General features: G+C 43.1%; 3 protein-coding genes across 3 annotated transcripts in view; 2 read left to right on the top strand and 1 right to left on the bottom strand.

The window, feature by feature from the left end:
- Positions 1–5,406, top strand: part of ZDHHC15 (zinc finger DHHC-type palmitoyltransferase 15) — a 16,805-nt gene extending 11,399 nt beyond the window's left edge. Inside the window, exons 10-12 of the mRNA XM_041484666.1 lie at positions 414–523; positions 1,660–1,740; positions 2,713–5,406. Coding sequence (XP_041340600.1) covers positions 414–523; positions 1,660–1,703 — 154 coding nt within the window. The 3' untranslated portion in view covers positions 1,704–1,740; positions 2,713–5,406. The remainder of the gene's footprint in view (positions 1–413; positions 524–1,659; positions 1,741–2,712) is intronic.
- Positions 5,407–10,006: 4,600 nt separating this feature from the next.
- On the bottom strand, positions 10,007–16,740 carry UPRT (uracil phosphoribosyltransferase homolog). Its single transcript, XM_041484613.1, has 7 exons — positions 16,721–16,740; positions 16,246–16,288; positions 13,774–13,843; positions 12,666–12,728; positions 11,751–11,912; positions 11,087–11,185; positions 10,007–10,403 (listed from the first exon to the last, which is right to left on the bottom strand). The coding sequence occupies exons 1-7, from the start codon at positions 16,738–16,740 to the stop codon at positions 10,297–10,299; spliced, it is 564 nt and encodes a 187-aa protein (XP_041340547.1). The 3' UTR covers positions 10,007–10,296.
- An 8,985-nt stretch (positions 16,741–25,725) lies between these two features.
- Positions 25,726–60,726, top strand: ABCB7 (ATP binding cassette subfamily B member 7). The gene is made up of 16 exons (XM_041484617.1): positions 25,726–25,923; positions 31,814–31,891; positions 33,382–33,468; positions 38,178–38,297; positions 45,539–45,671; positions 46,535–46,803; positions 47,971–48,059; positions 48,572–48,659; positions 49,297–49,471; positions 50,862–51,019; positions 51,551–51,714; positions 51,874–52,003; positions 52,508–52,679; positions 56,218–56,321; positions 57,796–57,903; positions 60,176–60,726. Exons 1-16 carry the CDS (start codon positions 25,750–25,752, stop codon positions 60,392–60,394), a joined length of 2,268 nt encoding a protein of 755 aa, XP_041340551.1. The 5' UTR covers positions 25,726–25,749; the 3' UTR covers positions 60,395–60,726.
- Positions 60,727–70,335: the final 9,609 nt, after the last annotated feature.

Here is a 70,335-nt window from a genome sequence, read left to right as displayed (position 1 = left end):
TGAGATTTCTGCCCTGAAGAATCAGTGGGATAAATTGATAACATTTATACCTATTTGCTTAGTTTTCATAAATGTTTTCCTTAGTTCCCTTGTCACTTCTAACTGCCCAGAAGTTAATTTTTCCAGGGCTTTTTTTCTGTATTCAAATTACTTGATCAAATTAGCACATTTACCTTCTGCTAAAAATTACTGGATTCCAGGCCACAAGTTTCAACTTTGGTACTCCAGAGACCTTGAAAAAATGGAGAACCAAAATGAAAGATAAACGTGGTGCTTTTCAAGCTTAAAGATGATATTAAATAAACGTGGAAAATACTGGCAACAGAAATCTTTGCAGAAAAAATGTAGAGAAATTGTCATCTTTTAGAGTCACTTGCTGCTTTTGCAGTGTCCCTCTGCCTTTTCCCATGCAGCCAGGGGGATGGACATTTTTTCCCAATGAGAGCCTTGAGTGAAGCTCGGAACCCTCTCCTGACAAATGAGGAACAGTGGGAAGAGGATGGAATAGATGAAGAGCCTCAGGGTAAGGAATTAGTGAAATTAGTTGTCCTGACCTACAGTGGCCAATAAATGAACTATAAGAGCTAATCAAATAAAAAAAACTGTGTTGGTTAAGTCTCTGGGCAGCTGGGACTTGATTAATGAGCACAGACTGAAAATAAGCTCTGCTTTGGAAACAATTCTTTCTTTTTTTTTTTAATGACTTTCTACTTGCAGGTGAATGAACTTAAAAGATGTTTCAAGGGTTAGAGAAACTGAAGTTGCCACAAACTGAGAGTGTTTACATGTAAATGTTGCTGCATGCAGCCCAGTTATTTGGGATGTAAAGTGTGCCTGCAAGAAGGAGAATGTTTAGATTTTTTTTAAGTGTATTTATCCTATGACAGTGTGTGAAATCAGGCATGCAAACATCTGAGTTCAGGGATACATTTAGGAAGCTGCTTTGTACTTTGTCCAGCTTTATTTCCAGAGTAAATTTACCTCCTCTCCCTGGTTGGTTCTATACATTTTGGTACTTACACAAGGTAACACAAGTGAGTTTTAAAACCAACAAAATGTGCTTTAAAAATAGTAAACTATTGTATTTCTGTGAATTTTTAATGATGTTTAAAATAACTCCTGTAGGAATGAGTCAGAGCTTCTTCCAATTTTTACAAACTTTAAATTCTCTGAATCAGTAATTAATTCTTCAATATGAAAATGGTGGCAGTGAGGTGATTTTTGGCTAGATCAGACCCCAGACTATGGTCTGGAGCTTATATGAAGTCTTCTGATTTATAGAGCTTATAAAATAACTGACATTTCCAGGCAGTTGAACTGGATAATCACTGTGGGCCCTTTCAACTGAAATATTCAGATTCTCTCTTACACAACAGAGGTAAACCAGTAAAAATGTCTAACCAGAAAGACCTGAAATGTTCCATTAAAACTGCAAGACCTTTATTTGTCTTTGTGACTTTAAAGCTTGTGACTTGGTTATGAAATAAAGCCAATAATAGAGTAATCTCAGTTTAAAACAGCTGCTCAGTTCTCTGAGACAAGTGCTTGTCTATTTTTGTTTGTAATTATCCTTAAAAACACAACCCCATGCTTAGTGAAATTTGTATTCTCAGCGAGAAAACCAGATTTATTTGCCTCTAACTGCTTTGCTTTTCACAGGTTCTGGTGAAGCTTCATCCCTTGCCATAGAAAGGGAGACATAGCAGTGTGAAAACAGTGGTGTAAAGCTGGATCAGAAAGGTATTTCTTTCTTTATTTCCCTCAAAACCAGTGCTCTGCAGGGAGTGGGGAGGTAATGTTGAAAAGGCTTGGGCTTTAGCAGAAAAATATTTCTCCAGCTTGCCCAGAAATCCCTTGTTCAAGGGGCCCTGAAGGGAGGCAGAGGCTCTCAGAGCCCTGGGCTGGGTGTGGCACAGGTGACACCAGAGCCACCAGCACTCTGTGAAGGGGACAACACCGATCCTGCAGCTCCTCTGGAAAACATGACTTGGACAGTGGAGTTCCATGACAGACAGAATGGAAATTCTGGGATCATGGGAGGTGTGGGAAGGTGCAGGTGAGGTGTTGAACTGAAGCTGAGCACAGCCAAGTTGCAGCTGGGGGTACAAGGAAATGCCTTGTAATGTCACATCAGCTGTCACTCTTCTCCAGGCTTTCTCTCCCCCTGGGAAAGGTGGGTCCCACAAGAGCTAACACCAGCTGGGGCAGGTGCTGCTTCCAGAACATTCCCTGCTCTGCCTCCTGCTCCGAGAACAGGGGAGATGCTCCACACACATCCTGCCCCAGGAGCTGCAGGCAGTGAGGAGGGCACAGTGTCCTGTTGTCCCTGGGGAATGGAACTGACCCAGATTCCAGCAGCATCCCTGCTGTCCCACTGCAGGTGGAGTTTGCCCCTCTCAGTTCCAAGGCAGTCAGTAACTGTGGAGGGGCAGAGCACTGCAATCCCTGCCTGGCTCCCCTGGCAGACAGGGCCCCTCCACGCTGCTGCCAGTGGGCACGGTGTAGGAGTCTACCTTGTTCACTAAGAAAAACCCCAGAGTGTTTTTCTGTCAGCACCGAGGGCTGCATCCTGCCATCCCAGCAGGGCAGGCAAAATCAGCTTTCTCCTGTTGTTCTTCATGGCTTTAAAATGACTCCCAAAGCCCAGATCAGCCCTCAGTCCCTCATAACAGCATTGCTATGGTTGCACAATTGTATTTCTTTAAATTTCAGCTTTCCTCTCAGGAGCCAACATCCCTTCTCTTGGCAAGGACTTCAGTTTTGAGGGGCAGAAAACAGGCGGATCTTCAAGATGAGAAAACATCCTGAAGTATTGTCTGATGGGAATCTGCATTCCAGAGTGCTTCTCCAGGAATCCTGCTGTCCAGATGTCCCAAGGCTTTATAAATTTAAGTTACGGAGTTAACAGAACAATTTTACAGAGTGATTGTGGCCAATCTTCTTTGGCCTGCTCTCTTTATTTTATAAATACTCTATATTTTTTATTCAAAATGGGTAAAAATGTTGATGCGAGTGCGTTTCCGAAGGCCTTTTCATTTTGCAAACATCAGGGACTCAAGCTCTTGAAATTTTTCCAAGCCATAATATTCTTGGGGATGGTTATTTATTTTGAGGCTGATTCTCCAACCTTCTCTGACAAGTGGCATTTTCTAATGTATTTAAATTCTGAGTGAGTTCAGCTCAATGCAAGACAGACCCAGTTAAAGCTGGCACTAAATTGGTAGCTGAATGTAAGAGTGTTGAAAGCAAAAGTGCTGAACATGCACATGTACATGTGCAGCTGTGAGTGAAAATAAAATATTCACATTGCCAGTATCAAGATTCAAGAATATTGTGGCCATAGGTTTTTTAAAGCATTTTTAGGGGGTGTTATTTTCCTTGAGTTTGGGTTTTAGTGCTCTTGCATCCCACTTGCAGGCTCCTAAAATGCAAAAGGGAACTTCAGACAGTCCAGTTTGCATTAATTCCTAGGGTTAAAATATCATCTCATTCCTGGATCAGTGTTTGATGGAGATTTGTGTGTTCATGGAGTCAGAAAGGAAGATGTGAATTCAAAACATGCACTGAAAGCTTGGCTCCAAGAGTCATGTTTGGAGTTTGCACTCCACAGGGGTGGCCTGAACCCCAAATTGCTGAAGACACAATTGGTGTATTGAATTTTTTCAGACTTCTTCCCAGCTCAGTGCACTGACTGGCTTCAGGGGTTTCTGCACTACGAGGTGATCAGATTTGTTTATGCATTTTACTGCATTTACAGTCAAAGAGGTGTATCCCTGTTTTTGTTCTGGGGAATGGAACTGAGACTTGGCTGGCTGGATTATGGATATTTTTCTAGACCTGAGTCCTTTTTTTTTAAATCTGCATGATTCAGCCCAGTCCATCATTCTTATTTGAATTAGGTGCATGCTAAAAGTATTGGTGTACTGCCTCTAAGATCATTTAGTACCATTTTCTATCCCATTTTTGTGTTTATCAGCCCACTGTTGTTGGCAGTGACTACAGGAGCAGCTGTGAATGCCAGCAGAAAGGAGCTGATGAGTGAATATGGAGATGGAGTTTTTGCTACAGACTAAACCCCTTTTTCCTCTGTTCCTCTGCTGCTGCTGCCACAGGGAATGTGTTTGTGAGCCAGGAGAGCTTTGCAGAGGTTCCTTCCCTAAGAGAAAGTGTTTCACTCCTGGCTGATCCGTGCCCTGTGGGCAGGAATTTTGTTCCTCAGCCTGTGCAGTTTGTGTGGAGCAGGCAGTGCTGATCTCCCTGCGATGTCTCACTGCTGAATTTGGCTGTGAGGGGCCATGCTGGGCTGGCCCAGGCTCCTGTGGGTTTGTGTCTCTCCTCAGGGTGGCCCTGAACACTGAAAATGTTCCAGCTTCAGACACCTGAGCCCCATCTGTTGAGTGGCTCTGTCACCAAATGGCTGCTGAGTGCTGGAAGGGTTTTTCCTGTCAATCTAAAGCTGCATTTCTAATGTAAATCTGGTGTTGGACCTTGTGCTGTGTGTGATGCAAGGTGGCAGCTGAATTAATCCCCTCGTTCCTGGCAAAATGTGCTCTGGAGGGGGAGCTTGAGAGGATGATGGCAGCTAAACACAGCCAGAATTTAGCACCTACAGAGGTGCTATTTGTGCCTTTAAAAACTTTAAATTCCGTGTATCTAAAACCAGGAAGGTGATTTGGTGACTTTCTGTTTCATCCTGCCAGCTGAAGTGTTTGTGTGGATTTGCAGGAGGGGTTTTTTGTGTGAATTTACAGAGCTTGTGTGGATTTGCAGGAGGGTTTTTTGTGTGAATTTACAGAGCTTGTGTGGATTTAGAGGAGTTTTCTGAGCAGGTCCTTGTTCCCCTCCTGGGTTTGGCTCTGGTTACAGCCCTGCCATTATTTGAGTTGTTTCTGTGCCAGGCAGCAGCAGCAGAGCTGTGCAGGAGCTCCCCTGCCTGCTCCTGCTGCTGCACTGCTCATTAGGGAGTACAGAAAATCAGATTTTGTCATCTAATACTAAGGCAGATATCTTTGTGATGGTACCAAGCTCAGATTGAGAAAGGGTTTTAAACATTTCCAAGTAACTTTTATTCAGTCACCTTTCTTGTAATTAATTATGGTTATCTCTTCCCTTTCCTTCAAAGCAGCTCAGCCTCCCGTGGTTGTAACAAACTCTTGTCCAGGTAGAAGCAACACAAAGTTTATCACTTCAGAGCCACTTCTCAATATCCACACATCAGATGCTGGAAAGCTCAATGAAATGTGAAACAAACCAAAAGCTGTGTAAAATGAGGCAGAACAAAATGGGAAAAACCCACATGTCTGAGTGAGCAGCTCCATTTTGTTCCCTTCTGCTCACTGAAGGTGATATCCTTATTTTACCTCTGGCCTTTGTCCTTTTTATGCTGAGTAAATGCACTGGAAAACAGTTCCTCAGGCTGTTGTGGTCAATGCTGCAGGTGACAAAAGAGAGAATATTCAGCCCAGTGTGTGATAGGTTTTTTTTAACCTGCAAATGGCTCTTCAGAGGTAACCCACTGCAGCTCCTCCTTTGTTTTCCATGCCCTGATCCTCATCCAGAGGCTCTCCACCATCATCACTGACTGTAAGGGCTTTATCATCAAACCTCTCCCCTACCTGCCCTGCCTGCACTCTCCATCCCAGCATTCCAGGAGTGGGATTCATGCCCCAAGTCTCATCAACACCAAGGATACTGCAGCTCTGGGAGCTGGCCAGTGGTGCCAGCTCATCCTGTGAGTATCTTACACTGCCTGTGCTGGTGGCCCAGCATTCCAGGTGCACCTTGAGCCCTCTGTGTGCCAGGAGCAGCCAATGTGTCCCCAGTGGGATTGCCAGCAGTGTTCAGTGTCACTCTCTGGGTGTGTGCTGTAGGTGCAGTTCCATTCAGGGAATCTGGAGAACTGTTAAGGTCCGAGTCCTGGTTCTGGTGCTGCTGTCAGTTGTGTGGCTGTAGGGGCTGCTGAAGGTGTTCCACTCCAGCCTGGAGCAGTGTGGAGGCAGCAAGGGAACTGTCTCAACCCCCTCCAGGGGCTGCTTTCTCTGCTTAGCACTGGATCTACACTACAGCTTTCTCAGCTTGGAGCAACTTCTCCAAGTGATGTCACCATGGAAAGGAGAGAACTCTTTTATTGGACTTTACTGTGATGCCTCCATTGTTATCCCTCTGCTCCTGGATTCATCCTCTGAAATAACTGACCACTAACAGCCACCTGCTCACCTCCCCCCCTTCTCTCCCATTTACATTCAGGTACAAAAACCCAGACAGAGCATCATATTGATGTTTCTCTGCGTGCAATTGTCCTAAGTCCAGCCCTGGGCCAGCAAGTCCTGTCCAAGGAACCAGGACTTGTGCAACCCCCACTGCACTGCCAGGTTTCTCTTGCTGAGTTGGAAGTTTTTGGAGTAGGATAATCTTGTTTTCCTTCAAGCAAGGAGCGTTCTGTATGTTTGAGGAAGCTGTACCCAGTGTGTGTGGGGTGCAGTCACTGGTGAGAATCAGGAAGCTTCCAAATCACACTATGCAATGAATGTTTGCTTCCTGGGACAAACAGGAATGGATTCAGCAAAATCCACACCAGCTGCAGCTCTGTAGTTCTGGATGCTGGTCTGGACTGAAAGCACAACTTGATGCATAAAGTCTGTCATGTGATATGAATGTAAAATGTAAAGGGGAAAAAGAAATTACTATTTTTTCCCTGAATTTAGCTATGAAGAATGATGTACTGAGCAGTTACTCTGTGCAGAGTTACTCTGCTGAGCAGTTACTCTGTGCAGAGCTGAGGCACTCATGGAAGGGTTTAATTAGCAGGGGAAGGAGCCACTGCTGACCTTGTTTATTAAGCCAGAATTAATTAACTCAAAAGGGTCACGTTTTCATTTCAGTGACTCCTGTGGTACAGATTTCTGAAATGGATCCATAGTACTTGAAAATACCTCAATTTTATTGATATTTTTCCAATTCTATCAGCTTCTGCTTTATTGCAGAACACTTGCAAACCTAAACTCATTCTGAAGTGATCAGATCATCCAGATGACTGAAGGTGTTTGCATGGCAGAGGGGCTCTGGTCTGGCAGACCCTGCACTGGCTCTGCCATGGGCTCTTCCTGCCCAGTGCTGCATTCCCTGCCCTGGTCACAAACGCTGAGCTCACACCCACTGCTGCAGGGTTTTAGTCTCTTGTCCTTTTCCCATCCCACTTTGAGTCTTTCCTCTTCCTCCTGAACATACAGTTAAATATTTTCAGCTGTGAGCTGCTTGTGCTGGTTTTTTGGATACTGTGAAGGTGAGTAGGTGTCATTTTATGCAGTTGTGCCATGTATTTATTTGTAATTAAATCTCTGTTTGTCAGGTATTGGTTTGTGGTTCCCATCATCAGGCCCAGCTGGCTTTGCTTAGAGCAGGATCCCATTTCCTGCATTTTCTCTTTCCTAAAAGCCTCATTTCTTCATTCTCCAGCTTCCTTTTGGGACGTAAACCTTGTGAAATAAAATGTAAGTTTACATTTCAAATACAAGCCTGTAAGTTGCTCATGCCTGCATGCTCCTTAAAATACTATTTTTTTTCTGTATGAGGTTTTAAGATTTACAGCAGCATTTGTAAAACTTTAGTGGGTAACAGCCATTGTTAAAAAAAAAAAATATGCTAAGGAGGGGGGGGAAGCCACAACCACAAAAAAATCCAACAAAAAGGACACAGGGATCATCTCTGCTTCTTATTCCAGCTGTGCTTGAAAAGAAATGCCTGCTAGCATGCAGTGCTGGTGTCAGACAGCCCTGGGACACGCAGGTACCTCACCTGACACTTCCCTGCTGTTTCAGTACTTCCTGAAGCACTTCCTTGAGTTACACCTTGGACTAAATCCCACAGGAAGCCTGAAACCCAAAAAAATCAGCCTCCCCCTCTCCTTTCTAACCTGGGGAAGGTGTGTGCAGCCCCTTCTCAGCATTTCCCTCTGTAAAAGAAACAGAAGCCCAGAGTGAAAGTGTTGGTGTATTATTCCCCCCACACCTTCTGGAGGATGTGGGAGCCTCCAGGATGTGTCCCAGAACTCCCTCAGCACCTGGAACGCTGCTGATGTCAGGAACTGCTGGGCTGGTGCAGGTGACCTTCCCTGGGAGGGACAAGGCTGTGCCTGAGAGCTGGAGTGAGGAGGTGGAACTGTGCTTCCTCTGTTCTCATTTAACTCCTTCCTTCTTTGGAGTTAACTACACTATGGAATGGCTTCCTGCTGTACTCATGGAGCTACTCCAGAGTGATTCCAAATCCATTGCTGGAGCAGGGAACTTTGGGTTAGGAACACAGGAAGTAGGAAAGGTCTTGTTGTTTTATAAATTTATAATCTGCCTGCTCAGATGGCTGCTCCTCATCTGAAAATGCTGTTTGTGGTACAAAAGATAGAACTGAGCTAAATCTCAGGATCAGAGAACAGCAGGGCGTGGTGTTGTCAATGCAGCAGCAGGGTTTAATGTCAGCCCAGAAAAGCCAGGGGGTTTCACACACTGGAAAATGGGGCTGGAGCAGAACCCACTGCAGGGGCTGCTGGGGGTCAGGGGAGCCCTTTGGGAGCTATGTCAGCCCAGAAAAGCCAGGGGGTTTCACACACTGGAAAATGGGGGTCAGGGGAGCCCTTTGGGAGCCCCCTCTGGGGCAGGATCAGCCATTCCCCATGGAGCTGACAGAACTGGGACACAGCAGCAATCCCTGGAGTGGGAACTGCATCCAGCTGCTTCTTAGGAACCCAGCATGGCCTGGGGCTGGCAGCTGTTCCAGTCAGAAGGGTGGCTGCCTACACATCCCTCCCCCCTAATTCGATGGGAAGTAATTATTTTCCAAGGAATGTCACACCAGGATTGCTGCCCACCTTTGGGGTGTTGAGTTCAGGAATTTAATGCTGCTGCTGCTGCTGGCATTGAGACTTTTGATATAAAATGGGTTTTTACAAAAGCCTTGGATACTCATTTTAACTGTCAGACCAATGCTCTGACTATGCTGATGCTCTGTGGAGTTTCACTGTATTTTCCAAGTGTTTGTACAGTTTCTACAGCTGAATATCCTGTCTGTTCTGCTTTGTTGTTTTTTATTATGGTTTATACTGCACTGCAGGCAAGGACTGCATTAAAACCATTTTTGGCTAATTAATTAGACTTGTGAATGGTTATTTCCTATGCTTGAGCTAAAATTCCCTCTCTGGAAGTGTTACACAACTTTAATTAATTGGAATTACTGCTTGGAATAGGGAATGTTCTTTATCTGTGACAAAAAGATTCATTGCTGTGGGCAGCCCAGACCTCAGCACTCCACTCACCTGATGAGAGGTAAGGACACTACTTGAGACAACATTCCCTAATCCTGTAATTGTAGAATATGGATATATTTTAAAATAATAATGGCTTATATTGTGTTCCTGGATTTCCCCAAAGTTACAGTGAGGGGAGGTACTGGACAGCTGGGTGTGGTGTGCTTGATGCCCGGGGATTCAAAGAAAGAAGGGATTTGGCTGCAGATTGATGTTTAATGTGACCCAAACAAGGAGTGCCCTGAGGCTTTGGAAAGGCTGCTGAGCCATGAGGGCCACGCTTGTCTCCTGGCTCTGGAGCTCTGTGAACAGGACTAGAAATCGAGTTCCAGCTTTTTGCTGCAGTTTTCCTGTCTTTTAAAGGGTTGGTGAGACTGATCCAGCCACACGTTTTGTCTCTTACAACTCCCAAGTTCTGTATGTGTAGAATTTCCACAGGCAGTGCTGCTCCCACCCCCAGTTCCCACCCAGTTTGCACCTCTGCTGCAACAGGAATCTTCTTGAGAGAGAGGAGACCGGAGCAAGACAACCAGGGGTGTTTCACTATTTGAGAATAATGTTTGCAGAGCAAAATTCCAAAGTTGTATCTTTATTACCAGCCAAAGACCAAAAATCCATGTGGCTGCTGAGGAGGACCCTGAGATTTGGAAGCAGTGGGAGTGGCTGTGGCTGGAGTGATGCCAAGTGACCCTAGAAATGAAGGACACTCCCTTGGGGTTTAGTTGGGTTTATTTTGCTCTTGCAGGTGGCCACGGACAGGCTGGAGAAGAATAAATAGGAATAAAAGCAGAGTGTGGCAGTTATAGAGCCCCAACATGGAGATGCTTGACCATGTAACCAGAGTGCTTTGTCACTGTACCTGATCCCTGTTCAGGCCAGCACTAACCTAAGTTAGTTGGCCAAAAAGGTTTTTAAACATGCCCTCAACCAACTCAATAGTAATAAAATGTAAAAAAACCTCTTGTAATGCCATAGAGTCATATCCAGTTGTTCCAAGACTGTCAGTCTGTCCCAAAATACTTCTGTCCAAAGTGTGTTGGTGCAACAGGATGCACTTCTGTAGTTAAAATGGTGATGTCTGGGAATTCCTGGATGATGGATTTGGCACCTTGGAAGACAGGAAAGGCAATAATGACTACAGTGCTTCAGCCCATGTCAAACCGTGATCAGCAGCATTCCAAAAGTAAGTCAGGCTCTGTGCTTGTCTCCTCTTCCTGTTCCTCCCTTAGCTAACCATCTCTGAGGAAACTGCCTGACTTCAGGGAATTGCTTTTTTGGGGTTTTCTTCCCCATACAGCCATACTCCCAATTAAAGTGGGTACAGGCTGCTCTGCAGTTCAGCTGAGTTTTCTGATAGAGATTTCTGCCATGGCTAATTTCTAACACAACACACAAGATCCTTTTTCCTCCCAGAGAAGCAAATGTTCCTCATTTAGATCCCCTTTTACCTCTAACCTGCAGCCAGGCCAGTTCTGTAGCTCCATTCAGCTCCCACTCCTGGTGTTGCTGTGGCACTGCTCTGTGAGCCATGAACTGGCAGTGCTGCAAACTCCTGCTTTTAGGAACTCTCTCCCATTTGCAGTTTTGCCACTCAGTCCCCTCCTCACTGCCCACTCTAAACACGGCGCTATTTGCTCAGTCTTACAATTCAGCCAAAAACACCCAAATCTGCTCTGAGCAAAGCGATGCTGCCATGGCAGAGGCTCAGCTCTGCCCTGCCTGTCCCCTGTGTGACTGATGGCACTGTCCCCAGCAGACACAGCTGTGCTCACTCCTGTGCCCCCCACTCACCGTGAGGAGTGGAGAAGAGGCTGAGCAGGATGATGACGCTGGGCTGGACCCCGTGTTCCACGAGCACCTTGACAGCCTCGATGACCGTGTTCCCAGTACCTGAGAGGGCAAACAGGGGGAGAGGCTTTAGGGGTTTTGCCTTGGTTGATGAACTTGTCCTAAACTGTCTGAGAATACCTCTGGTACAGTTGTGACTGAATGGTGACTCCGTCCTTTCCCCCAGGAAAGGCATCACCTCTGCATGTACTCTTTGTTCTCCTAATGGCAGAACTTGGAGTGGACAAGTAACCTCATCCCAACAAACTCCTTATAATATTAATCTAGAAATGTCTCAGAATAAGAAAAACACTGTTTGAGTCTTTTCCCAAGGTAAAATTCATATAATTAAATTTATATCCAATCTTAATCTCAGCCTTTCTCCCAAATGCAGCCATGCCCAAACGATTTGCTCTGCATTCACACTGGTGCAGCTGAGTAATGTGTGTCCTGGCACAGCCTGATCAATTCCCTCCTCTGTCACCTGCGTCCTGGCACAGCCTGATCACTTCCCTCCTGTCACCTAAACCAAGCAGAAATCCCAATCAGAGCCCCAGAATGTGGAATTTTTCAATCAGTGCCGCGCTCAGCGCTCAGAGGAGCCCGGCTGTCCGTGCTGGACACTCACTGAGGATCGGGTACATGAGCAGCACTTTCCTCCTGTAGATGTCTGGGGGGAACTTGGCGTAGTACACCTTGGCTCGCTGGGTCTCCTCGTCGCTCTGGATCAGGATTTTCCCGATGCGGATGGAGCGGCAGCAGTCCCGCAGGCCCTGCTCCATCGCCTCCCCTGCAGGGCCAGCACAGACACAGCAGCAGATGGTGACACTGGGAAAGGGCTCGGGGCAAGGGGCTGCAGGGACAGGACAGTCCCAAAGAAACAGTCCCCAAAGAGACAGTCCCAAAGAAACAGTCCCAAAGGGACAGTCTCCAAAAGGTCAGTCCCCAAATGGACAGTCCCAGAGGGACAGCCCCCCGTGCTGGTGGACAGTTCTGAGCATTAAAACACCTGAAGCCCTTCCCCTTTTTCCCCTGTTTCCAGCAAACCGAGTCTCCTCGGTGTTCCCGAGCCCTGGGTTTGGTGCTCCCAGCTGTGCTGAGCTCTCCCAGGACAGAGCTGGAAAGGTCAGAAGGGGCGGGTGGGGTTTGGGGACATCCCGGTGACAGAGGGTGGGGCAGAGTGTGGGGCCAGAGCTGGCTTTGCCAGCACAGATCCAAAGGTTTGCCCAGCACTGGGCACTGACAGGGACTCTGCCCCCACCGAGCGTGGCTGGGGTGGGGCCCTGGCTCTGGGCACAAGAGGGAAACAGGGGAAGGCACTTGGCCCCTCACAGGGAACAGCTGCCAGGGAAGGGGCCACAGGAGATCTGTGCCAGCCATTTGTCTCCTTAAAGGTTAATGGGAGATATTCCTGGACATTCTCTTATCAAGGACACCTAAGAAAGAATTTGGGTAAACCTGTTGTTGCACATCTTTGAAAGGAAGTTGCTTCCAAGTTTCCAAAGCATTTAATGTGTGTCCTTCAGCAGCCAGCACCACCTACCACTTCTCATGATGCTGACCCCGCAGTTTCCCTTCTCAAATCGGACTCCTTCATACTTGTGTCCTGTGAGGGAAGAAACCAGGGCTCAGTGGCTGCTCCCTTCTGCCCTCTCTGAGCAGAGAGGAGATGGTCCTGGGTCTGTCACTGCCTCATGGGAACAGATGTGACACCAATGCTCAAAGGTGAAGGGGCTGCTGTTTGATGTAAAAATGAGCACAGGTAATGGATGGTGCCTCCTGGGTGTGTGTGTGAACTCTGTCTGCTTCCACAGTTGAGGGTTTGCAGTTCATCATTTCTCCAATTGTAAGTACAGCCACACCAATGCTTTACTGCAGAGTGCGAGTGTCACCCTGCAGGAATGCAAGTGGAGTACTCAGGGGAACAGGACTCAGCTGGTGCACATCTCACAGGTGTGCTGTGGGCCACACCACGGAGCTGAGCAGTTCTCCCAACCTGCTGCTGCACTCAGCAGCTGCCTCTGAGTACTGCACACCTGAGTAGCTGTAACCTTACAGATCTTTACAGCTGACAGGAGGACCCACAACTCCTGCAATGGTTTTCTCTAGTGCCACTTTGCATTTCCTGCTCATCCTCACTCCTAGCTGGCCCCAGTTGCACAGACAGATTTAGGCTGGCAAAGCAAAGCTGCTTGTGCCAAGCACTTTTTCCTTAATGGGCATGTGAAATGCCATCAGTTTTAGTTCAAGGCTGTGGTGTGGGCAGGTGAACTGATCTTGCACATACATTGGTACATTTTCATCATGGTTTTGCAAAACCACTGTAATCCTTAGTGAAAAGACAATGTTGACTGTTTTGCTCAGTTGTGGTATGTGCCTTGTAGCTTTCTAAACCAGCAGGGACAGTCACTCTGCCTGCTCAGTGCTCCCAGGGAAGCACTCGTGGCACCAAGCCTGTCAGATTTCAAAGACCACCTGGATGTTGCAGGGTTCAGTTTTGGGCAGTTCTCTGAGGAGCAGGGAGTTGGACTCAACGATCCTCTGAGTCCCTTCCAGCTCAGGATATCCTGTAACTCTTGTAATAATTCTATGTACTTTGATATCAGTTCCACCTCCAGTCTGACCCAGGCCAGGGGTGATTTCCCACATACCTGTTGGAGTGGTCACAGTACATTCTGTGTAGGGCAGTTGATTCAGTCCCTCTTCAACCACGAGTCTGATCTGTGGAACCAAAGAGGTGAGCCAGCTTTAAGGGACTGTTATCTCTGAACATAAGGCACTACATGGCAGTAGCAGTTACAAGGACTGAATGAGCCCAAATGGTCTAAAAGGGTCTCTTTAAATTCAGTCCCTAATTGTTGCTAGAGACCTTTTGGGGGTGAGGCCTATGTTTTGGCCACAAATCAAACAAAGGCATTGCAGAACAAAACTGGGAGAAGAGAGGGGTTCATAAGCAATCATTAAACTGACTTTATTTACATCTGGTAGGCAGAGGCTTCACAGACAAATTCTTCTCAACAGATGAGTGAGGCACCAATGTAACTCCATTTGCTGACAGGAAATCCCGGTGAGGGAAAGGTGAAGTTCCCCCTCAGCCAGGCTCTATTTTCACATCCCTGTTTCTAGGACTAAACTGCAGCTGGGCTGCCAGAACAGCCCCAGAAGCTGCAGCAATGCACATACACCACCAGTGCCCAAAGACAAGTCAGCAGGTCCAGGAGTCTCTATCACCTTCACCTCCCACTCCTGCCAGCTCTGGTTTCCAGGTGGTGCTGCCAATCCCTGCACTTTTGGATGGTGCAGGTGAAGGGCAGAGCTCGTGAGCCCCCAGGCCTCCCCTGGTGCTGCCCTGCAAAGTACCAAACACATCCAAACTGCAGCCAGAATGACTGTCCTGGAGGATGCTCTGGGGATCAAAGATGTGAGAATTCTCTCTGTTCGTGAGCCAAAGATTCACAGCCCAGAACTGCTCAAGGAAAGCTACTGCCAAGCAAGAGCTTTAACTGAAAAATCACTGATTATTCAAAATTCACTGTGGGATGGAGAGTGAGGCAATGCTCCTGGGATGGAGCAGGTACTGCTCACCTCAGGCAGTTCTTATTCCAGAGGGCAGCCTGGAAGGTTTTCCTGTCCTTCCATTCTGCCCCAGTCCCTGGCACACAAGCAGCCTCTGCTAGAAATGGTCCCTTACATTTATAATCTCTCTTTCAAGGTATTTTTAGTCATTTTAATACAACTTTTTCTTCCTAGAGCTGTGTTTGTGGCAGCCATACTCAGAGGTTGCGGATAGTTTCTGGGACATTTGTACCCAATTTTATTTTATATTTTTGAACTTAGTTCACAAAAAAAAAAAAAAAAAAAAAAAAAAAAAAAAAGCCAACCTATTTGCCAGGTTTGGAAGAAAAGCCTTTTTCATCTTGCTGAAGTGCTGACATTGCTCCACATAATCTACCAAAAGTTTAGAGTAATCCAGTAAAGGTCTTATGGTCAAATAATCTCTGTGATCTCCCTACACTTATCAGTGTTTTACACAGGGGCTGGAAGGATTCTTTGTAAACTTGTCAGTGTTGATAAAACATTTATTTTTGCACTGTGCTTCCTGCCACCTCCACACTCAAGGATTAATTTCCTCCTCTCTTCTCTCATGCCCCAAGAACCAGCTGCTCCTCTCCCAGAGAGGTGAGTGCCATTGCTGAAAAAAAATCAGTGTTTGCCTCAGAACAGGGCAGGACACCCAAGAAAGGTGAGAAGGTACATGGAAAAAGGTCCTTCACACTTATTACTGACAGTAAGGTACTGGAATGCAGGAAACATCCTCAAGAAGGGGAAAGTGGGGTGAAAGTGGAAAGCCATGAAGATAAACAGCACTGCAGTCACAATCTTAGCTTGTGGTCAAACCTGAGCAAGCCTGGATTAAGCTTGGGCTCACCACAGGAAAACTGCATGCTGGGGCTGTAACTGTGAATGGTCTCTGGACTATGCTGGAAGGGGAAAAACACTTCCCTCTGTTAATGAGAGTGGATTTGTGAAAAGCAAACACTGTTGTGGACACAAGCATGTGTGGTAGCAAGTGCTGGGGTTTTCTTTAAGCTTGTAATTTAAATGAGATAAAGGCTACACTCTCAGCAGTCTTTGTTCTAACTTACTAAAACATGTGAAAACTTCAAACTGCTTTGTCCCTGCCTGTAACCACCACATGGCTAAAGACAAATTCTCCATGTGGATGCACCCAGAGCTAATAATCTAATACACAGCAAGTGCCAGGAGGCACTTCTGCATGCAAGCAACTGGTAACATCTGTAAGAAATTGTACTGCTCTGTTCACAAGATCAAAAGTGCTGCTTCAAAATAAAACTCAATTATCTGCAACCTCTGTGCATCTGTTTTTGAACAGAATTTTCTTATTACTGAAGGCCTCTGTCTTCAAGTAGCTGTGTCTGGTAGCAGAATGGTTTCTGGAACCTGTTGAGATGAAACAGTGAACAGAAGTCCCTATATAGAAAGCTGCAGTCATACAGCAATTTCCTTTGGGTAGAAAAGTCACTGTCACACTCCCACTCCTCTGTCCTGAAAGACCCATTGTTGCAAAGTACAACATCAAGAACAAGAAATTCTTCACCTACCAGACGATCAGCAGAAAACACGAAGTCTCCTCTACTGGATTTCCTGGAAAAGGTAATAATTTACATGTTAAGTTGGGGAATAACTTTAAGAACGTTGCTTAAATACAATATTAAATACTATATTCCAAGGCAGTTCAGAGAAATGTCTCCTATCACATACTGAATTTATCCCAGAGGTTCTGTGTCCTGGGTTTCCTGGTTGGTGTCAGAGATGCAGTGACCCAGCACTGGGGTTTGGCTCTTGCTGCTGGCACTGCTGCTGCTCTGTACCAGCAGCAATTAAACACAAGAGGATGATGTTCTCTAGGTTTCCCATGGTTGAGCTCCAGCTCAGTTCCAAAACACCTCCTGAGCTCAGATATTCCTGCATTCCCTGCAGCCCTGAGCAAGTGAGCTTTGCTGGCCCGTCCTGCTGTCAGACAGAAGCTGTGGGACAATGATCATGCAGATCTTTAACCCAGGGCTGACAACACACCTGATAAGCAGGAGATACATCCTATCTTATCTGGAACTCACTGAGTGTGATTAGATCAGTGAATGTGAGGTTAAACTGAGCAGGGATTAATGAGCATTCCCATGAAAACACCTCTCTGCCTCTTATAAGTTTGGGTACAACCTTTTGCTCATGTGCCTGTGTGGCTTTTGGCCCCTTCAGAAGGCAAAATGAAAGGTTAAAAGCCTGAATTTTGAAAGCAGCTTTAACACCTTGCTTCCCATGCCAAGAGCAACTCTTACTACACCAGAATAGGACACATTTCTGATCAAGGAGCCAACACTCACAGGACAGTGGCTTTGAAAACCCTGAGACACAGCCCCAACAGGGTAAGAGGTACTTCTAAATGAAATGTTCTATTAATCCCTCTCATGTTTTCAAACCCTAATACTCTGCATGTCTCCTTAAATGCCATTTTGAATTTAATCTCCAAGATTCTGAGACACCTCATGCTTACATGAATGAAAGTCAAAAGGTTTGCCTGCTCATTGCCTAGAAACCAGTCACTTATTCCTACTTTAAAAAAGAGGTTTCAAAAGAGCATTAACTTAATCTAGTTTCATTCCTTGCACTAATGACACACTGTTAAAATACTGTTTGCTTTTTTTTTTTTTTCCTTCTTTCTGGTACTATAGTGACACCCTTTTAAAATACTTTTTTTTTTTTTTTTTTTTTTTCTTCTTTCTGGTACTGACAGGATATTCCTAACTTTCTGCTATTTTGACATTAACTGGACAGGCAATGCTCAAAAAAAAACCCCAAAAACTGGGGGGAAAAAAACCCACCCAAATCTGTACAATTATATGACCCAATTTTATTAAGGCTTTTGGAAAGTTTCATACTTCTATCTGTGGTGTAGGTAAGTATTTTTAAAAGAGGGAAGTAGCTAAGTGGCCTATCTAGGTTCTTCCAGAACCTAGAAATTTCAGAAAATTTAGCTGAATTTCACAAACAGGTGTAAGACAGACCCAATAATGTCCAAACCACAGTTTTGACTGCAAAGTGATAATGTGTTCTGAGTTATTAATGCAGATTATGAGGCTTTGAACCAACTCCTCTGTCCTTGCAGAGACACAGATGTTCCTCTGCACAGTTCACTGAACACCCTTCATTGGTCATACCTGTTTTTTGAGAAGGGGAGGGCAACAGAAAATGACAATGCATTACAAATAACAGTAATACAGAAAATGTCAGACCACATGTACAGGGGCAGCTGGAAAGCTGAGACCACGCCTCAAACCCCACATCCCGTCAGAATTGCCAGGGGCCAGGAAAAAAAAAAAAAAAGGGCTTATGTGAAAACACTGTAACTGCTCCTCCTAAATACAAGATAGAAATACATAAAGCAACAATTCATGTCAGACTAGAAACTGTTTCAGCTGCTTCATCAAGTAACAAGACAACATCTAAAAAGATGAGGCATTAAAACCTAACTTGTAGCAGGAACATTGTGTTACACAATATAAATGAGTTTCACTTTGTTTCTGAAGGCAGGGGAGTGTGGCTGATATCACAGTGTCTGTCTTGGGAGGTGAGAAGAAATGTTTTTTTTGGGGCTGTATTGTAATATAAAGTAGCTGCAGGTTTTGCTTTAGCACTTGGTACTAGCGACAAACATTGTCAGAATGGTTTTTTTGGGGCTGTATTGTAATATAAAGTAGCTGCAGGGTTTGTTCCTGCTTTAGCACTTGGTACTAGTGACAAACATTGTCATGTCTGCAGGTATTGGGGCGTCAGTAATTCCTGTTTCTCTCATTTCCTCACAGAAATTGTTGAGAGACAGCCAGGGTGAGGGCCAGGCTGGAAAAAAGCCACTTCCCTACAGAGGATTTGTAAAAGGTTTTTAAGAAAACTGAAGGCACTGGATGAGCTGTTGGCACCCAGGGAGGTGATGTAACTGGGAACAGGTCCACGTTCTACCTGCAGCACTTCAGTACTTAACGGACTGCAGCCCTTAATTTTTTCCATGCTGGGGCTGGGATGCAGAGGGATCCCACCCTCCCTGCCTGCAGCAGCTGTCCTTACCCAGCACAGGTGAGTTACACCCTCCTGAATCCCCCTGCTCTGTGCAGCAGCCAGGGCTGCACATCCAGCCTCTCTGCCATCTGCATTTCTATGCTATGACTCTGTTCCTTAGGGAATAAGAAGCTTTAGCAGAATACCACAGAACGATCTCACCCAACAGACACAAGATCCTTAAAGTACCTGGATTTAAATCGTAGTTCCTGTTAAATCATGAGTTAAAATGGCACTGCCAACCTGAGCTAATGAATTTTCTTCTATATAAACACATCACTGCACTATTCATTTCAGCTTCCAGATCCCTGCTTCACATCTGAGGCTAGAAATTACCTTGAGATCATTCTCTCCTTGAAAAGAGACTGTAACTGTTCTAGAATGTTCAGTACTTCAGTGCATCAGCTCACATCCCATTAAAGCACTCGAGGTCCATCTCCCACTCAGTATAAAAGGCACCTGCCCCCATTAAGCACTTGCTGAGCAGAAAAGTGACAGGGCTGAGGGAAAATGAGGAAGCCCAGGCACAGTGAAGTGATCTATCCATCTCCCCAACTCTGGCACACAGACCAAGTTCTTGTTAACTATAAGGAAGCAAAAGTGCCATTTCAGTCTGCCAGGAGGACATCCCTGTTCCAGCCAGCCACCTCTGAATCCCATGAGACACCATGACCAGCCACATGAAGGTGTTTTTTTCTTTACAGTAATACCAATTGAAAGGCCATGATTTCTTTCTCTGAATCCTCTCAGGAACAAGGAAAGAGCTTTCCACTTCTCTGAGCAGCTTATGCTACAGACAAAATAGAGTCCTCAAAGTCTTCTGCATCTGGCCTGACCAGACCTTAGCTCCATCCCAGCTCACTGGGATTATCTCTCTGAGTATTTACCCCTTCCTCACTTACAGTAATGGTCCCAAATTGACTGGGTTTTTTTTCCCTACTTTTGTTCCATTTCTCCCTCCCCAGGAGCTTGCCTTTTAATGTCTGGCATTTTCAGGTATTGTTGTATTTGGAACATCCATCCTCTGCAGCACTGAGGAATCTAAATATTCTCCTTGAGTTAAGGTGTTACCTGCTCTTTTTTAATCCAGAAAGTCTAAGTTACAGGGCTCTAATTTCCTGTAGATGACAGCTTCTCCTTCTTCCCAAGCACTGTACATTCAACATACCTCTTTATCAGCTTAAATTGGATTTTTTGACCAGTAGCTGCTCTGAGCCACATTGCTGCCAGTTCACAAACACAGTTCTGAGGAGAAGGAGTTTCTTTTAGCACCTGGTTTGAATGCTACAGTAGCTACAGAGCTGTCTTAGGGCAGATTGCAGCAGTCCAGGGTAAGGTTAATGAACAGTGCCTAAAAAATCCTCTTCTCCCTTCAGCATCTTTCTGAATGACAGGTATAAAAATAGGTCAGTCTGAGGTCTCTTAATGAGATGCAGCTGAATTCCTGGGACAGAACACAAAAATAATATTTCCCTACCGTCCTTACCTACAAACTCAACCTTTCTGAGCAGGCTGCTGCCCGATTTTCCTCACTGGTTGGGAAGGGAACTTGGAAGTGACAGCTCCATCCCCACTTCCAGGGCAACATCACACTCAGAATAAAGTACAGCCTGCAATTGCTGCAGCTGCTCTGAGTAATTCACTGTTTACAAGTCCTGTTCTAGACTTCCTCTTACCAAAGTCTTGCGCAATGAAGCAGATGTAACTCTAAAAAATGTCCTTCAAGTTAAAATTGCAGCTGCTGCTTTCTGGATAAGCTCACTGTAACCAGAAACCTCTTAAATGTATTTGAAAGAGGTCAAAACCTGTGTACAAACAAATAATAACAATAAAACCCCTGAGTAAAGTAATTACATTGCTAGTATTTGTCCAGATATCAAAACTATATCGTTTTCACTAAGCTCAAAACCTTTCACAGGCCATCACCAAGCCTAGTCTGGATTCCTCTCTGCTTAGCTCACTTCCAGCTTCCTTTTCTGCTCCACAGAGAAGCTGCCAGGTGGGTGTTCTCACCTGCAGAGATCTTCTGTGTGGTCTTGTCAAAAGTGCCCTCCTTACATGAAGACTGCACTGCCTCTGGTGTTCCTGCTGCCAGGTTTTGCTTTTTCCACAATGCTTTGAAAATTAAGGAAAATCCTCCACAAACTAGTTTAAGGTAAGGAGGTTCAGCTAAGTTAATAAAATTAATGGATGTACAGTCTTTGAGAAATGGGGATCAGTTTTGCATTAAAAAATGAATTAAAAAATGTTAGCTACAAAGTTGAGCCTCAAGAGCCAGAAAACAGCAAAACATGGACTATGCAGATGGACAGATGTGAAACACAGCAAGGAACAGTGTCTCTGCAATGACTATTGCACATGTCAGAAAGCCACTGTGTCACAGGAAGAGAGGGTTTTATTCAGACCCTGATCACTCTATTGATAGGCTTGATTTCACACCTCTTTGCTGGTGGTTCTTGCAAACCAGTAGTTTTTAATAAATAGATGGATACTACTGGAGTTTGTCTTGTGTTGTACGCTATATTTAACACTTTCCACTATCACCTTCTCAGTGCTGAACAAGCACAGCTACAAACGTGATCAGTGGGAGGGACGTGTTCAGCACCCGAGCTGCGTTGTGGAACATGGTGCTCACAGGTGTCTCCGGTTAGAGCCTGGGACCGGCTCCCCGCCCCATGCTGCCTGCAGGATGCACTCTCCAGAGAGCGGTGATGAGCCCCAGCTGCTGCCGAGCCCGCCCGCGGGACCCTAAGGTGCAGCCTCCTTTCTTTGGGGCTTTACACACATTGTACTGCACGCTCCTCGTGCTGATGATGTGGCACGCAAGCTCCGAGCCGCCCGCAGGGCGGAGGTGAGCAAACACCCCCATCAGGGACTGTCCAAGTGTGTGAGGGGTCTAGAGACCCGCCGAGCCGCTCAGTCCCTGGCAGCCCCGCGGCGCGGGTGGGCAGGGAGCCCCGGGAGCTCTGCCTGCCCTGGGCGCGGGCCGGGCGCTGCCCTGCCCTGCCCTGCGCTCGGGCCCGCGCCACCAGCCATGGCCGCGCCTGGAGAAGGCAAAGGGATCAGGACATCACAGAGTCACAAACTGCTGTGGATTCACTGCAGGTTTCATCTTCTCACAGGCAGTAAATCCATGACCTGGGCAAGGCTGGATGCCTCTGCTCTGTGCTGGGCTGATGTGCCACATTCAATTATTTCTTGAATGCTTCAAGGGATGGTAACTCCACCACTGTCTTGAGGGACTCCTTCCAATGCCTAGCCACATTTTCAGTAAAAACAACTGGACATGTCATTCTTGTAACACAATCAAACACATTTTAAAATATGGCTTTTTTATGCTACTTATTTAATTGGCTGTGAGATATAATTCAGACTACATTTCCAAAGTGTGTGCAGCTGCTCCGTTCTTAAATGCAAGGTCTGAGGATTAATAGTTCATATTTTTCTAGAAATAAGTGCAACAGTTTCTATCTCCAAAAGAGCACTGTGCCTTTCAGCACACATTCTACTTGCCAAAATTATTTCACACCTCTGAAAAAGGGCTTCTATCTGCCCTTAACCTTGTCCTGTTTTTCTATTTTTATTTTCTTTGCATTACTTCGTTCTCATTAATTTTCCCTCTTGCTTCATATACTTCCTTGAAGCATTCCCCTCCTTGTGTTCATAGCCTTCCAATACCATTGATTGTAAGTGACATTTGAATACTGACACTTTTCTTTTTCCTCTAGCCTGACTCCTGGATTGATTTGGATTCCCATAGACCTGGGGGACTTTCTTTTAGGCTGATGCCTGCCACAGCTGGAACTGTCAATGTTACCATACAGAACAGAGGTTTCAGTCTCCCTTTGGCATACTGATTATCTGGAATTCAGTGTTGATTCTTTCCATTTTGTAGGAATGATATTAATTATAAATCTGACTTCTAGAAGATATAAGTACTTATTGCTAGAAGTGAAATTCATTACAATGCTAGAATCATATTAAGCACCTTTAATGAGAAAGAAGCTAAGAATTTCAAGGAACTCTAAATAAAATGTTATTTCACCTCCACAAGATGGGTGTTGTATTTGTGTTGCTGAGCTGCTTCTATAAACTTTTCTAGCCAAAAAACTAACATGTTCTCATTTAGTACACTGGCCTTGGTCTCAAGCCCTGGTTTGTTGTCTACACAGCTCCTGGAAAAAGGCCAGATTAGATATCCTTTATTATTCTATTCACAAATCTCCTTTGTGGTGAGTTATTTCCATTACTGGAGCTTCTATTTCTTCAACTGAGCTGCTTCTGTCATCTTTCCAGAGTGCCAGCTCTGGAGCAGGCATTGATTTGTCTGTCTCCAAGGAGATCCTCTGCTTCCACAGCTAAATCTGCAGAGAAATAGATATTTATTTTGTGGTAAGCTACTTTAAACAGTGTAAGTTCATAAAACTCTTCTGTTGGCTTTCTGTGTCTCTATCCTGAGCTCTGTTCTCCTGGTTCAGTCACTCTGGGATAGAGGTTGCAACTACTACAGGAATGTGGGCTCTTTTCACCCTGGGTGTCTCTCAGGGTTTGAGCAGTGTCTTGTGCAGGTATCAGCAATCTGGGATCACATAAATAAAGTGGTATCAAAAGGAGAAAGAGAAGATCAGAACAGGAAACAAGACTGAAATATTAGCAGGAGGAAATAAAGCCATGTGGAAGAGTTATTAAAGAAGAATGAACAGCTAAAGTAAAATTTGCAGGGAGAATACTCATATCAAATATATTACATTTGGCAAAAATAAAATGGTACATTATTAACAAAGACAAGGCTGAGATGATGCAGAGGTTGTGTGGTTTGACAATAAACGTTTGCTGAGGGATTTGTAAGTCTCTGTTAGAGGCACTGGAGCTGTGAGATCCTGTGACACCACAGCGCAGGGTGCTGTTATCCCTGTGTAGGATGTTCCATATAGCACGAGTCCAAAGAGCTTGACATGGTCAAAACACTGGACACATTTCACAGGGCCGAGAGCCTGTGCTGCATGTTGGATTGGCCCATAAAGCACCACATGTGCACACAAACACTGTGCATGAAACCATTGCAGCGGTGCATGTGGCAAAATTGCAGAAACATTTGAAATCACTGCAAAGATGCTGCCATGTTGGCCACCCTGTCTGTCCAGGCCATCCCACACACAGCTGTGATTATCCCGTTTTGCCTGGCCAAACTTCCATGTAGAGAAGCATAGGGAAGGAAGCGGATGTATGGAATCCAGAAGCCCAGAATTCCTGTTTATCCCTCTGAATGATGCCACGGGGAGGCACTGTTCAGACCCAGCTCTGCCAAATGCAATTATGATGAAGAATTAGATTAGTGCCAGAGAAATGTCGTCTCTGTCGTTTGAAGTGGATCCTGGTCAGGAGCAAAGTTGCGTATCAAAGTACAGACTACAGAAATCCTGCCTCATTAAAAATCAACTTTAAGCCAATTGTCCTCTTCCTTTCTGTCTGTCTGTCTTTCTCCCCTGCAAATGAGCTTACAACTCTCCCTCAAGGCAAGAGCATCAGCAGTCAAGCTCTGGTAGCTTTGAAGAAATCTTTGTGTGATTAGAAATGCCACACAGAGTTACAGCCTTCTGACAGCTCTGCATGCAGATCACATGGGAGTATATAGGCCATTGGAAATGTAATCCATGGCATAGCTCTATCTTCCTAAGTGGGTGTTTAATTAGGAACTGTACTATTGCTGCATTATTCTGGCTCAAAGGAACTACGGCTGAGCTGTGTGGGCTGGAGTAGGCCTCTGAGGTAGCTCAGAATTTAACCCTGGGAAGGGTGTGGAATACAGGATTAGGTCTGTATGGAGATGTATCATCCCACATGCAATCCACACCCTCCCCTCCGGCCTGTGCTCCCTCATGGTGCTGCAGGCAGGGCTTTTCTGCGCCCCAGGCAAGGAAACTGCCTGGGCAGCTGCTCTGTGAGGGACCCAAAATCCAGAGGGACTGTGTGCCAACTGGAGCACCTCTTTCTGTCTGCAGCGATGTCAGTCTCCAGCTGCATCAGGACAAAGCATGGGAGTGCTAGCAGCTTGGAAGGAACACCCTGCATGAAGTACTGACAGAGCTGCTGACCAACATGAGCGATGTTTCCAGCTGCGCGGTTTCTGCTGAGGACACCCATATTCCAACAGTGCAGTGTCTCAAAGAGAAGGCTTTTATCTGCACAGTCAGAACAGAAAGGCTTCTGAGAGAGGCATGGCTCAGAATGGCCTGGTTCATTCTGGCTTAGAAGGGCCTAGTAAATCCCCAGCTCAGCAGGGGTGTGCCTGTCCCCCTCAGGGTGCCATGGCAAGACTGAGAGCAGCTCTTTTCTGTATGCTGTTGTGGGAATGAGGGCAGCCCCTCTCACTGCGTGCTTTGCTAGGGCTGTGGGCTGCTCCTCTGGCATTGCCATGGTGGCACTCAGGGACACTTGAGACACCATAGCAGGGCCGAGGGCTGCTCATCTCTGGGCTCCATGATGCGGCAGAGTAGCCCCGCTGAGTGCAATGGCAGGACTCAGGGCTGCTCCTGTCTGAGTCCAACAGTGGGGCTGAGGGCAGCCTCTCTTTGGGTGCCATGGTGGGGCTGAGGGCTGCTCGCTCAGGGTACCATGGTTCAGGACACCTCCTTTCGTGGCACCATGGGGAATGAGGGCGGCTCCTCTCAAGGTGCCAGGGTACGGCTGAGGGCTGCCCTTCTCAGCGTGCCATGGTGGATCTGAGGGCAGCCCCTGTCAGAGTGCTATGGTGGTGCTCAAAGCTGCCCATCTTGGGCCACCATGGAGCAGCTCCTCTCACAGAATGCCAGGGGGAGACCCAGGGCAGCCCTTCTCTGCTCGCCACTATGGATCAGAGAGCAACCGAGCCCAACCACCGCCATGGCACCGCGAACCACCTCCCCCTCAGGGCGGCCAGACCCGCCTCGCCTCGCCCCACCCCTCCCGCCGGTCCGCCGCCGTCCCACAATCCCCTGCGCCCTGGCCCTCGCAAGATGGCGGTGCTGGGGGCACCGCGGGGCCTGGCGGCCGCAGCCTGCCGCAAGCGGCGGCTGCTGCTCGCCTTGGCCCTGCTGCGCCCGCCGCCCGCCGCCGCCGTCGCTTGCTTCTCCGGGGGAGCGGTGGGGAGCTGGCGGCGAGGCGACCGAGCTGCCCCGGGGGGCGCACAGGTGTGTGGGGGCGCCGGGGCGGGCGAACGGACGGTGAGGGGCTGTGGGGGTGCCGGGGACTGGGAGGGCCGAGGCGTGGGCGGTGAGGGGCTGAGGGGACCCCGGTGCCCGCAGCGCTGTTCCGCCGGCTCTGCGAGCACCGCCCGGTTCGTCCTTGCCTTGCCGGTATCGGCCCCCGCTCGCCCCGTTGCCCGCCGCCCCGGTCTCGGTGCCCGCCGCGCGGGGGCCGGGGCTGCCCGAGGCCGGGACCCGCGGGGACACTCTGCGGAGCGGCCGGGGGTGTCGTGGGCTCTCTCTGGGGACAAGCATTAAAACCCTCAGTGTCTTTGAGAGGGTGCTGAATGCGTGTGTAGTGAGTAACTTGTGCTGACGGCTAATTCCGCCGCTATGCGCGGAAAGGTAATTGGAGTTGGAATGCTTTCTGTCAGCTATGGAACGCTGTAATATGTCCTGGTGGGTTATTTTTTATTACAAGTAAAGTATTGAGTACTTTATCTCAAACTAAGTCCAGCTTTCAGTAATTCACGTGCATTTTTCGAAGTGGCTTAAGGAAGTGTATCCCAAAGACTGAGGGAATGAACTTTCATAAACTCTCAGCTTGTAATTCTGTTTGATAATAAAGTTTCTTATCCTCTCAAATTGCTGCTGTTTATGAGTAACTTTTCTTTGTCACCTGCCTTGATTGGTTTTTCCTGACAGGCAGAATTCTGTCAGGGACTACAGTCAACTTTATGTTACTAGACGAGATGAGCAGGACTGAAAGGGTAAATTTTGGAGGTTTTAATTTTGAAACTTGTGCAAGAGGCTGAGAGCTAAAGTCGATGCAGATCAAATATTTTACCCATGTATTTGCATACATTAAAATACACCGAACACTCAGTATTGTCTGGTGCTCCTGGAGACGTATTTCAGCTGTTGGGGAACAAACAGCAATGTTATCATAGTGATGAATGGAAGTATTAATTATATTCCTGCTTTCCTTTTGAATGACTTTATTTTCATGTGAGAAATGCCGGTCCCTGCTGATGAGTTTTAATTGCCACGTGTCACTAAATGTGGATTTGCTGAACAAGAAAGCTAATACTACATCTGTGAGATATATATATGTGTGTTCATCTCTTTGGCTTTTTAATTTCTAGGCATTTTTGTGTTAGAAAATGGTCAATGAAAGCATTTTTTAATGGTCTGATAATGAATTTTCACTTTTGGATCAAGCTCTGTTTGGCTGAAAATTAGAGTTCATTCAATGCACGAGCATTTATTTTATTAAACAAAAACTCTAACAGGAGGTTCAGACTTAAGTGTTCTGGATTTTTTGGTTATAAGGCCTTTCAGAATTTTGGGACTTGGTTTTTCAGACATTTAGACAAATTTTCTGACAGAGGAAGATGTTTTTTCCTGACAGGAAGGACTTTACCTGCTGTGGCACAGTTACACCAGAGCTCCTCAGCGCTGGGCTAAAACCCCAGTTGGGAGTGAGCTCCACAGCCACTGTTCTGCTTTAATTGATGTAATTACACAAATAGCAGAGGTTTGTGGCACCAGAGCTGGGTCAGTCAAGAGTTGTACCTGGTACAGCTCAAGCTGGTGAACAGTTCAGCTGTAGCTTAACTCCTGAGGAAAAATGAGATTAAAGACAGGAAGAAGCTCTGGTAAAATGACTGTGAGAGCAAAGTTGTAACCATTATTTTTCAGAAGGTTAATTTCAAAGACTTGGCTCACATCCTTCTACTGTGCTTTGCATTCATGTGGTACTTGGTCTCTTGTCTTCGTAGTTCTATGTCCATTGTAGGTTTTTTTAAGCTTACAATTAATTGTAAGCCTAATTGTATTACAATACAATATATGTATTTTCTATGGCACTTAGTACCATGAGAGTCAAATACAGTAGAGTTGTTTGGGTGCTGTTGCATTACACATTAAGACCTTTTTTTCCCCTCACATTTATATTTTTCTGTAGTTTTGATTAGAGTCTTGCTTTTCTGAATGCTAAGGCACGTAACATCTGTATACTGGAGAGGGAGAAGTCTATGGAGGGGAAAAACAGGTTTCAGGAACTAGGATCTGGCCTAGTTTTTTAATATTGAGATCAGCTTGAATTTCCATAACCACAGCTCCTTCAGTTCACCCTCCTGTGGTTGGAACAGGCAGGGCTTCATCATGTCAAAACTTGTGTTTGGAATTTAGGATCTCTGCTGAGTAGAGAACTGGCACGTTGGCTTGATAAACTTTCATGAGTAACTGAGCAATTGCTGTTGGGTTTTTTTCTCAGAAACTTGCAGGTTTTTTTTTTTTTTTTTTTGAGGTTGTTTTTATTTGTTTGTTTGTTTTTTGTAGAAGTTTGCCTATATTCAAAATAAAAGCAGTGACAAATTCTGTTCAGTGTAAATATGGAAATGAAATGAATCTAAAAATTAGTTAAATTAGCTAAATGGAAAGAAAATAGCTTTTGACTGGAAGGGTCAAACAGCCCTTAACGAAGGATAATTATTTTGTTAGGAATCTTTACAAGCAGAGAAATACATTGGGAAGTTTCTTTCGGGGAGAGCTTTGGCAGTTGTAGAAAGCAGGGCTGTGTAAATTTTTGTAACTGTAACAGTACAAAATAGAGGCTTTTTCCTTCCATTATCTTGCCCTTACAGCTGCTGGTGATAATGAGCTTGTTCTTCTGCGTGACTTAATAATAATATCCCTTGCTCTGGCAGGGGTTGCAAGAGAAGTTTCATGTATTTTTCTTACGTTTATTTATTTATATTTTACCTCAGTTTTTTTATTTATTTATTTTCACCTGGAGCTTGGTCTATTCTGTAAAATGGCACTGATGTTTATTGTCCGGACATTTCATGTCTTTGTGTGCACTGTAAATTCTCTTCTCTGGACTCTGAAGGTGCAGTTGGACAGTCCCTGGCAGTCAGCAATCCTCACTGGCAAGTACCTGCTGTGTAAGGGGCTATTTGAAATGCCCTGAATTTTAAAATCCCTTTAGAGAGGTGTTACTGCTGAGCAGGGCAGCAATTCCATATGTCTGCCTATAAAAATGGACATCTAAAATTGCTGTGAGGAAGGATGCTCCACCCCTGGAAGTGTTCAAGGCCAGGTGGGATGGGCTTGGAGCAGCCTGGTGTCTTGGAAGGTGTCCCTGCCCATGGCAGAGGGTGACCCTGGATGAGCTTTAAGGTCCCTTCCTTTGCTCTGTACACATCCATCCAAGTGTCCAGAGCACTTGCACATTGGTCACTGTTAAATGTAGCTCCAGTTAAGTTTATATTTTTCATTCTGGTGACAGTTTAGCCTATCTTTATACCTGAATATTTTCACCTTTTCCTCTCGTTTTCCTCTGCTCTTTCCTATGCATTATTTCTTTTCTTGCCTTGTAAACTCAGCAGGATTAACTGTGGGACTTAAATGCTCTACAGAGGAAGCTGAATCCCACCTTCAGTTATCTTTTCTGTTACAGTTATTTTTTAAAAAAATCCCCATGAGATGAGTGCAGCGTGTCTGGAACACAGCGTATCATATTCCAGAGAGAAGCTTCTAAGTGTGGGTTTGACCTTGCACAAATATGTTTAATCCCTGTTGTTTGTTTGCATTTGTAGTATTTAAACTACTACCCACAGTCACGACACTTTAACAACATGACTTTTATGTGCAATCAGTACTAGACATCTGTTTCATCCTTTAGAGTTTATAGAATCATATCCAAAAATACATTAAAAGAACATAATGGTGCAGAGTCAGGCATTCAGGAGTTAGGAAATGCCAGAATTCAAGTTCCCTGCATTATTTCTTAAATTCTGAAATAAGCAGGACTTGCTCCTGGTTCTTTAAAGCCATAATCTGCTTCTTCTATGTGTTGTGATTAGATTAAAGCATGGCTTTTCTTTGTAGTCTTAAAGCTCTTGGGAGCCCTGGTGAGGGAAAGTGAAGTCCTCAGTCTTCTTGCGGGATGTGTGGAGCGTGCAAGGAAAGCTGCAGCCCCTGTCATTTGGGCAGTTTTGCTGTCTGTACTGTGATGGTCAGAGGAATTACCAGTGAAGGAAATTGTTCACCTTGTTTAACTCTTTGTTTCTTTGCTCACATTTATTTTTGACAGAAGCTTCAGAGAGGATTGAAACTCCAGTCTTCCAGGCTCAAGACTGAAAATAAGAACAAGTTTTTCTGTGTATCTTGTGCAAAACCTTTAATGTTTTTGCTGACTTAACCCCATGACAGTTCACAGCTTCAGTCAAGAAATTAGGCTATTTATTTATTACTTAGGCTATTTATTTATTAATTGTAAGCCTACTTGTGTTAGAATACAGTAATGCAGTAATTGAGACCAAATCTGCTGGTGTTTCAGATGAAGTTGTTTCTGTGATGTTGTTTGCTTCATATTTCAGTCAGAACTGAACTCTGAGAACTTTGAGGTCAAAAGAGATGGATTTTTAGTAAAACATTTCTATGATGTCCTATGTATGCACTCCAAAAAACAGTAATTAGCTACTTTGCAATACTGCTGAAGCATATTTTTTCCATTATGTTTTCTGTTTATGGCACTGACAACATTCCTGTGGAAAATGTCTTGCTTTAGATGGAATCCTCTGTGCTGACACAAAGCTCTTGAGTTAAGAGTGAATCTACAAGGAAATGTTTTAGAAATACGACTCCTTTGTTTAACCCAGATGTTGGAAGTATCAGGGTGGTTCACCCAGGCCAGTTAGCTCTACTAAATGCAAAATGTATAATTATGATACTCACTCTTTCTCTGTATATAATGTCATGTGAGAGAAATGTTTGGAATAGCAGGTCCATGTGGTGACTTGTAGAGAAATGGGTTTAATTTTCTTTGAAATGACTCATGAAATTATTACTTGAGACATGTGTCTTAGGAAGAAAAGGATGTTTAAGGCAAAGTATAAAATATATGATGGTGCTACTGTTTGTCAAGGTTAAAATTACTTTTTTTTATGATCAAGTTCCTTTTTTTTCCTTTTTTACTGTTTGTCCTTTGCCATGGGCTGGTGAGCAGCTCTTTGGCTCTATTTCTCTTGGTGTGATTGTTACATGCAGTGAAGGGTATGGTTAATTCTGTCACAGAGCAGTGAAAGATGGAATACTGAGTGTCAGAGCTGATGTGGCACCCTCAGTGCTGACCAGGTCCCTGTGTTTTGCCATGGGGAAGCACTGCCAGCCAGTCCCTCTGAGGAAAGCAAATGCTCCTCTTAAACTATTTTGGCCCTTTGAAACATAAAAATATGGATTGCTTTGCAAGGTAACATGTAGAGCATGGTACAGTTGGTGCCAGCTGTGTATTACAGGTTAAGGTGCATTGCAGGATTTGTGAATATTGCATATATTGTGTCCTGATCATCTAGAACTTGTTGCCAGCCCTGCTCCACTTTCTCATGGTCCCAGTGCTTCCCAGGCAAAAGCTGTAGCTTGGATTTGCCTTCTGGAGACAAGCATGGCATGAGCTGAGCTAAGAGGAATTGGGAATGGCAGAACCTATAAGCATAAAAATAACGTTCCTTAATGAAAAACAGGACAAAAGACTCTTTGAAAGAATGCAGGAGACAACCTGGGAGAAAAATTAAAATGAGAGGAAAGGGAAAACTGGGCTTTTGTTGTACAGAAGAAACTGTCTGATGAGAGTGGGGATTCAGGGAAGGGAAATTCAGTTCATTGTCACTGAGCATTTCTGATGTGTGAATGTAATTTATTTTACAGCTGCTCCCCACCAATTTTCTTTTTCTTTGGTCAGTTGTTAAAAAACAAAGCCATCTGCCTTCTTTTCATGTTATGCTTGTTTACATAAACTAGATGAATATTCTCTGAATGTGAAGTGCATGTTCTGCATGACTCTGTTTTCATTTCTCTTTTTTTTCTTTTTTCCTCCTGTTTTATTCTGCAGATTCCACCAATATGCAGGCAAGGATCATGGCGCAGTCTGGGAGGGAGTTATTCAAGGCCATTATTGGGGCATTCAGAGGTAGGTATAAATTGTTATTCCAACTTGCAGGTCATGAGAAACTTAAGCCTTTGGAGCATCTTTCAGTTTAGGCTGCTGTTACTTTTATTTTTTTTTCATTTCACTATTTGCGGTTAGGAAGTTAAATGGCAAATTATGTTTTGGCCTTAGAAGTCTTTTTGAATCTCTGCAAACTAATGGTAACACAATAACTTCAAAAACCAGTTTTTAAAACTGGGTTTTGTGTGGTGATATTTAGATTAATTTATTAAGCACAGAAAATACACAAGTAGAAAACTGTGAGTTTTCTTTCAATATGTAGGGCTTTATTCCTTCAAAATTCTGCTTAGGTTGTAGAATGTTCTCATCACTGAGTGCCAGGATGTCAGGCTCTTACTCCTATGAGGTCTGCTTGCCTTAAAACCAGTGCAAACACAGGGAAGATGCAATTTTTCCTGTTCGTGGAAGAATTATGACTCATTTCTGAGTAACACATTTGTTTGAATGAAGCTGAGAAATGTTTGTCTTGCCTGTTTTTTTTTTTGTTTGTTTTTAATTATAAAATAATAACCACTCATAACTGACTTAAGTAGCTAAAATCTTTTGAGGGTCATTGTAACTTCGAAGCTTGAAATCTACTTTGATTGGGGTTTTTTATCCTTTTCTTTAAAATGTGAAAAGTGACATTTTGATTTGGAAACCCTGGGGTCTGCTGTCAACCAACATACATAAAATAAGATTGCTAATGAGCTTTTACATAACTTGAAGCTGGAAATTGTTAACATGTAGCAAATCTTTTAAACAAAAGGCAGATTTTTTTTTTTTAAAAAAAGCTTTAACAGGTCCATTGTTTGTGGCAGGCACTTTGAACTTGGAAAAATGCCTGGTGGTAGTGAGTTATTTTTTGGTACATCTACATGCATAAAGAAATTCGGAAATTTTCTCCAGGGAATCTTGGCTACATGCTAAGGGAAGTGAGCATTTGTTTTTAACAAGCAGGTTCTTTTCCAAACTGCCCCTGTAGGCAGGGGCAGGACCTCTGGAATGGGATAACATGTGCCCATTCCCATCCTGGGAGGAAAGACAAGTGTGAAGCAGATTGATCTTTTTTTTTTCCCTCAAGTAAAGTTACTCTTACATACATGGAGAGAGAGTATTATTGCTTAAAAGTGTTCCACTTTACATATTAATGTGCCTGAGTATGGTTATCCTCCAAAACCTCAAGGTTTTTCTGTGTTCTTCAGTTCATTTTCAATATTTAAGGATCTGTTATCTTTCCCTCCTGACTGCTTGGAACATGCTCTTTGCTGCTAGGATTATTATATCCCCTTTTTATTATTGTTTTCTTAAGCAGGGCAAGGTTTTTAGAGGGAAGTGAGATCTTTTATTAAAACAAGTTTAAACTGTTTGACAGTGAGGGAGGTAAAACAAGACAGTAGTTCTTCTTTCTGCTGGCTTTTATATGCCTGCTTCCTGAAGTTGTTGCAAATTGAATTTTCATTTTCACACAGATCCTGCCCAGGTGGCAACTGATGGAGAAGAGGATGTGTTGGCATGGCCATGCTGGTGGAGGGCTTCACACAGATCCAAAGGAAGGGGTAAAACTTGCTCAATTATTATTGCTTTTTAAATAAAAAGTTCTATCAGCTTCCCCAAAAAACCTAAACCTAAAAACTGAAGACCTCAAGCAACAATTTATCCAAAATTCTCTTGGTCGACATATAAATATTGTAGTAGATACTGTTAAATTGTCAATGTAGACTTGCTAGCTCTTAACTCACCAAATGTTTGTGATAGTGGTGTTGAAGGGCTTTATTTATTTTTTAAAAATACCATTCTACTGTTACACACTCCCTTGAAATTTCCCTGGATTAGATTCTTTTGATGGAAAATGTTTTCTTGTCATCCACTAGTCTGTTGATCTTGTTTGTAACTGATATTTCCCTGTGACTTGGCAGACAGGATGGTAGAAATCAGCTTGTGGGTTATTGCATCAGTTGGTAAAATCACACTTGAAATGGGAGGGGAGAGAAGCAATTAAACTGTGTGTATTTTTACTTGGAATTAATGGTAATACCTCTGGTATATTTTGACTGTATTTCTATTCAGGAAGCACATTAAAGTAATGATGATGGTATATGAGGAGAAGCAGGATCTTTTATTAGACCAAATGATTACAATCAGAAAATGAGGCAAACTTTTGGTTAAAACAGGACAGTATCAACTGTGTGATTAAAATTGCCAAATCAAAGCTCTTGAGTGTACAGAACTTCCATCTTCTCATTTCCTGGGCACACTTGTTTCTGATGCTTTGTGTATTTGCAGAATCATTCTGTGTGAATGGTTATAACTTGTTCAAACTTGGGTGGAATCCTCCCTAAAATTAATGAAGACCACATTGATGACAAACAATTTTCAACTTCAGAATCCAGATCTTCCAGGGCTGCTTTGCTGGTTTAACTGTTATGAGGATGTCTCTCCTACAGCCTCAGTTGTAAAGAAATTGAAGAGTTCAATTTAAGATTTTCTTTCAAGTTTTCATCTGAGAGTTGTCCCTTCATTGAATCCAGACCTGTTTGTGCTACAGGCAGAAGTCAGGAGAGGTGTATGTTTTATAGTAAGAGGGAATTTCATAACCTGAGGTGTAGTCAGCTTGTTTTAGTAAACATCTGTGATCTTTTCTGCATGAGGCACAGGGGGAAACAAAATAATTGGCTGTCTCCAGTCCAGCTCTGCATGTCATGTTAACTTCAGACTCATTTTAAGACCCTCCTTGCAAGAGGTGTAAGCTCTTTGCAGAGGTTTCCTGGGCAAAACAGACTTCAAACCTGAGTCTTCTTCTCTGTTTCACCTATTTAAATTCCAGGGTTTTCTCTGGTCAAAAAGGAAATGGAAGGTTCTGCTTACCACAAGTAACCTTAAGGAATGTTAGATGTTCCTTAACACTAAAACTCACTAGCAATATGTTATCCAAAATTTTTGATGCCAGATGATATTTTCTTAGTTTGCTGGCAATGTAAAATTCCATTGGCATTCTCCCTTCAGCCTCAACTTGCAGCTATTCCTGTATAAATCAATCCCTTAACTTCTTTATTCCAATAAATGCAGCTGAAACGTGGTTAATACAGGACATGGTCAGTTAAGGCTGTTGTCTAAATAAACAAATACCAGCTGTCCAGGAGAAAGCAGCAAGGACCAGCTGTGGAAGAGGTGAAATGTGTGAGGAGTGGAAAAAACCAGGGTAACACTGGGTTTGCCAGGAATTTCTGAGCAAAACTGAAGGGAAGGAAAAACTCTGCTGCTCCAAGTGCAGTTCCTCTGTCTCATGTGTACATGCACTTGTATTCAGTGGGTAAAAATACTGGCACCTCATTTACTACATTTTTTCCCCCTAGGATTATACTTTCAGGAGAACTGCAGGTGAGATATCCGTCAGCTCTATTACACCTTTCCCTGTTCTAGATTTTTTCTGACAAACCAGGCTGTTTATTCTGACTTTGGGAGTGACATTTTAAATTGCCCCTTTTACAGCAGCTTCTGCAGGTACAGAACTGAACCCTGAGGATGAGCAGAGTGAAGAGCACATTACCTTCATCTCACATGTAACTACTAAAGAAACTTACACTTTTTTAAACTCCAAAATAACTTTTGCTTACAGCAGTGGCTGCTGTGCTGAGTACTGAGATCAGAACTGATCTTTACCAGCTTTGGGGGATTTTTTGGTGCTGGTTGGGAGAATAACCTTGTGCAGGGGGAGAAGCTGGTGCAATAAAAGGGACGATAGAGCTCCCTGAGGGAGCACACAGGGAGCCAGAATTGTGTCTTTCTCTCTTCATCAGCAGTGACAGCTTAAATTCAAGTCAAACTACCACTTGCTTGTATCCCACTTCTGACAGCTCATCATCCTGGCACAGGCTTTATCCACCAAGTGACAGGGTCAGCCCAGTGAGTGCCTTGCAGTGCTCAATAACCATGGAGATGGTGAAGAGGAATTATGGCTTTCTTTTTTTCCCCCCTCTTTAGGTATTTTAAAATGTTCAGAACTTGGTTGGGATGGGTAGAAGGGCAGGAAGTTGGTCAATGGTCATTCTTTTGCAGATAATCTTCAGTATTGCATAGAGTGTTTTAAAACCATGCTGCATTCAAAAAGAGGAAAAGGCTTTCCTTCTTTGCTCCCTGCTGTACCAGATTTATGATATTTTTCCTTCCATTCCTTGCATTTCTGTAGAAATAGACCTGTAAAGAAAATGTAAAACATTACTACTATTTAAAAGGAGGTAAAATGAATTCATCTCTTAACCTTTTTATGTACCTCAGAGAATCGAAAAAGGGCCTGAGTCCATTGAACAGATTGCTCATTTTAATTCTTAATGTTGCCACTTGCATATTTAAACAATTTTTTAACTCATGTTTCTGTACAACAGTAACATTTATTTCATGGTAAACTTTGATGTAATATGTGTGCATTTTGCATCCTTTGATATTTCTTCTTGTTCCTTTGCAAGGCCTTTGGCAAGTGAGTGGCTGCCTCCTGACTTTTTTCTAAATGGATTTGCCTCTGTCACCGTTCAGAGCCATGAAAAAAGGAAATAGATTCCTTGTTTGCAGCCAATATATTTTGTTCCTTTTAATAGGTTTTCTGTGCAAAGTCTGCCTAGCCAATAGCAACATATAATTAGAACTGCTCTGATTGCACTTTTGTATCTTTTGTGTTAATGTGGTACCAATTTTTTTAACTTCCTTTTAACCTGTAAGTGGTGATCAAAGATATTTTCCACATGTTTGAACTGCTTTTTATGCATATCCTTGGCTCAAATGGAAGGATTCATTTATATACTGCAGCAGATACCTCCATCTTTTAAGTGGGTAGAACAAAACAGAGGCACTTTTGCATCCTCTCTCCACTGACAAATCTTCCATATACCCATTTTTTAGAAGTAGTTTGAAATGTGCTTGTCCTGTGTAATGTTCCAATACATTTGCAGTGACATTTAGTGACAAAATGCCTTGGTTTTGTTTGAAGCTGTGACTAGAAAACCTGAGATTAATTTCCTGGTGCTTTTAAAAGCTTACCTTTATAGGATTGGCTTCCCTGGTTGCCTCAGTATTTTTACCTTTTAACAGACCTCTCCTTTCTTGTTTATTCACCCCAGACCTTAACAGAGAATTTCTTTTCTAATTTGGCTTATCCTCGAACAGTAAGATTTATTATAATACTCCCCCTTCCTACCGACTTCTGTCACAGGAGTCATCTTTGAAAGGTGTGCACTAACTTTTTGTTTTCCCTCCCTGCTCCCCACTACAAAATATTGCCTGAAATGGGGAGATCAGCTGCCCTTGCTGCCCTCCTTTCTCTCTTAGATAGCCCTCGTGTCTTTCAAGTTAACCCCAGAGTAGCCAACACAGAAAAATGAGTTGTTACTTGTGCTCTGTGTTGCTGCACATCCTCTTGTTCTCAATTAGGAAATGTGGTTTAGGCTGCAGATAATGTAGCTTGGGGGTTAGTGGGATTATCAGAAGTGTGAGTGATAAACATCTGTCCATCTGGAAAATAGCCTACATTACTGTAAAAAAATACAGCAACCAAACCCAACAACAGAAAACTAATCCCAAAGCAAAATTTAAAGTAAGCCCAAACAGAAAAAGTAATGTTTTTCAAGCTGTCTTGTTTAATGGATTGTGCTCTTACTTAGAGGAAAATCTGAGATTTGGCAGAGAAGATATTTTAAGAATTCAGTTAAAAATGATAGCATCAGTTAAACCAGCACATGGCCATGTACATCTTCTGCCTTGTGAAGCCTGATTATCCAGTGTCAGGGAATGTTCTCCAAACTACTTATGTTTATTGTGGATTTTTCAGGCTTCCTTCTTGTTTTAGTTCTTTTGTTAATTTGTTAATTTTTTTTGCATTTCTCTCCTGCTATTTTAAAACATCTTCCAAAAAAGAAGTAGCAAGCTCTTGAATTTTGTACAGCAATCTTGAGAAGATAAAAGAGAAGGGTCAGTTTGTTCTGTGAAGTATTTCAAGGTGGGGAATTGTGGCTTTCTCTGTGTTCCAGTTGCAGCCAGCCAGACTTGCACTCTGGAGAACATGGAACATTTTAATGGCATGTCATGGATATAAACCTAAAAACTTCCACCTTGAAATGTTCATGGGCAGTCCTAGTCTCAGGCATTATCAAGTGTCTGTTTCCTATCAAATAAAATACAGAAGTGATCCAAATTTATAAAATACATTCTTATTTATAGTTACTTTACTTCCCAAGTCTCTTTGTAAGACAGTGCCTTTGTTTGTCCTTCCCCTCAGCTGAAGGAGATCGACGCCAAGAAGATCATCCGGGCCATGCTGTCCTACGTGTGGCCCAAAGACCGGCCCGACCTGCGCGCCAGGGTCGCCCTTTCCCTGGGCTTCCTGGCAAGTGCCAAGGTAAGAGCAGATACTTGCTGTACTCTCACAGTTGCTGTTCATCTCTACAAGGAATCATTTTCTTTTCTAGTATTTAAGGGCTTTTACACTTTTGAGATGTCTGGGTTTTTCACAGGAGTGTATATAAGAAATGATAGCTTGGATTTTGGAGCAGGGTATATCTGCAGGTAATACCCATGTGCATGTTTAGGGAGGTGATGATGACAACCAGAATTTTTGTTTCCCTTAATCTCTTTAGTTAACCCAGGATTTTCCATTTCTGGTTAATTTACCTCAGAAATTACAGGAAATGGGAGTTAAAGGCTGTTTTTCTTTTCTTGTGTGGTGCTGTCAGACAGGATTTCTTCAAGGCTCTGTGCCCATTCTCAACCCTGAACTTGATCAATGTGGTGGTGCCTATTCACAGGTCTTACTGTGCTGTGGAAAGGGGATTTGAGCTCCAGTCTGTTGATATTCCTCTATGAGATAACAGGGAAGTTAATTGTTTAGGGGACTCCTCTGGGTTCCTATGAGAGAAACTGTATAACCTTTTATATTTAACAAACCTGCTTTCATTCAAATGATTTTTCGTGTGGTCTTTGATTATGAAATGGGAGATTGTTCTTTTCTTTCATTATATGAAAGGATCTATATTCTTACCTGCAACATTAGTGTTTATTTATTCTTTCAAAGAATTTGGAATGCAAAAGCATTCTGCAGATTAAAAGGGGATATAATTCAAATTCTGTGCAAACCTTGTAGAAATAGTTCAGAAGAGCAAATGTTAGCTTCCTTTTGCTTTAAATAAAAAAAAAAAAGAAATATTTGATTGCAAAATACTGGAAGGAAGTTTTGTGAATTCCATTGAGACATACAGCTCAGCTGGGTTGCTTTTAAGTACAGCAATTTTAACCAAACATAAAGCTAATATTAGCACTCAGCACCATTGCCATGTTATGAAAAGAGAGAAGAGACAAATTTCAGCTCTGTAGGTGTTAAAAGAGCAGTGCTTGGGAGAGAAATGTGCTCATTTCTGGGAGCTGAAGAGGAATTGCTGGTCTACAGTGCTTTCTCAAGAGGTTTTTATCTCTCAGGTACTTGTGGGTACTGTCTCCAGCAGATACTTGGGTTGTGCTGCAGTTCAGGATGTTGCTGATAATGCAGGTGATGACATGCAGAATATGGCTGGACTGTGCAAGTGAGCTTCCCCCCTTTTTGTGTGCCTGGGCAAAACACCCAGCAATGCTTTCCACTGCATTTTAAAACTCTGGGGGAAACTGCTTAAAATGCAGATGCCTTGAGGTTTTGTGATGTGGATCTACCAGGTGGATATGAAAATTATTCTAATTTCCTTTTTCAAGACTTTTATTAGTAATGTTAATAATAATCTGAAGGCAATTTTTAAATGTTTGAAGTATTTTTCCCTGTTCTTCTCCCCACTTCTCTATTCTCTAATTTGTAGTGTTATATGGATATGATGGAGAATGTGAATCCAGCCCCTAATCCTGCATGTGGCAGCACTGTACCTTGCCTTTAAGAAGTCTTACTAATGTTTCAGACAGTTTTTTGGGGTGTTAAGAAAACAAAATTGATGACCAGGATACTTTGACTCTTGCAAATAGCTCTGTATTTGGTGTAAAAAAGAGCTATTATATTTCTACTGGGAGAGAGAGATGTTTCCCCCATCAGAAAATCATTCAGCTGCTCTTTGGGGAAGTAACTGGTGTTTGGATCTCTAAAGTGTTCTCTTAAGTTTCCCAGTTTGTGTTTGTACAAGGCAGCCCAGAAGCCCTGATGTCCAGAGCAGACTCTCAAAAGAAAAGCAGAAAACCTTTTGAGCTTTTCCCAGGTTTTAGGAGATGCTTGTTAAAGCAGAAGTGTTTTGTGAGAATGTTTGTTTGGGCAAACAAGGATTTCACTGGGAAAACATACAGCAAGCTCTCTATGGAAAATAAATATCATAACTGGTGGGGTGAAAAATTTTGTGGATGTCTTCTAGCTGTCCTTTGCTACTGTTCTTTGTTTTATTCTGTCATTATAAAGCTGTGCAGGATAACTGCAAATTAAGGAGTTACCCCTCATCTTAGGAGCTGTGCTCACTCTTCCTTTGTGGGAAGAACTTTTCTTGAATTGCTTCATACTTTACCCGTACTAAGTGTGTGTGTGTCAGTGTGACACAAGTGATGTGCAATAGTTTATTCCAGAGCTGTAGTGAGTCTGTCACATCTTTGAGCCCTGAACATCTGCTGCCCTTCCAGAGCACACAAAAGGTCACTTTGTCCTGGAGAAAATGCACTACAAAGTAGTTTACCTGTATTTTCCTGGACCATGTGTAATTGTGTGTGGTTTCCTCATTATCCCATTTGGGAGCCCTTTGTTCTGGTTGCTTGTGAGGTTAATTACAATGCACTCCACAGACCACACAAGCTGTTTGTTAAAGTTTTTCTGCTATATAATTGTGTCAGCACAGGAGCACCAGCATGTTTTTCTCCTCACTGCAGTCCTGTCCTGATTTCTTTGTTCACTATGGAACAAAGTGAATTCTGTGTCTGAAGGATTTACGTCCTTATTGTGGATTTTGTCTAAAGGCCCCTTGTTCTGAGGGAGTTTGCATAGAAAACTGTATGGTCATGATGGCTGCTTCAAGTCACCTTCCCCCAAAAGAAACATTTCTGTAAACCCTGTGGCCAATTCATTCAAGTTTGACAAAAGATTTTCAAGTTTTATGCCTCTGAATTTACAATGTTAGATTTCCAGTTAAAATACAGCAGCTGTAAGGTGGCTTCAGTGTTATTCTGTGAAAACTCCAAGGAATCACAGAGGACAGGTAGGTTATGAAATTCTCTGCTATGGGGGAAAATATAAGGAATACACCCCCAGTTTAATTTGATTACTTACCCACAAAACAGCTGGAGTTCATTTCTCTTTGTGCTGCTGCTTGAGAAATAATTTGTCTCTTTAAATCTTCCAGTTCAGTAAAATCCACTTTCAAAACAAAAGCCAGTTTGTGTGCAGCTACTGAAGAGCCTGCAGTTACAATCTGTCTTGACTCCTTTTGTGGGGCCCAGTTGCCTGTCATTGAACAAATTATTGTGATTTTTGGTTCCTTTTTGTCTCCACAAAACTGCCAGTGGTATTGTGAGCCTTCAAAGCGAGCTGTTAGTATGGCTTTTTATGACAGGATCGAGGCTGCTCCAGGGCTAGTGAGGTCTTTTCTTCCTTGCAAGATGTGTTGTATTATTATGACACACTTTAAATTTTTGCCTTAAATATTTATAGCCTATCTAGATGTGTGTACACGATCTGAAGGATGCAAGAGGAAGGCAGGTGAGAGGAGTACACAGGGAAAATTTGTGTTTTCAGACATATAGCTCAGCCTGCTCTGCTCCTGCATATCTGGATTTTCTTTTTCCATGTTCTTCCTCCTTTTTTTGGCTTCTCTACTGGTGATTGTATAGCAAATGCTTCCTTACTTTTCTGTTTTTTCCCTTTTTCTTCTGTGGCACAAGGAGAAAAGTGCTGAGGCTTCTGAGGAGCTGGATTAAACACATGAATATGACAAAATCACTTGTCACCTCTGTCAGCCTGCAATGGGTTTTGGCCTCCTGGTCACAGACCAGGCATGTGTTATTCATGAGCCAAAGAATTCTTTCAGACTCTCTGCATTTCTACTGACTGCTAATTCCATCAGTTTCAGAACAGGAATGGTTGGCTAAGGAGGCAGGACACAAGGGTTGAATTGCAAATTCTGCCTGCACACGAAGATAACGATATCCAGCTGATCAGTGAAGCATGTTCCTATGATCTTGGTGTTTGAGCTCTTTCTGAGGGCTCAGATGGAGTTAGATAATTGCAATAAACCTTTAGAAATTGTTCGCTTTCTGAGGAGTTTCAGGTGAAAAGTATTTAAATTGGTTTGGGTTTTTTCCCTACTGAAAAAAGTGTAGTTCAGATCATCATTAAATCAGAAGAAGCCAGGTGCTTCTTCCCTCATCTGGAGCACATTTTGGAGCTTCTTTAGCAGTCTTGCCTCCACAAGGGGTGGAGATTTCTGTGTGTATCTCCACAAAAGGAGCTGTTGGATGTGTATATTTATATTGGTCCAGAGATAAATTCAGTCATCTTCATGCCAGCATTTCTCACTGAATTATTGGCAAAAGAACAGTTCACTGTGGACCAGTTTTATCTTGTTGGGGCTCAGCCTGTCATTAATTCGTCATCTTTATTAAACAAAAAATGCTGGGAAGAGCAAAATGAAAGATAAGGCTGTTTGCCTTAAAAGCAGTGTAGTCTCATGGGGGAATAAAGATGATACTGCACTGTCAGCTTAAAACAGTGCAGTCATTAAAAAAATGTTTAAACTCATTTACTCATGATTCATTTTAGGGCAACCTGCTGTTAAATGTGGGCAATTGAGTTGGGATGATTTCATGGGATGCTGTATTTGCTTTCCAATAAATTCAAGCAAGGATAAGCTATTAATTCAAACCCAGAAATAGAAAATGTACAAATTCATATTGAAAGAGTCTTTTTAATGGGAATTATTATCAAGCTTTCAGGCATTAGGCAGAGGAGGGAAGCCTGTACAGATATATTGTGTAAGACAATTGTTTTTCATGGTAGATTTTCATGGTCTACCAAGGTGTGCTTAAAGCTTTTTGTTCTGTGCCAGCAAATACAAAGAGAGAACTGTGAATTTATGCAGAAGGATGAAATTTTGTTTCCATTGCTATGAACGTGATCTCATTGACTTAACAAATTGAGTAGGAAAGGCCTGTTTCTAATAATGCCCTCTCATCTCTTGCTATAAACTTTGTAAGATTAACTTTTTTCTTTTTAAATTACTGAAAGCAGACTGTCTTGATTGCTAATGAAATGCAATACTGAGCTGCCTTGTTCTTATTCAAGTTTTACCCTCCAGGAGTCAGAACAACTATAACCTGAGACCAGGCTTTAAATTTCATTTAAAACTCTATTGGGAAGAATTATATTGATGTAAAAGAAGACATTTCTGCAAAATTGTAGGCTGTTACCAGTTAAATTAATTGTGAGTGGAGAACAGCAGTTTAAAGAATACATCTCTTTTCTTTAAATGGACTTTAAATATATCTGTAGTTCTACGTCAAAACTACCTGTAGTGTACCACAGTCTAGTGAGGAATAAAATCCCTTCGGAGAGATTTGTGAGAAACTGCAGCAAATGAAGACCATCTGCATGACAATATTCTTATTTTCTCCTGAGAGGTCTCTCCCAGGAAAACCTGCACTTTGTCATGTTGGTTGTCACACATGGCAGTAGATTCATCTTTATCAAGAACAAAATGCCACCCCAAAATGGAGTTTCAGTATCTCCGAAGGCAAAGTGGAGTTGTTTGGTTATACTGGGGAAGGAAGAGGGATTGGAGATTTCCACAATTCCCATCTTTTAGAAGGGGAGCTGTGGCTGAAGGACTCTCAGGCTGCACTGGACAAATTCCAAAGGAATGTTTGATGTCGAACCTGGTCTTTCAGCTGTTTTCTCTTTTCAGTCACTAACAAACCAGCACTAACCTCACCCAGGTGCCCTTAGATCTCATATATCTCCTCTCAGGAGTTATCTAAATTAAATTAGGCTGTGTTGAGAATTTTGACGTGTTTTTTATAATGTATTTCATGGGGAACACATGGGGGAAGAGGAGAAAATTAATTCCTTCCTCATTTGCATTTAAATCTTTAGCCTAAAACACTGTCTGAAAAAACTAACAGCACAAATTCAAAAAATTAATTTACATTTTATTCTTTAAATCTGTAGTTAACAAAAATATTTTCAAAATCCAATTACTGTGCTTGGTGATGTTTGTACCTTCCACTATTTGCCATAACTTGTAAAACTGGGAATATTGGATCCTGGGACAGTCATTAGAACTTCTGGAAGTCTGTCTTCAACCTTGAATTTGGACTGAACTTAAGAATGACTTTATCACTCTTTTCTCTCAAAATCTGGTTTTATCCAGTTAATCTACAGTTTTTTCCCTGGGCTTTCAGCTCTGACAGATGTCCTTAAATACAATTGAGATCTAAGTGGGTATCCAAAACATTTGGTGGAGAGAGCTGAAATATCTGTATCAATCTGGTTTCTGTTCTTTGTTGCTTCTCGTCTAAAATAATTTGTCATCTACTCACAAGTTTTTTCCAAATGCTAAAAAAAATGCCCAACCTTAAGCAAAGTCAACTTGCTGTAAAGCATTTTAACATCTGCTGTGATTGTAAGACTGTAGGTCATAACCTACTTGTTCAACTGCTAAAAAAAGTTGTGTCCTTATTTTCAAATCTCAACAGTTAGGAGCAGTTTGAATTAAGAAATTCTATTAATTTTGTGAAGTTTGTCTGTAAATTGCCTTTCTTGTTGGTATAAGGGAGCAATGTAAAAATGGTGCATTAACAAGGAATTTTATGTTTTCTGTGAGATTTTCCATTTTTTCTTGTGCTACACTTGTGCAAATAAAAAACTGCTGAAGTGGTGTGTTTACATATCCATCTGTTTGGGGTTTCACATCTCGAGGGGCCACCACTGTTGACACAGTGGGTGATAGGTGGTGGATGTGACTCCTTTGTTGAAAATGCATATTTGTGCATTAATTTGTAGTGTCTTATAGACTGTACAGAAAATCTTTTGTGCTGCTGTGCCAAACCCCAGGGTTTATGCTGACACCAACTTAATATTTGGAGTGATGTTGCAAATGGGAAACATTATTTAAATTTTAGGGGAGTATTAACAGAGACAAAGGAGGGTTGGTTTATTTTCTTTGACTTCCCTGGAGCTTTGATTTAATCCATCCCAGTGACTCAGTGTTAGCAAAGTGCAGGTGAGTGGTTTCCTGTGGAACAGAGCTTCTTCACACTGAATACTGCCAGCACCACAAAGATCAAACAGCTCCAAATGGCACAATTTAGTAGCACTGTGTGTGCCATGCAGTGGCTGCTGCTTGACTCATTTCCTGGGCTTGCCTTGCTGTCCTGAGAGCTCAACCTCACTTCAAGGGCCTTTGCAGTGTAGTTTGTTGAGGATAGAAATCCATATTTAAAAGGAGACAGTGAGAGACACAAAGTAACCCTGCAGTTCCAGCAGGAAGGATTTAACATCCTGCTTGAAATAAAGAGTCAACTCACCTGCACTAAGTGCTTAAGGACTAAATATAACAGTAGAGCAGTTTCAGAAAAAAATAGTCATGCTCCATACATGATTTAATGCAAATGGTCTAACTGGTGTGCTCCTGCTTTCAGGCCATGAATATATTGGTTCCCTTCATGTTCAAATATGCAGTGGACAGCCTCAACCAAGTGTCTGGGAACGTGCTCAACCTCAGCGATGCCCCAAGCACCACGGCCACCCTGGCAACTGCTGTCCTCGTGGGCTGTGAGTGCATTCCCAAATCGTGCCTGGGAGTTAAGGGAGGGAGGGGCTCAGCAGAGCTCCTGCCCTTTGCTCTGCTGGGCATCATAGCTGGTTGTGAATCACAGAATCATGGAGTGGTTTGGGCTGGAAGGGACACCTCCCACTACCCCAGGGTGCTCCAAGCCCCATCCAACCTGGCCTTGGACACTTCAGGGATCCAGGAGCAGCCACAGCTGCTCTGGGCACCCTGTGCCAGGGCCTGCCCACCCTCACAGGGAACAATCCCTTCCCAATATCCCATCCTTCCCTGCCCTCTGGCAGTGAGAGCCATTCCCTGTGTCCTGTCCCTCCATGCCTTTTCCCAAGTCCCTCTCCAGCTCTCCTGGAGCCACTTTAAGCCCTGAAAGAGGCTCTGGGGTCTCCCTGGAGCCTTCCCCTTTCCAGGTGAGCATCCCCAGTTCTGCCAGAGCCCCCAGAGCAGAGGAGCTCCAGCCCTCAAAGTGTAGCCCCCAGAGCAGAGGAGCTCCAGCCCTCAGAGTGGTGTAAGAATTCCATAGTTACTCTGTGTTGATGTCTGTTCCCAATATTCTCTGACCTTGCTTCTGGTATTCCAATTAAAAAATGAAATAATGCTTATAGAAATTATTCTTGATTATAAATCCTACCCTTTCTTATAACCAGCTATAAAAAGAAACTGATTTAAATGTGTGCACAATGGTTTATAAATGAAAAATTGCATAAAGCTTGGGCCAATTAAGTATAAATTACCTTTGAACTAAAATTGTTGAAAATATATAAAGAATGAGTCTAGTGTAATTTCATGCATGAAGGGAAGTTGAAAATATAATTATTTTCATTTTGTAAACTTTTTCATTCCTTTTCAGATGGTATCTCAAGAGCTGGAGCAGCGTTATTTAATGAAGCAAGAAATGCAGTATTTGGGAAGGTAGCTCAAAATTCAATCAGGAGGATTGCCAAGAATGTTTTCCTGCACCTTCACAACCTGGACCTGGCCTTCCATCTAAGCAGGCAAACAGGAGCACTGTCAAAAACCATCGACAGAGGCACCAGGGGCATCAGCTTTGTTCTCAGTGCTTTAGTGTTTAACCTGGGACCCACAATGTTTGAAGTGGCTCTGGTCAGTGGAATTCTGGTAAGTGTGGTTTAGTCACCACTGGAATTGTTTCATTTAGGAATGATGCTCTTACCAAAGTCTACTAAGTATTAATAATAGTAAGAATTGAATTTACAAGGTGAAAGCAACTACTTTAAAAGAGAGCAACCTATAGTTTTCAAATATCTGTTGCTTTAAATAAGCTTATTTGAAATGATTTTCACATTTAAAGCTTCTCTTCAGCCAGTTGCATTTATGTGGATAGTTTTTAATGTTTTTCTTCAGAACTGTTGGAAAAATGAAATCAGAAAAGTAAACTATGCACACAAGTGACAAATATACCCAGGTGAATAGTGAGGAAACAGAATAAAAATGTTGTGGTTCAGTGTATTCAGGCTAGAGGAGGGGATGATTATTGGCTCTTTCCTGAATACTGATCTGGAGTTGTCCAGAACTTAAAAGTGAAAATTAGCTTTTGAAAAACAGGCTTCTTCTGGCAGGTTTTCAGCTTAATGCCCTGAAATTTAAACTTCTACAAAATAAATCACTGTCTTCAAAACAGGATCTTTGGGTGTTATTTGGGTGCAAAAATCTAAATCTTGATTATGTATCTCAGTTTAAATTAAAAACAAGAATCTTGTTCTGTTTATTGGCCTTTTTAGAAGGACTTAATCAAGTTTGAATGGAACAGTGAAATGCCTGTTGGGTTCCATTTTCTAACCAGTGGAAGTTGCAGACCAGGCTGGCTGTCAGCCAACCCTCCTGAGGGGTTTTCTCTCCTGATGTGCCCTGAAGTACAGAAAATGCTTTCTAAGTTGTTTTGCAAGGCCACTTATTTCTTCTTCTACAGTCCAGCTTTCTTTCAAAATCCACCGAAAAAGCATAGAAACAAATACTTATTTGTGAAAACAGCACAAGCATCAGCAGCATTTATGTTTTATAATGTGAAAAATAACTTTGCAGTATTATATACACTTGCTCTTGGTTATTGCCTCCAATCTTTTCATCTAAATCCTTCTTGCTGCTTTCCTTTTGAGTTTAAGCCTTTATTTAGCCTTAAGCTGTTCAGAGCAGGGATTGTGTTGGGAGGGACCATCATTTCTTGTCTTAAAATTAGAATAGCTTAGCTGGAGACACCAATGAAGTTTTGAAAATGATGATGATTCTTTGTATTTTATTATTTTTATTGGATTTAAAATCTTGCAGTATTACAAATGTGGTGCCGAGTTTGCTTTGGTCACTCTGGGGACACTGGGAGCCTACGCAGCGTTCACAATAGGAATCACACAGTGGAGGTAAGGCAGGCCCTGCCCTCACATTCCTCAGGGTGCTCTCATGCCTCAGCCTGAGCTTGGGATGATGCCTTCAGTGCCTAGCTAGAACAGAGGCTGGACAAGATTAAGAGAACAAAGTGGGTGTTTATTAAAGGCCTTCAGTAGGTTCACCTTGGGCAGTCAAAAGCCTCCGAGGACACACCCAAGATGGACGATGGTCAGGAGTTTCTCAGACAGTTATAAATTTGGTCCATTTACATATCAGGGGTTAATCCTCCAATGACAGCTTCAGGCAGTGGAGTCATATTCCCCCAGTTTGCTCCCCCCAAATCATTTCTGTTGATATTTTTGGGGCCTGAGGCAATAGAATATCCTTGAATCTCAGGCCTAGAGGAGCTATTTTGTCTTACCAAAATGTGGAGACAGTTAGCTAACACTCTATAGGGTTATACACTAATGCAGTACAGGGTTTGACAAATGTAAAAGCTAAAATCCTAAGGCATCAGTGACTGGGTGAAACCTTCCTTTCCCAGGACAAAGTTTCGGATAGAAATGAACAAAGCTGACAACGATGCCGGTAACGCTGCCATTGACTCGCTCCTGAATTATGAGACTGTGAAGGTAAGGCCAGTCTTTACTACCACTACTTTGTCTTGCTTCTGTCAGCCTTAGGGAAGTGAGTCATAAGATTCATCTTTAAAGGGTGCATATTTGGAGCAATAGCATATTTTTAAGCATTATTCATTTGAAGAGGAGTGCGTGGCATTGACAGAGTAGCAGGAAGGTTGTTAGCGGGGGCTGGAAAAAATCTCTTTGTTAATACAGAGTGAGAAGTTTCTTTCATGGCTGAATCACCTTGACCATCAGTTTCTGCAAAGAGTAAACTTAGTCTTGAAGAGGAGGTTTAGGCTGGATATTGGGGAAAGGTTCTTCACCCAGAGGATGGTGGCGCACTGAACAGGCTCCCAGGGAACGTGCATGGCCCTGTGGCTGCCAGGGCTCCAGGAGTGTTTAGACAGCTCTGTCAGGCACAGGGTGGGATTGTTGGGGTGTCTGTGCAGGAACTGGGCTGCATGATCCTTGTGGGTTCCTTCCAACTCAGGATATTCTGTGATTCCTTCCTTCAGTTGTTAGAATGATGGGAGAGGAGCTATGTGTGTGTCAGTGCACTCAGTCTGTTCATACTGGATTTTACAGCCGCTTAAACAGTCCAACATGTTTGTCACTGTCACATTTACTGTTTTTGTTTCTATTGTAGTATTTCAATAATGAAAAATACGAAGCCCAACGGTATGATGAGTTCCTGAAGACCTATGAAAAAGCCTCCCTGAAGACTACCTCTACTTTAGCTCTCCTCAACTTTGGCCAGAGCGCTATATTTAGCGTGGGTTTAACAGCCATCATGGTGCTCGCCAGTCAGGGCATTATTGCAGGTAACTCACCAGTCTGTAAGCCTAAATGAGTCTCCTTTACCTCAGTTCATCCATAACAGAGGTGTTAGTTTTAATTAACTGAGGGTTGATGTGATATTTCATTTTGAGAGTTTTTGGTTGAGAGTTTTTTGATTAAGTTTTGTCTATATATTTCTGGTTCTTGAAGTATTATTAATTCCCTTATATCTCTCTCTCAGTTACTCTCTCAGTCATACTATGATGTCATCAAAAACATTATAAAAGTTTAGCAGTTAAAGAAAGATCCCAAGAAAATGTCACTTCAGAAAGTTTTTCTTGAAATTTTTGAAAGGCAGTTCTATAGATGAAAATATTTCTGTGGACATTGTACAAAGATCCTTTCTTTTTGCCCTTCTCCCTTCCCATTTGGGCAAGACTCCATGTATGTATACCCCTGTGCTTTGTCTCCAGTAGTTTTGTTAACAATAATTCACTTTCCTTCCATTAATAAGGGCACATTATTAAAAGAATTGCTTCCATCTGCTCTACACTTGTCTAATTTACTACATAAAGTAAAGCCTGCTTGATTAGGAAGACAGAGTACAAGCTTCAAATACACAATTGGGATGAAGCTCTGCTAAAGCAAGGTGGTTTTAGGGTAAAAATAATGATGCTTTAAAGACTGTTAACATCCAGAAGTGTTTGAAGGGCAGACCTTTATACCATGCTCTTTCTTGCATCTGCTTTGCCCTTTTTAAAGATGCCAGGGCAGGGAAGGGTTACACTGAACAGATCAGTCAGTAGGTGCAGTTATAGCTGTTCTTAGGAAGATTTAGAATAGCTTGAAGCAGGATGGTAGACACATGGCTTTAAATCATCTTTCTGGGCCTGTTTCAGCTGAACTGACCTGCCACTTACCTTTAGCTGCTGTGACATCCTGAGTTTTCCCTTGATCAGCCTGTTTGATACCGAGCTGCCCAGAGGTTCTCAGTGTGTTTTAGCAGCTCTGTGGTACATACACTATGAAAGCTCTCTCTTGATCATGACAAAATCGATCATTTGGATTTGTCTGTAATTGTACTTAAGATTGTCTTTCCTGATTTGTGCTTCCATATATTATTTCCTCCCCTTTTAACTTCCTTAGGCCTGTCTGTGGATTTTACAATCTGATGTTGTATGTGCTGCTTGCCTTATTTGCCAGTGCTATTACATCTTTTTAAAGTGAAATCCACGCAAACATTGCCATTCATTTCAGGGACCCCTATATAAAATCTGGGAATGGATTCTGGGGTTTTGTTTGTTATTTAAACATCTGGGTTTAGAAATGGGATAAAAGAAACTAGGTTTAATGGACTTGATTCTTTCTTTTGGTGCATCCTAAAAAGAAAACCCTTCAAGTCTCCTTATTCTCTCACACCCCTTTTGTCTTAAGGCAGCCTTTCTGTTGGAGATCTGGTAATGGTGAATGGATTGCTGTTCCAGCTTTCTCTGCCCCTGAACTTCCTGGGAACAGTGTACAGAGAGACGAGACAAGCACTGATAGATATGAATACCTTGTTTACACTTCTCAGTGTAGATACCAAAATTAAAGTAAGTAGTAGCTTATTTTCCTAAAGTATCTGGGCGTTTAACAGGGCTGTTAGTGGCAATGCCATCATTTCACCGTGTTCTCATCTTCCAGGTTTAATTTCTATTCATGAAAGAGTTGTTGTGTGTGAGGTTGCTGTTCTGCCTCTTCTTTAAGTGCAGTTACTGCAATGAGTTGATATTTTTTTTCTTGCAGAGAAGCAAAAATTGCTTCATGGAAGCTGTGTTTGTATTGAGATTTTTTATTTAAGTATTCATGCCTCGTGCTTGAATTTTTATTGGTAATTAATGATGCAGAATATATTGCAAAAGAAGTTATGAGGCAGAGTGTTTACAGCAGAAATTTTTACCTCCTTTGGGGAAAAGGAGGAGCAAGCCAATGTCACTTGTGCACAAATTATGATTATTTTCCACATATCTGAGCTGGAGTGTCTGTTTGCCTTTTTCTGAGGGGGGGAAAGGGACTGTTGAGCTTGTTGAAGTGTTGGAGATCATTTCTGGGCAGCAGATAAAGTGGAATTTTTCTTTTCATAGGACAAAGAGCTGGCTCCACCCCTGCAGATCACCCCCCAGACTGCTTCCATTGCCTTTGACAATGTGCACTTTGAATACCTGGAGGGGCAGAAAGTCCTTGCTGGAGTGTCCTTTGAAGTCCCTGCAGGAAAGAAAGTGGCCATTGTAGGAGGTAGTGGGTCAGGGTGGGTAAATGGACTAAATGTGCCAATCAATGCAGAATTTAGTTTCTTAAATGTGGTGCTGCTTGTGTTTGCTTTTTATTGTTCGTACATCATTCTCGATTGGAGATTGTAAATGGCAAACCAAGATGTAACATTAACTTCAGTTCTTTTCATTTCCAGGAAAAGCACCATTGTGAGGTTATTATTTCGTTTCTATGAACCTCAGAAAGGAAATATTTATGTTGCTGGACAGAACATCCAAGATGTCAGTTTGGAAAGTCTGAGAAAGGCAATAGGAGTTGTGCCTCAGGTATTCCATGTTTCCTTCTCCCCAGACAGTCCATTGGAACAGTAATTCTAGTCTATTGTACTAGTAATTCTCAGTATCTGGCACTGTTCAGTGAAGGCCAGTCCTAATGCAGTGGTGTTGTATGGTGACTTTCAAAGGAACTAGACTTCTTTCCCCCCAAGAAATATTATGCTTTTGTATGCATCATCATATAGATCCAATTTCTGAAATGTGTTTAAGCCTCCCCAGGAGAAACTGCCTCCAGCTTTAAGTGATTTAGCTTTATAGTTGATTACCACCCCTAATGAGTTAGCAAAGTGGTGAAACTATGCATGACATACATATTTAGGACACAAAATACATTAATCCCTTTTTTGGGAGAAGAAATGTCCCCAAACACTTTTACCTTCAGGCTGTGTGAAGAAAAATACAAGCCGTTCTGTATTGATTCTGTCACGGGCTGGGGACAGTTTTGAAGCTGATGTTCATAATTTCTTACTTAAAATGTGCTTCCCACCAATGCAGGATGCTGTTCTCTTCCATAACACCATCTACTACAACCTGCTCTATGGCAACACGGAGGCCACGGCAGAGGAGGTGTACGCGGTGGCCAGGCTGGCAGGGATCCACGACGCCATCCTGAGGATGCCCAACGGCTACAACACCCAGGTCGGGGAGCGAGGACTCAAGCTCTCAGGTTGGCTCCCAGCTTCTTGGTATCCCTTTTGCTGCCTCAAAGTTTCATGCAGAGTTTAGTCCTCAGGTTTGCTTTTAGTTTATTTAGCTTATAACACAGAATCATTAAGGTGGGAGAAGATCTCCAAGTCCAACCTTTGAGTAAATCCCACCATGCCCATTAAACCACATCACCAAGTGCCATGTCCACTCCTTTTTGGCTTCCAGGGATGGTGACTCCACCACTGCCCTAGGCAGCCTGATCCAATGCATGACCCTTCAGTGAGGAAGTCTTTCCTATCATCCAACCTGAACCTCCCCTGGCCCAGCCTGAGGCCATTCCCTCTCCTCCTGTCCCTGTTCCGTGGAAGCAGAGCCTGACCCCCCCCCAGCTGTCCCCTCCTGTCAGGGAATTGTGCAGAGCCACAAGATCCCACCTGAGCCTCCTTTTCTCCAGGCTGAGCCCCTTTCTCAGCTCCCTCAGCTGCTCCTTACAAGACTTATGTTCCAGACCCTTCCCCAGCTCCATTTCCTTCTCTGGACACTCTCCAGCCCCTTAATGTCCTTGCAGAGAGGAGCCCAAAATACCTAAAGGCTGAATATTAATATGAAGGTCTGCAGTTTAAGGCAGCTGTAGTCTGCAAGATGCTCAAAGGAATGTATTTTCAGGGGATAGTGTTAAATGAGGTTGTAAGTGAGGCTGGCAGTGCATCTAAGTAAAAATGATTTTTCTCATGATCTCTTTGGGTAGTGGACTAGAATTGGGAACTTCGTGTGTTTTGGGCCCTGCTCATGCTGAGGGATGCAGTGGGTGCAGACAGAGGTGCTGCCTGTTGTAGAGACAGTTCTGAGGGGGATTTCTTTCTCTGCAGTTGCTGCAGTCAGGAGTCCTGGTGCCTTTGAAAAAGGGGATCAGGGGGTACAGCCTGTACCCAGAACGTGAGTGCAGGAGAAAGTGTGCATGCTGCAGAAGGGGATTATGCAGAGACCTAAAAGAGAAATAAAGTATGTGAAGCACAGATCTGGGTGAGGGAATAGAAGGTGCTAAATAGGTACTGGCAGAACTGAAGAGAATCGTGCTAACAATGCAAGATTTGTCTTGTGCTGCCTGTCTCCCCACACTCATAATTGCTAGAAAGAGGATTTGACTGACAATAGGTTTGAAATGTCTTGGTGTTGATAGAAGAATAGAATGGTTTCAGTTGGAGGGAATCTTCTAAAAATCATCTAAACCAACCCTCCTGCTGTGAGCAGGGGCATCTTTCACTAGACCAGGTTGCTCCATGCCTTAATCTTATGCTGAGGTTTAGATTGGATTTTAGGAAAAATTTCTTCACCCAAAGGTTTGATCAGGCTTCTCGGGGCAGTGGTGGACTCTTCATGCCTGGAGGGATGTAACAGCCATGTGGATGTGGCACTTGGGGACATGGGTCAGTGGTGGCTGCGGTGGCTGGTGAAACAGTTGGGCTCCATGGTCTTGTGGGGCTTTTCCAACCTGCATGATTCTGTGTCCCTTTCTGAGTGTGGAGCATTGTGTGTGGGTATGTTGGAGTTTCCTTCTGACCTCGAGTCTCCTGTAACAGCGCCTTTCTGAAATGGTTTCTGCCCTCCCTCCATTCTTCAGTTTGTGCTGCCGCTGAGATGGTCATAAGCACTCACGGGCCAGTGCTTCCACAAAGGTGGTGTTGAGAAAGGTAAAGGAATTGTGTTCTTTTACTGCTTTGTTTGTGTTTAAAGAAAAAAGAGTATGTAAGATACTTAGGAGAAAGGCAGTGAATTCTTTTGAGCTCTGAATAAGCATCTGCCACTGAAAGAACAGCTTCAGTTTCTTATTATCAGCGATCAGGTGAGTATTGACAAATACCAGTGATAAACAAGCTTCAGCAATGTGTGCAGCCAGGGTACAGGAGTCTCAGGCCAGTGCTCTCAGAACTGGTCTCATTGTTCAAAGGATTTGAGATATCAAATGGAAGGCTCTGAGTTCCTTCAGTGGCTCTGTAAAAAGTTCCTGCTAATTGGAATCTATAGTTCTCTCAATAGTAGATTGGCTCCCTAAATTCTTATAGAGATATGTGTTGGATTCATTTCAGAATCAGTTTGTGGGGTTTTTTTAAGTTGGGTGAGGTTTCCTCAAGTCTAAGGAGAACACAAAGTCCAGCTTTGTTCTGTTATTTTGTGGCAGGACTAGGGTGACTAAAAGCTGCGTGGATTGAAGTGATTCTCTTTAAAATCCAGGGGTTTATGTGCACAATGGAAAAACAAGATTTTAGCTGCAATGACAGATTTGCCAATTTAAGTGGTGATGTAGCATTTTGTGCAGTTCTTACTGTTCTCAAGGATTGATTCATCAAGAGTAAAGAGTGAAAAACAAGTTGTTTGGGTTGTTCCAATTAGAACCCACATCAGTGTTGTCTAATAGATGTGTAATAGGCAGAGCTGCACCAGCCCCAAATCCCTGGCTCTGTGAATGGAGCAGTTACTGTGCTGCTGCCCTGAGTTGAATGGGGAACAACATTCCCTGCAAATATGGGGAATCTGGTTACTGAAATATGTCTTTCAAACACGGCTATTGTCAAGCTGTGAGTTTTGAAGATGCTGTACAGGGGAGGGAGGGAGGGAGAGCACACTAAAACAGGCTGAGTAAATCATACAGTTCTAATTGCTCCTGAGTTCTGCCAAAGACAGTTTAAAATGTGAACTGCAGCATTACCACCAGCCTTTTAAATGGTTTATGAAAGCATGTTCTCTCCTGATAGGAATGGAACATTAACAAGAATATAATGGTATTAAATGGAATGTTTTGAAGTCTTGCATAAAACAAAGGAGGACAAGTGCACAAATGTGACGTGTTTGCATCGCGTACCAAATGTTTAGCAGATTTTAAGTTCTCAAATGCACCTGTTTTCCTGTCTGTAAAAGTTGCCCTGAGTTATTCTTGAGTAGATGTTGGCTGTAAGAAATGTTTGGGAAGGAAACTAGTCTGAAACTGGGTTATATCAGAAACCACCAGGCTGTAGGTTGCAGACTGATGGTAGTTTTCAGTACAATATTAACTATTCTCGAGTGAAATTTGCCATTGTGGGCTGGGAAGTTGGATGAAAGACACAATGTGTGAGCAAGATGCCTGAAATCCAATACAGCAGGTGTGGACAGAGCAATGGTGAGAGAAAACTGGATTTGTGTGTGCAGAGTTACTGGATGGAGCAGAGCTTAGGCCAGGTGAATGGGCTCCTACTCCCAGGTGTACAGAGTGAGTAACTGTACAGCATTGTTACTCACCTGTGTCAGACTCTTGCCTTGGAGCAGATACAAAATAGTTCTCTGTCCTTTTCCAAAAGGATGAGCAATCTTGAATCACTAAATTTACCAGGGAGCAGGAACTTTTGTGCTATCTTATGTAACATGTCAGACATTTGTCAGCAGTGACTCTGATGTCTATTAAAAAAAGGAGAAAAAACCCAACAACCAACCCTCCAAAATCATGTCTGCTGTTGAATTTAGACTATCACAATTGTAACTTAATCTTTTTTTCTTTTTTTTCCTCTTTCCCCCTCATTCAGGAGGAGAAAAGCAAAGAGTTGCAATTGCTAGAGCAATGTTAAAGGAGCCACTTATTTTTCTCTATGATGAAGCCACATCATCTTTAGATTCAATTACAGAAGAGGTAAATTGGGATAAAAAAATTTAGAATATAAGAGATACAATGATGTTTGATTCTCAGCTTTTCCTTGTTCTTTTCCTCTCAGAATTCTGTTCTTTTTCAAGTGTTTTCTCTGTATTATTAAGAGAGGCTGTGTTGAAGCTGTTGTCCTGAAGTGTGGAGCAGAGATGCTCAGTCCATCTACCTGGAGAGAGTGAGGGATATCAGCTGTCTCTGGGATATTTTCTGTTTCCACTCTGGAAGTCCCATTCACCTTCACACATTCATCCCTTGAAGCTGGTGCAGGTGGCCATAAAAATATCCCTCTAAATAGTTGAGACATAATGCAAGAGAAGCCCCTCTTGTTTGTTGCGCAGCAGATGCAGGTGATGTAGGTGTGACCTGCAGTGCTGGTGTTCATTTGTTTCCTTCCACAGGAAGGGCTGTGACATGCATGAGGTGACACTGTGACAGGAGCTGCATCAGCCTTCATAACAACATCTTTGCTTAAGCACAAAGCTCTCAGCACCAGCAGTAATTTTCTAAACTAATGTCATCAAAAATGAGCTAAGCTACGGCTCTGTTCACTTATGCAGATTGAGTGAATTTATTGACCTGTAATTACTAAATTACTTTCATTTCCAGATGCAAAGAATCCAGAAGATGAACTGTACATCCATGTAGCACAGCACTGAAATGTAGCACAGCTTCCTCATGGGCCAGAAATGTCCACATGCCACTGAGTTCTCAGATTTTACCTCTCTTGTTTTGCTGTATCTGTGTCATAAGCATAGCAGAAAGTTTCAGAGTAGAAATGCACTTTGAAGACAGCACATGAAAATGAGGTTTTTCCACAAGAGTATGCCTGAGAATGGAAATGTTTTCTGACAAAAATTTTCAGAGAAATAAAGTGGTCACTTCACTTATGGTAGTGAGGGCACAGATTCCCCATCAGTGCTCCTTGCAGAGGGATGTGGTTTGGAAGGTGGCACAGAGCTCACAACGGAAACACTGGCTAGATAGATAGATAGATAATTCCCAGAATTGCTCTGCCTTTGTTCCACATTAGCATAATACTCAGAAGGATTTTTTTCTTTAACAATCACGGGAAAGCATTAATATTACAACCACGAGGAGTTCTTATTTTCAGATGCTTTTACTGCTGTTTGCTGCTTGTGTAGCATGGCTCCATGGGGAAGTTTTTCCTGAAATGAAGTGACACTTCTCTTCCTTTTTCCCTGGGGATAGCTGTGTTTTTCTGTGAATACAAGATTTTTTTTCAGTTTGAGGCTTTAGCAAAACCACAGATATTTCATGTTTGGGACTCTTCTGTTTCTCCTGTACATACTCATGGCTGTTTGTTATTGGGAAGCTGTAGCAGTACCAGAGAAGATTTTCAAAACTTATTTACAGTAATTTGCATATTTCCAGCAGCATTTTATTTCTCCTCATCTCACTCAGGAGTGTGTAAGAGTTTGTGTCTATTCCAATCTTGCAGAACATTCTCAAAGCCATGAGGGACATGGTGAAGCACCGGACGTCGATTTTCATTGCCCACAGGTTGTCCACGGTGGTGGATGCAGATGAGATCATCGTGCTGGATCAGGTGAGGGCTCACCTGGTGCTGGGGGATTTTCACATCATGTCAGAGTTTGGTTTAGGGCCTCTGTGTGTCCAGTTTGAATTGTTACACTCCCACCAAGCTGCTGGAAGTTTTTTCTTTGGAAGTGAACCATGTTTGAAAATTCCAGCCCAAGCTTGGCATGTGTGACTGTCTTGTATGTTGTTATTTTTATGCATAATTGTTGCATGTTTTTAATCTAATTTTTTGCATGCTTCCATCATCTGAAGTTTCCTAATGTGTTTCCCCAATTTATGCTTCACTCTCATTGCTCAGTGTCTGTTTTTCACATACATCCATTTTTCCTCTCAGTGGAAAGAGAGAGGACAGTGTGTTCTGTTTCCATGCAGATAGAACTATTGCAGGGTTGTTCAACCTCATTATATTAAAAATCTGAGCACCATTCTCTGTTGTACCTGTAGAAGAGTGTGATTGTTCCCTTTTTGTAGGCTTCTTTTCTAAGAAAAAACCAACATGTCTCAACATTTGATTCCCTAATATCAGTGTTCAGCTGTTACCTCATACCCATCCAAAGTCCATTTTTTCTTTATTATCTGTATCTGGCAAGAGATTTAAAATAAACAAATGTCCTCGAGATAACTTAATAATTATTCTTTTAACTGATAATGCTGAAAGTACAGTGCTCTAATCTGCTGATAATAGATGTTAAATTTATCTCCGTGTTCATTTTTTTCAGTTGCTATTATAAATAGCTTGTGCTCATAGGTGTCTTTAGTGACTTAAAATACACATCTAAAAGCAAATAAATTATTCCTACACTACATCCAATGATTTCATGGACAATTACAGCCATATCTTATGAAACAGTGACATTTGCTACACAAAACGTAGCTTTATATGAATCTCAGGATGAAGTAGTGGAATAAATCACTTGCAGTGCTCCATGGAGTTATTTGTTTTTGATCTGCCTTGTGTTTTCAGCTTTGCTGAAAAACCCTTACCTAAGGTGTATTCTTCCTACAAGTGCGCGTTAAAACATCTCAAACATTTTGCAACGTGTCACAAGGCAATTGGCAGCTTTTTGTTTTCCATGCAATTTTTCACAGCTTCCTAAGAGCGTGTTTTGTGTTGTAGTGTAACTGTTAAATTAAAAATAAAAGCACAACCTCGAACTGTGAAGGAGCCAGGGTGCTTCCTTTGCTGAAGGGTGGAATTGTGGATGAGGGAGGCAGTGCTGCTGTGTGCCTCTGCCATCCCAGCAGGATTGATGTGTTAGCAGCCAGATAAATAAGGCTCAGGAGCAGGGGTGACACAGGGCAACTGTGGCTGGTTTTGCTTAGCAATGGTAATCAGGGAATCAGATTTCCAACACCTTTGCTGAGGTAAAATCAGAAGCATTCCTGAGCAAGTAAACGTTGGAGTAACGATACAGATCCTGATGCTGTGGAGCTGAGCAGAGAAGTTCCATTTTTAGGATTAGTCAAGACTTATTAAAAAAAAGCTGTAATTCAAAACCTGGTCTCTACTCCAAATTAGTCACTTAGAGAATTTAAGTGAATTCTGCAGTTCTGTTGATCAAGTATGTTTGTTCAGATTCCACTGGCACAACTACTAATAGAAGTGCCAAGACCCAAATTTTTTTCCAGCTTCTCCATCAGCAGATGTCACAAGGAGGTAGATTTAATTGTAGATCAGAATTTAGAACTGATATCAAATCCGTGTGGTTGTCTGTATAATGAGAAGGAAGAGTAGCTGGAGAATGAATTAATGTATCAGTTTAATTTGAAGTCAGTGAATGTGTCTCTCAAAGTAGAAAATTAGTTTGGTTTTTTGAAGAGAGGTGGTATTTCTCTGTAGGGTTGGAGTTCTCATGGGATTCTCCTCTCCATCTCTTCCTTTCCATGCTGATAGTCAATAAATCATCTCTGCTCCTGAGAACAGCCCAGAGAACTGAACTGCTCCCGCAATTTTCATGGTGGTGATTGCAGTGACACAAGCTACAGAGCACCTATAAAAGCACAGTTTACACTAATTGTTTTCAGGATTTCATCTTCAGTGTTCTTTGCTTGTCTAATATAAACCCCTCTCTGTCTGCCCTTCTCTTTTAGCTTCTTCACCTGTGCTTGTTACTGAGCAAAGATAAATCCATGTTTATTTTGGTACATTCATGTCACCTTTGCAGGAGTAGTTGAACACTAATAACTGCTCTAATCCATACTGTGAAACTGGTCCATAGGCTGGCCTATTGCTAAAGATCTGGCAGTGTGGATTCCTGACTTCTGCCCTTGTTTTGCAGGGTAAAGTCGCAGAACGTGGCAGGCACGCAGAGCTCCTGGCAAATCCCAGCAATCTCTACTATGAGATGTGGCACACCCAGAGCAGCAAAGTGCTCCATAGTCACAACCACCCAAACTGGGAGGAGAGAAATAGCCACACATCCAAAGAGGAGGAAAGGAAGAAACTAGAAGAAGAAATTATCAACAGTGTGAAAGGCTGTGGGAACTGTTCATGCTGAATAGGATCCTGGATCTTGTATAGCAGGTTAAAAATGCACAAGAATACAGTGAAATACAGCTCTTGTTTTTAAGTCAGCATTCAAAAACTTCTGGGTTTTGCAATTTTTGGATTTTACAGTTTCACAGAGGGACATAATTTCAACCAAAGGAGTTCTATTTTTGCATCTTTAGGAATCTCTAATATTCAGTGGCATCTGCAAGAGCTGAGCTTTTTCAAAAACTTTAAACTTCCCAACCAAGGGTGTAATTTATGGCAATTTTTAGGCATTGATAAATTCTCCTGGTAGTCGCCTGATGTGGATTATTAAATTGTAAACAGATTTGTCCTTGATTTACATTATTTCTCATCATTGATGGTTGATAAATGCGTCATGTTTTAATTGTAATTGGGCTAATTTGAACTCATTTGCTAGTGAGGAAGATGCCTTTTAAATTCTTCAGTGGTGTTCTGGTTTAAAATCTTCCTTGTAGAGAGTAAGAACAGTCTCAACAAAATATTAGACTTGTAGTAGCAAACTAAATATTGGAATTACCCCTCTCACCTTTCAGAAGCACCTTTCATACTGCACTATTAGGAAATGGATTGGTATTATTCTCAAGGAAAACTAACAGCATTTTTGAGTGAAAAATGAGCAAATCCGAGTTCAGGATTCTGTATCCTCAGCACCTGCTGTAGTAGTCAAAGCAGAATGAAGTCACTCTTTCTAGTTCAGTCATGGTCTTAGGGAGCAATTAAGATTCAATAAAGACTTCCATAAATTTCTATTATCTCATTAATGTATGAGAAAATGACCTGGATAATGCTGAAAGCATTGCAATAATAATCTCATTTCAACAGCCAAAACTTCTCCAGTGGGAGGAAACCTCAGTCTTTGGGATCTGCAGGACACTGTGGGTGTGTCAGGTTTGGGTGGGGGCTGCAGGGGTCATGTCTGGGAGAAGGTGCCAGAAGCTTCCCCTGTGTCCAGCAGAGCCAAGGCTGAGCACATCACCAACAGGGCAGTGCACTGCTGGGATCAAGGATTTGGGAAGGGAGGAAAAGCCTTGTGAGCGTAAAAACAACTGCAGCCAGAGAGAGGAGTGGGAAATCTGAGAGGAGCAGCCCTGCAGCCATGAGGGCAGGGAAGAAGGAGGGGCAGGAGGAGCTCCAGGTGCTGGAGCTGAGATTCCCTGCAGCCCATGGGGGTCCACGATGGAGCAGAGATCTACCTTCAGCTTGGGAAGGAGCCTTGGATGGAGCAGGGTTGCACCTGCAGCCTGGGAAGGAGCCTTGGATGGAGCAGGGATGCACCTGCAGCCTGGGAAGGAGCCCTGGATGGAGCAAGGATCCACCTGCAGCCTGGGAAGGAGCCCTGGATGGAGCAAGGATCCACCTGCAGCCTGGGAAGGAGCTCTGGATGGAGCAGGGATGCATCTGCAGCCTGGGAAGGAGCCCTGGATGGAGCAGGGTTCCACCTGCAGCCTGGGAAGGAGCTCTGGATGGAGCAGGGATCCACCTGCAGCCTGGGAAGGAGCTCTGGATGGAGCAGGGAGGCATCTGCAGCCTGGGAAGGAGTCCATGATGGAGGCAGGGGGATGTTCCCAGAGGAGGCTCTGGCCCTGGGGGAAGCCCACACTGAATCAGGCTCCTGGCAGAACCCATGGAGAGGGGAGCCAGTGGTGGAGCAGGTTTGCTGTGATCCCATGGGGGACCCATGCTGGAGCAGCCTTTGCCTGAAGGACTGCACCCTGTGGCAAGAGGACGCATGAAAAACACATTGAGGCAAGGGAAGAGAATGAGGAGGAAGGAGCAGCAGGAACAACATGAACTGACCACAGGCTCCATTCCCCACCCCCTGCTCTGCTTGGAAGGAGGGGGGAATTCTGAAGTGAAGTTGAGCCTGGGAAGAAGGCAGGGATGGGAGGAAGGTGTTTTAAGATTTTGTTTCATTTTCTCATTACCCAACTCACACTTCTAATTTGCAGTAAATGAAGTTAATTTCCCCAAGTGGAGTCTGTTTGCCCTTGACAGTAATTGCTGAGTGGTCTCTCCCTGTCCGTGCCTTTCCCAGCAGCCTTTTGTTGTGTTCTCTCCCCTGCCCTGCTGGGTGGGCACCCAGCATCCAGCCAGGTCATCCCACCACAACTGGGTTATATTTTCAGGCCTTGTCTCTCCAGGGAAGTTCACCATCTCTTTAGCATGAGCTATCCTGGTGTAATTCTTCATGTTGAATTTAACAATTCAAATCTTTCTCTTGGATGCTGAAAAATAACTTTGTTATTTCTGAGGAGTTAAACTGGTATAATTACACTGATATAATTACATTTGTAAATCAGATGCAAGATTTCTCAGTGTGGGCACTAGGGAAGGGATGAATTTGGTGCTTCTGGAAATTTAATTGCAAATAGCGTTTATTTTTTTGGTATACCCCTCCTCTACAACTAAAAATAGGAGCATAACTTAAAAGGAGTAAAACCTTTTCTAGTTACTTGTTTTCTATCTCTTAAAAGGATGGATGAAAAACCAACCTGGCATCAGTCTCCAGTTAAAAATTATTCTAAAAGCACTTTACTTTCATCCTTGGAGTGCAGAAGCAAAGTGAAGTCCAGTTAATGTAGTGGCAGTGCAGAATTCCAGCTTACAGCCTTCCCTTTATTTTACCTAATTGTCTGCTGGTTGAGCTGCTGACAGCAGTGAGGGGACTGTAATGGTGCAGTTATCTCCCAGCTGCCAGAAATAGCAAAGGTTTATTGAAAATCTTATTTATGAGGAATCTCCCTTTCCTGCATCGTGACAAATCCTAAACTATGGCTCTTCCCCTGCTCTGCAAGAGCTGATTTTGGAATTAATCTGTGTGCTGTTCATGCAGCAGGTAACAAGAAAAAGCTGTAAATAGTAATATTTCAATCCTAAGATTATTTTCCTTTTGACACAAAGATGATAAATTACTCTGATCTGAAATGTGGAGGGAAAGGGCTTTTCTCAGTGAAAAGTTTTCCATGTTCCAGGGCTTGGACATCCCAGAAGGTCCCGACAGGGTGCACAGAATCGGGAATTGTCTGTGAAATGTCTGGAATCAAAACCCACTTTAATGCCAAGTCTGATTGTGTTTGTGAGGGACAATTTCAGATGAAAGCTGATGGTTTTATCACTGGGGATGGACTTTGCAAGGACTGAGAGTCTTGGGCATTACGGGTTTGGAATGAGGATGGTTTTCAGGTGGTAAATGCCAGGAATGATCAATAATTGTTTAAATCCATAGGGCTTGCAGATCTAAGGCCATTACTTGTCTCTGCCATCCTTTTGGTGCCAGTGGCTGTGCTACAGCTCTGTTCAGCTTCAAATGGAATGGAAATGGAATGGTAGGAAGGAACTGTGGACAAAGGCAGGTCCTAAACCAAGAGGCTGCTCATACAGTAAAATATGTTTTAAAGAAGTGCAGTGAGTTTCTGGAGATGACTGAAAACTTTCCCATGCCATGGAGTTGCTGGGTAAACTCTCCTGGCTGTATTGGGTGAATTGCTATGGAGAAGCAGCAGCAATACTGGGTGTCTCTCCTGTCTCCTGTCTGCTGCAATGTCAAACTTGTGCTCTTTTTATTTTTTTTTTTCATTTAAATTTTGAGGTTTTATTCCTGTACTGTGACTCCAAAATGTCAGCGCTGAAGCAGATGCTTAAAGCACTGAATGGGAGAGTGGTGGCTTTGGAGAGACTCACTGACCCTTAGGACAGTCTGCCTGGCACCTCTCAGAAAAGCCTTACAATTCCCACAGATTGATCTGGGGGCTCTCTCGCAGCCTCAGAGGATCTTGGTAATTCTGCTGTGCTGCAGACTGAAACATCCCTTTTCTAAACAGCAGCTTTTCATATTCTGGACTCGTAGCTGGTTGTTCAAAATTCAAGTTATCTACTCCCATTATAAAATCTTTGCCTGCAATTTTAGAGTAGAAAAAGACATTTATTTTTTTTTTCTCTTCACTTTCTGTTTTTAGAGGAAATGTGTTTGTAGAAAAGAGACTTTAAAAAGGGGCTGCTGCTTGAAGTGTATAGTGATCTGTTAACTGTGAACTTAGAGAAATCAATCCTAATTTCCATGTAAAAACTTTTTAGGCCCAGGATATCAAGTCACAACGCACAAAATTTGGGCTATTTTAACCTCCAAATTAGGAAACTTAACGAGTTATTGACAGGGAGGTTGTGCTTTTTTCAAGTGGCTGTTCAAAACTTACTCTTTGCAGATGATCCCTCAGGTTATCTCAGCTCTTCTGTTCCATGGAGGTATAGTTACCTACATCTCTCAATACTGAGATTTTGTTAAAGTTTCTTTTCAGAATGGAAATGTAAAACTTCCATTGTACAGGAAGGTGACATGTTCCAGAACAACACAAAGCTCAGCTGAGATGAGATTGTGTAACCCTTCTGCTGGAAGACTCCCTACCCCACTCCTGTCCTTCATCTGTGTGTAGATAATTCTTACTAAATAAAGGATTTATCTTTGTGAATAGAAATGGCTGTCCTGTCACAACAGCTCTTCCAGCTTTGCAGCAATTCCCAGAGGAAACAGTCACTGCTGTGGAATGTGAGCCTTAATTCAGCAATTGTTTGTGGTGCCAGTGAAGCAGGTAACCAATCCCGGGGTGTGGGTTGGCAGAAGGTGACTGAATTCCAGTGATCCATCAGGGGTGAGTTCATGGATCACACCTGGATTCTGCCCCCACTCAGCTTTCACACCCCCTGCATTTGTGTGTGTGGAGCTGCAAAAGCAGGTGAGGAGCTTGTGTTGGCTGCATCCCCCGATGGGAATGAACATGCTGGTGAGAAGCTTGACTGCTTCTTGCTTTAAAACACTGTGTTTTTATAAATGTAAGCTCTTAACGTGTGCTCAGTCAAAGTAGAGCAGTTTTAACAATCTGCTTGAACCCTTGACATGACAGTGTAATCACTGACTGGATTTCTAATTGCAGCTGTAGCTCATTATCAAAGCAGAATGCAGGAAACATTATTATTATTATTATTATTATTATTATTATTATTATTATTATTATTATTATTATTATTATTATTTACTGCACTGTATTGATGTGAGCCATGACAGCCACTGTCCTGCTGTCACTGAGCTCTGTGAGGTTGTGCAAGGGCATGGTGCAGGATGGATGGATGGATGGGAGATCCTAGAGCAGCCTATTTCAGGTCTGACTGGATGAACTTTCAGCTGCTATTATTATTATTATTATTTACTGCACTGTATTGATGTGAGCCATGACAGCCACTGTCCTGCTGTCACTGAGCTCTGTGAGGTTGTGCAAGGGCATGGTGCAGGATGGATGGATGGATGGATGGGAGATCCTAGAGCAGCCTATTTCAGGTCTGACTGGATGAACTTTCAGCTGCTGTTTCTAAGTGTTCATTTGTTCTGCCCTTAAATCCTGTAATGGTACAGTGCAGGAGTGCTCCATAAATGTTACTGACATTAATGGAATGGCCACATCATGGATGGAAGGACAAGAGGTAAGTTGTAGATAGATATATAATAATGTATAGAACAGATATAATTCATTTACTTCTTGACTTTAGTGGATAAATCTGATGTCTTTCTAAGAAAATCCTTGAATGGTTAGTTCTTGAAAACTAACTTTTAAATTCCTCCCAGGTAACTTTTGACCCTTCTGCAGATGTTGGGACTAAACTCAGGAATAGCTTTACCCAGCCTGGAAAACCAGCAGAAACCTTGAGAGAGGACTTCTCCAGAGGCAGGTCTTCAGGCTGGGGTGTGGGATCTCCTTCAGGTGAGAAGTGTCAGTTGTACTAAATGGCACAGTGGATTTATTAGTTAAAAAGAGCCAAAATGCTTTACTGGTGTCTTTGGGCAGAATTTGAAACAACATCCCCAAAGCTGAAAGAGTCATGTAACATCTCAGCTCCCCCACATTAATTTCCAGTTTCTAATGCTCTTTATAAAATTGTCACATAAAGCATTTTAAGTCACACCACATAAACTTGTAAAGTTCTCAGCCTTGTGCTGGAGAGGGAAAAGGAGACAAGTTCTTCCCCTCCATTATGGAGAGGAATAAAGAGCCTGGAGCAGAATACATCAGGTGGTGGGGTGTCTTTGAGTGCCTTGTGCAGGGCTCTGCAAGTGCCAGCTGAAGATTTTACTGGCCTTGTGCACACACCAACAAATATTAAGAAAAGTGAGGTTGAAAAGATGAAAAGTTTCCATATTGCACTTGTCAGAGAAAATGGAATGTGAAGGTCAGTCTGTAGCTGGAAGGGAACCATTCAAGAACAGCAATGGAGGAATTATGGAATGGGCTGTGAGCTTTTAAAACATACAAATACATCTTCATGTGTTTGCTCACAGAGTTGTAAAAATCTTTATTTCTTCAGTGAATTGAAAATCTTCCTGGCTTTTGAAGAACACAGATAAAAGATTCAGCTTATTTACAATTAAAACCAGGGAATGTTCTCTGGGGAAAACAGTGTTTGCAGAATCTGTAAAAGGTGATGAGTGATAGCGCGTGTCGATGCCGCTACTTGCGATTGCAGGAACGTAGGATACTTGGCAGGATACAAGGGAGGGGGAAGAGCACAAGGCACAAGTATTTTAGGCTGGAGTTGTTCCTTCTGCCTTGTGGAAATTGCTGCACTTCAAAGCCCACACAAGGACTATGATGGCAACACACACACACAATGTTTCTGAAATCTGTGGGGTAAAAATTAATGACCTGATGTTGTACAGTACAGTGACTTTTTTAAAGAAAAGCAGTATTTTTGTTTACAGTAGTTAAGTGTCAGAGGAAGGGAAATGGAGAGTGCTGAGCTTGGGTTAGTGGAAAAGGAAGATTTTCTCCATTCAATCCCTTCACTCCCAACAGTGAGTGCTAATCTGGGCCCTGCATGATGGTGGCCACGTGCAGGGGCCCCTTGGGCTTTGTGTGAGAGCTGATCTCTCCTCAGACCTGACCTTACTTTGTGCCTCATCTTCCTTAATGGGGCTGTAATTCCTAAAAATTAAATTCTCCCTAGAACACTTCATGTCTATAAACTGGAGGAAGCATTTGCAGCTTCAGTTTTGGGGCTGGGCTTTATCCCACATTTTCTGTGGAGAGTTCTCTGCTGCCTCCAGAGGTGACCTCAGTGGAATGGGACACTGAAGACTCCTTTGCTGCCTTTGGACATCTGTAGGCACAGCCTTGCAGGGAGAGGTTTGTTCAGTGAAATGCTGCTTGGGGAGCTGTGTCACAGCCTCTGCATATTCCAGTTTGGGCTTCAGGTCACCTGAAACAGCAGACTGCTCCAGGTGGCTCTTGTCTGCTGAGCTCAGGTGTTACTGGGATTCTCCAGGTGTCTCATTTTCAGCAGCAGGTCTGGGTGAGGTAGCTGTGCTTCCAGAATGCTCAGGGAGCTTTGCAGACAGCAGCCTGTGCACATGATTCCCGCAGCATGGAAAGATCCATTTGAATGCCACATCCACTAAAATTCAGTGTTTACAAGAACCCTGCTTCGTGCTGCTGCAGAGAGCAAACCTGGCTGCTGAAGGTGTGTTTGGGTGCTGTGCTGCTGCAATATGTGGAGCAATTGCATTCAGTCTTCTGCTTTCTTATCAGTCCCTGGAATTTTTGATGTTAGGAATCTCCAGCTAAACACAGAAACCTTCTGTCACCAAATGTAGAACTCCATGGCTAAAGTGCTACCTCCTGAAGAGCAGCATGAGCAAGATTTAGCCCATTAGGTGGAGTTTTTAATAGTTGCTGTTACCTGAGCTATGCTCCCAGCAAAACTGGTAGTTGGAATTTCAAGCAGTTAATGAATTCTCAAATCAAAATATGTTGTAACAAAAAGTGGCTGAAAGTTGCTTAAATGTTCCTAAGACTTTGTGCAACTTCTGTCCTAGGTTTGTATATGAATTACTTTAATTCTGTTAGATTTAGCTGGATATTTCCATGATGCACTGGCATCAAAGCTGGGAAGAATTTATTGGCACAACAGCCATGTATCCAGCATGTGTTGGTGTGGGGTGTTTCCAACACTTTGTATCTTCCCTCAGGAGGGAATCACCTTTGTGATTCACAGGTGAGTAATGCTCTCAACTCCTACAGGAAATGCCACACCATCGAGCTCTGGTATGTATAAATGTACTGAGTATGTCCAGTGAAAAGGGAACAACAGAAGCTGGGCTGCAGCACTGAAATTATTTCCTGATGGAAATGGTCCAGGAATCATTGACAGCAATTCAAATGCAAATAACACTCGTGAAAACAAAAGGGAGCCATAAAAAACTACTTTCTAGTGGATGATCAGCTCTGGAAGCTGAAAAAAGGTGGGTTTTGTTGATTATTTTGTGGGATTTGTTTAATATAATAAACTTTCGAACTATTATTTAGCCTGCTGGGAAGAAGTCAAGTTCCAGTAAATAAATGCCCATGTGATTCCAGTAGGTATCTAGGAAAGCAAATCTTCCAAATGGCTGTTTCCAGACTTGATGCAGAGTCCCTGTGGAAATTCCTTCAGTGGGATATAAGATCACATCTAATGGCAGTCTCTGATTTAGGCCAAAGCTGCTTTACTGACACTCAAGCAGTCCTATGGAGATCCTCCTCTAGCTGAAAACCACACAGACTTTCACAGCCCATAAATCCCATGGAATACATCTCTTAAGTACTTTACTCAAAGGAATGTTAAGCTCTTTTACTAAATCTGCAAATTACAGCTATGTGACAACTCTGAGTTTGCAGTCTGACAGCTCACGTCATCAGTCGGAGCGGGATGAGCGGAGTCAGAGGCGGCATCGCTTGCTGCTGACTTGCAGGGATCTGGTAATAACAATCCACTGGAAAATGTTGGAAAGCTGTGACAGCCTGGGAATGGTTTGTGACATCTGTTAAACACACTTGTTTTTATTCCCACTGACTGCAGCAAGATCCAGTGATATTTCATGGAGAAGGAGTGGTTGTGTTCCAAAGCAGTTCCCTCAAGGACCCATGCCACCATCCAGGTAAATTTCTGTACAAATGACCACATCCCAATACTTGAGCCACATTAAAAGGAAGTTTCTCGACAGATTGTTCCTCCCTGACTGCAGGAGGTAATGAAGTGAAAACAGTGGCCAATGAACTCTGCAGGAGCAGGAGATGGAGGAGGCTGGTGAAGCCCTGGCTGCTGAGTGCTCGGGTGCCCAGCACTGGCTGTGTGGGGAGTGAACACTCACTAATGACTTCATGGTTCAGAGCAACTCAGCCCTGACTTAAACTGAAATGGGCAGTGGCAGGAGAGCCGTGGACTCACAGGTGCACCTGTGTCATCTGAGGAACTCACACAAGGCATAAGTGTGAGCAGCCAAGAAGAGCTGTGCCTTTCTAGAGAAGTCTCCCTGGATGAGCCAGTTGTGCCCTGTGACTGAATACAGAGCTCCTTGCAGTGCAGCTAAAGTTTCTATTTTGTAGGCACTATCAACTTGTTTTAATGCACACTTGGCCTGAAGTTCTTACTGAAACTGCTGTAAGACCTGTGGGAGTGTGGCACAGCAACTGAAGGGACATTGGTTTGGCAGGTAATGGCAGGACAGCCAACTCAATTCAGCCAGTGCTGCTCTTTAAAATAGGTGCAGAAAAGAACATGGCTGTAGAAAAAACTATACTTGCTGAGTCACCCAACTGTTGCCAACAGAGTTTTTGAATCCCAGACCCAGTTTTTGCACTGCAGACTGTACAGCAGAGGTGGGCAGTGGCTGTGAGTGTGGCAATGAGTACGAAGGGAAGCCCTTGGCACTGAGTACTGAGCTGCTGTTCAGCCAGAGGTTATCTGGGCCAATGAAAAGCTGGGATCAGCCTGGCTGGGGCTGATTGAAGTGTTTGGTTACCCACTGGCTAAATATCCACAAACAGAGGAAATTAAATAATTGTTATTTAAAAAACCCAAACCGACCTAGAGAATAAAATCTAACTTCCATTTTTTCCAAAG

Source organism: Pyrgilauda ruficollis, unplaced genomic scaffold (genome assembly GCF_017590135.1).
Source record: "Pyrgilauda ruficollis isolate IOZ18807 unplaced genomic scaffold, ASM1759013v1 scaffold67, whole genome shotgun sequence".
Lineage (NCBI taxonomy): Eukaryota > Metazoa > Chordata > Aves > Passeriformes > Passeridae > Pyrgilauda > Pyrgilauda ruficollis.
The sequence above is the reverse complement of the archived record's forward strand: the minus strand, read 5'-3'. Positions and strand labels throughout refer to the sequence as shown.

Bases quoted from the DNA above. Each gene is read 5' to 3' on its own strand.
- UPRT (XM_041484613.1), bottom strand. From the start codon at position 16,740: ATGTATCTCCTGCTTATCAG. The intron at 11,913-12,665 runs GTAGGTGGTGCT...CTGGCCCTGCAG, and splicing joins GGTCAGCATCATGAGAAGTG to GGGAGGCGATGGAGCAGGGC. The intron at 10,404-11,086 runs GTGAGTGGGGGG...CTGTCTTCCAAG, and splicing joins CCTCTTCTCCACTCCTCACG to GTGCCAAATCCATCATCCAG.
- ABCB7 (XM_041484617.1), top strand. From the start codon at position 25,750: ATGGCGGTGCTGGGGGCACCGCGGGGCCTGGCGGCCGCAGCCTGCCGC. The intron at 38,298-45,538 runs GTAAGAGCAGAT...TCCTGCTTTCAG, and splicing joins GCTTCCTGGCAAGTGCCAAG to GCCATGAATATATTGGTTCC. The intron at 48,060-48,571 runs GTAAGGCAGGCC...TTCCTTTCCCAG, and splicing joins ATAGGAATCACACAGTGGAG to GACAAAGTTTCGGATAGAAA.